The sequence below is a fragment of the Actinia tenebrosa genome, unplaced genomic scaffold, assembly GCF_029948245.1.
Source record: "Actinia tenebrosa isolate PJP-AT-01 unplaced genomic scaffold, QUT_ActTen_1.0 PGA_scaffold6__47_contigs__length_16458017, whole genome shotgun sequence".
In the NCBI taxonomy this organism is placed as follows: domain Eukaryota; kingdom Metazoa; phylum Cnidaria; class Anthozoa; order Actiniaria; family Actiniidae; genus Actinia; species Actinia tenebrosa.
The window spans coordinates 675,025-735,972 of NW_028292583.1; the positions used below are offsets into that span (position 1 = coordinate 675,025).

Consider the following 60,948-nt stretch of genomic DNA (forward strand, 5'->3'; position numbering starts at 1 on the left):
AAACTTAATATTTTAGCCTGTGTAGTATGATTATAAATGCTGTTATTCACAAGAAAACCTTTTCTGAAACACTGCTATTTAGATTCATTTCTATATTTTTTGGTTTAAAAGTTTGCTGCGTGGACGCTGATACCGTACATGATGTAGCTCTTTAATCATGCTCCAAGGCTCCAAGAGGCATTAATTTGCTTTCTATCGAGAAAAGAAATTTTAAAGTTCCCAAGAAAAGAGTTTGGAAGCTGAAAGAGTGGCATTTGCAGTCGAATATATTGAAATCTTTGATTTTATAACTGGACCTGTGGATGGACCAAGCAAGAAGATAAGCAATCTACCTTGCGTCTTTTCCAACCTCCACTGTTTCATTTGTTAAAATTCACTGTTTAAATTTGACATTTACTCCGACGAAGGACTAACGTCCGAAACGTCAGTTTCTAAACATCACAAACCATACGGTGTATTAAGTTAAATCAATTCTCCTATTGTTCGATTCCAAACACCGACGCGGTTAACTAGTTTATCTAGTCTCTACCATACTCCACTGTTTCAGTCTAGTTAAGTTTATAAACATAAATATATGTTCGGCAATGAATTTAAGTGTTTCATAAACTTTTTAATGGTATTTATTTCTATTTCAAAATAAAATGTGACTAGACTTATAGATGTAGGTATTGGCACTGTCGCTAAGAAAACTGACATAAAACACCACCATGCGTTGATGTTAGGCCTTTTGTAAACATCTAGATTTTGTGTACTGAAATAGACCAGATCCTTGTCTACTTTTACACACTATGTTGGAGGTTGCCATTTGCACCAATTATCGAAAACCAATAATTAGCTTTTTGATCCACATCCTAAAAACATAAGGGCGTGTTGTCTAATTTAAACTCTGCTGACCCTTGGACAAAAAAAAAAAAAAAAAAAAAAAAAAGGTTAAAAATTGATTTCATGGTTGCCTCTGACATAGACAAAATTTATGCCGATTACTATTAATGCACAAGTATGGGTTGACGATGGACCAGGACCCAATAATTAGCTTTCTGCTCCACATCCTCAAAACATAAGGGTGTGTTGTCTATCTTCAAACGTTTCTGACCCCTGGCACCAAATATAAAGCTGCAGCAATGATCTGTTATGCGGTGGAAATCACACAGGGCAAAATGTCTCACGTATAATACTGACGAGAGTGAAAGTATTCCTTGAAAGATAATTCATACAATAGATGGTTTTATGATTGTCCCTGTCATGAACAAACGTATGATTACTGTTGTACAAGTGTTGGTTGACGACGGACCAGGTTTGAAGACGTTTCATGGTAAAGAAATAGTCGCCTTGTTGGTAAAGGTAGGAAGAAGAAAACAAGAAAGAAAATCGGGTAAAGATGCTTTATTTAACGTCGGTAAACCCTTCAGCTATTTTTTCAAAGGCTAAAATTAAACAGTATTCCCAACCAAATGAGACTTTGTTAGCATCGAAGTAGAAAGGACGCCTGAAGAGAATTTTGTATTGTTACAAATGAGCCATTAATTATTTGACGGAAGCAGACCAAACTTCGAAAACTTTTGAACTTAGAGATTGAAGGGAATGTCAGAAACACAGGTCAAAAGATGGTACAAAACAGAAAAGACTGTCCGATGGAAAAGATATATTAGATTAAACTTGTGGGGAGACAGCTTTTGATTAGTTCTTCAAGCGTACAAACATTGCAAAAAAAATCAAAATGGCAGACTTAAACATACTCCTACAAGAGCTAAGTGTCCCAAACTTCAACCTACAAGAACATGTTCACTTAAAAGACAAAAACTATGAAAGAATATCTATAAAAGTAGACAAAGACTTTGCTTTTAAATTCATTTACACCTATAAAAGGTAGTTATGTTATATTTAGGAGTCTTAATTCTGAAGTAGCACGCGTTGAATATTTTGTTTTATTGAGGTCCATTTTACGAAGATGTAGACTGTGTAAGGCCATTAAAATAAAGAAAAACCTTTCTTCGCTGAAGCATGAAAACTGTTCCGTAAAATTATAAATATCCAGTTCATAGCTACAGAAAGTTGAACGGATATTCGATGTAAAAGTTATAATTTTAACTTCTAAAGATTCTCCTGGGCGTGGCAAACAAACAACAACATTTAAAACTAATTCTAATCTTGGTTGTAGTTTATTTTGACATCGTAGACCTAAAATTTAAGCTATATTCTGCTTTCTTTACATTTTAAAATAATGGTGGATATATAGAACTATTATGCAATGTCGAAAGATTCTTTCAAGAGGATCAAAACAACACGAACTAAGCTACTAACTTCACTACTTACTTACTTACTACTTACTGTGATACATCGAAGCTGTGAGAAACTAATAAATGATGTATATCATATAGAGCAAGTTTTCCTATACTACAAATACACGATAGCATTATCTGTCTAGTTTTTTTATATAAAAATGTCGAAATGTTGGATGTACTATGAAGAGTCATCTAGAACTGTGTGATGGCAAACCGTCGAATGCCCTTCAGTTGTTCTTTTGCTCCTGAAGCTGAAATAGTTTATTAGCGAAAGTTTTCTCAAGGAAAATGTAGAAGAAAGCAAAAAATGTCATGCTTGGAATCGGGGTAATGTTCTGTCTTAGTTTTCTTCCCGAAGCACTCAGTTTTGCCTCAATAAGTTAAAAAAGATTAGCGCCTGCTACAAAACGTGGAGTCGCTCGGTCCGCTGCAGTGTGTAGTGTCGAGGATTTATTTTTTCAGATTTTCTCCATCATAAAGACAAAAATGTAACCATAGTGCTAAACAAACGAAAGAGAACTTTTAATTCAACGTTTATGGAATATGATCTGTGAGTACCACATTGGGAATAAGTTAAAAATGCTTCTAATATTCATAATTTAGGCTTTTATTCCAGGACCTGAAACGTACTTCGTGTTCACGCGACACGGAGATGGCTAATTTGCTGGATGCTTTACCCCTAACATCGAAAAACCGTGTGTTTCCATTAGAAGAAAGGTTAGCCTTGCGTTTGTGTTTATTCTTTTTGTGTGCAGTGAGAGAGATTGTACAGTAACATTCATTAAGCAAAGACAGAGGTGAATACAATTTTGGATCATACCCGTGAAAAACGCATGAAGATGTTGTTGTTGCATGAACCGCGTAGCCGAGGAGATTTCTTATAGTTTATGATCGATTTTAACCAAAAACCCCGATGGCAAAAGCATTGGAGTTTTCCTAGATCTTTTCTTGGAGCGTTTCTTACGTTTTAATGCAAAGATTTTACGTTAACTACATTGCATATAAAATTTAAATTATAAATACAACATAGTATTATATATAAATCCTTTACTTAGCCTCCTGATTTTCTACGAATAGCATTTCTCTACTGCTTATTTTGCTGCAGATTCTATTTATCGCAAACATTTCGTGTCACAGTGTAGTATAGAATGGAATTGCTATTCTATAGCGTTCTGTAAGTAATTTTCTTCGTACGAATACACCTAACATTTGTTCTGCAAGGCGGCCATATTTGTTATATTTTTGTTATCTAATGGAGGTCATTCGCACTAATAATTCCACTAACACTTAATTGTAAAAAAGATAATTGGTGCTGTTGTTCATAAAGTATTGATATGGAATAACTGTTTCATGAGGTAATAGCATTACTCTTATAAATAACAAAGAAGTTTAATTGATTAATACGATTGTATTTTTCTAGTAACCGTGGATTTTTGCACGTTTTTTCAAGTTAGCAAGATAATGTCTTGATTTTTGATTCTGAATGCGCAAACATGCAAATAGGAATGGAAATGACCTTTTAATTGAAATTTCACTTGGAATTAAAAAATATTTATGAAAATTAATGAGCGAATTCTTCGTTTGGGATTTGCTCGAAGGACTGGTCGGCCACAAGGTTGACTTCAATCCATCATGTGATGTAACAAGACCACTTTACTACGATTCGTATACTTTACCAATTCTTTTAGCACAAAAAAATGGGCAAAACGCAATAAAACAATTCCAATATTTGCATATTAAAGAGTTTAGTCTTAAAATAAATGTATTTTAATAAAGATGAAGCACCAACAAACGAACAACAACTCCAGCGACAGCGTTGAACGTCGCCATATTGTAGTCACACCCTAGTGTCAGCTTTTTCTCTTCGAGGAAGTTCTGCGGTTCGAGCGTCTGCTCTTTTTCTTTCTCTGCTGCGAAGCATTGAAGTTCTTTAATTTTGAACTCAACTATCCCACCTTTCCTGGACGTTTAAGACCAGATTGCTGAATCTGTCTCCGTTCGTCAAAAGACAACGGCTTCACGCTCTCTTGAAGAATATTAAACTCTGGTTGAACAAGACAAGATGACCCAGTGCTTGTTCAGATTCTTTTGCCCCGCGAAGTAAAACTCGTTAAAATAAATCCTCTAGACACATGTTTGTATATACTAAATGGTTGTAAACGTTTCATTTAGGAATTGTATTTTAGCAAAGAAATATTAAAGTGAGTACATAACATACCGGTAGGATCGAATACGTAAATTAACCGCGAGAAGAGTGTAATTTATATTGAGCAAAATGGTTAAACATTTCGTAGTCCTTAAATAATTGTACCCTTCAAAGGCAGAGCAACGGCTCATTCCTAAGACTTAACGACTCAGTTTATATATAAAAAAAGAAAGCTGCGGCAAACGTAGAAAAAAACGAGAAAACGATGTGACATAAAACCTTTGTGGCGAATGAAGCGATAATTTCTCCCCGAAACAAGAAAAAATGAAGATGCACGGACAAAACTCCGATATCAGATAGAAATTTTGTAAGTGTTAAACAAACGAGCTTTTTTCATTCTACCAAAAGTTTTTAGCACTTTGCAGAAGCTGAAAGGAACTGAGAAAGGTATCACGACTTTACGTTCGTAGACCTGACTGACTTGAACGATTTCCTTGATATACAAAGAATTCGCTTAAACTTTACCACATTTTATGTTATTTTCCCGCAGTTTATTAAACTGTGACGCGAAAGAACTCGCTTAATACCATTAAAACACAGTCTATGAAAGCATAGCTTTATTGGGCACTTGTTGGGTTGTTTCTAACCTATCATTCGTAATACTGTGAGGTTTCATATTAGACATGTAAACTACGGGTAAACATTGTAAACAGCGAAGCATTGCTCTTCTCTACAAAAAGCCTCTTTGCTCAAGTAAGGAAGAGCTAAAAATTTGAATTGAAAGAAAATTTCGATGCTAATACAATTGCAAACGAATCTTAAAGGCTTTTTATAAAACAGCAGAAGCTAAACTCTTCGTGATGTCACTCTGTTGAATGTCTTCAGGTTGAAAACTTAACATCAGTAAACCTGAGTTCTTAGCTTCTTTGTGTTAGTTAGTGTATGTCTTGTATGTAGATTAGAAATTGCTTAACTTTGTTACCTCGTTGCAAGTAAAATTTGATCACTCGACTATACTTATCATAATCTGGGCAAAACGAGTTATCTGAATTTATTTTGACTTTCACAAAGTAATAAAACTAGTGGATGAATATTTTCCAACTTCGTATTTCATAAGTGATGGTATGTCTAATGACATTAGTCGACGTAGTATCAAAGCAAAAACGTTTGCTTGTATCCTGCAACGACCTGCTCGTACGAAGACTCATTCCATTTCATAGCTATTTTTCATTTATTAATAGTTTAAAATTGCTTATACATCATGCATATTCTTAAAGCTTCGTTTCTAAAATTCCATTATCCTCAACTGACAGGTTCTGTAAAGAAAACGGGGATTCAAGATGGTAATTGCTCTTTCTTTAATAGTCAACAACATGCTTGCCCTACAGTGGGTCTTTGCAACCATAGAATGTCAGGTCGAATTAACTTTTTGGCTCTTTTCTGTGTGTGTTCTGCAGCATATTGTCTATAACAGGAAATATCCAAAGTTTGAATCAAAACTTTGCTAAAATTCAAACGCACTTTTAATTAAATCAAATTAGATTCTTCGTCGAGTAATTGTGGGGTTTTAAGGGTGTGTTAAGAAAACCTTGGGATTTTGACCTTTACGACAAAATTAAGAATTGCTGTAATTATTTGGAAGAAACAACGACAAAAAAGAACAGAAATAGTCAAAGGCTAGCGGATAATTAATCATCGAAAGTTACTTTGACTTTGAGGTTGATTTCCCAGGATGCAGATGCTGTAGTTTTGCAACAGAAATATTCTTTTACCCTTTGCTTTCAGGTAGGTAGAAAACAATAAGAAAGAGACTGGAAAAAGTATAAGGAACGGAAGAACGAAGAATGAAGGAAATATAAATCGAAAAGCGTTAGAAATACAAAAGAAAGAGCAGAGCTAAAAGAAATGCAAAGTAATTCCAGACAATTTAATGATGTAAACTTGAGAAACAGGACGCCATGTTTGGTGTCAGCTTACCTGATTTACTACAAGGAACCTTTGTATTGTGAATTGTTTTTTTTTTTCTGCAGAAAATATCTGAACATTCATTAAGGTATGTTTAAAAGATATAAAAGCCTAATAACTTTTTTCAAAGAAAAATGTTTTTTGTTTACGAGGATTCGTAGGTTCCTAAACATAAACGAAGAAAGAAGACGTGGGGTGGGACGCGGTACTTCGGCAGACATCTTGTTATATTTTCACACGTTCTATCTACGGTCCTTTTCCACAAATGACACAAAACAATAACAAAGTGTAACTAAAACGTTATTTTGGTATAAAAAATGATTATTTTCTATATTTGAAAGTAGATTTTTATTTCAGGCAAAATTCGCGAAATTCCTGTAAACATATATAGCATTCGTTGATACTTGATTCTTTGACCAAAGGCCGATGTTTGTGTTACTTATGACACGTCACTTGTACCACCTTTTGCTTTTCCCATCGATAAAATCAGTTGTTATCTGCACCTTACACAATACTTTGTTGAGACATATTTCTGTAAGTATATAATTTCGTCTCGTTTAGGGCAATTAAAGTTAGGCGACAACAACACGAATGGTTATCGCACTCCAGCGACACAAATATTTTTCATCAATAATCACAGCACGCAATGCCTGTAATCGAGTCCAATTAAAATAAATGAAAAAAATATATTTTCCCGCATTTTTGGGCAATATTTCTCCTATGAAACTCATTGACTGATGTTTCTATTGACGTATGTATTTTCTTAATCATTGTAACTAAAGAAAGAATGATCAAAGGAATCACACGCCTATATGCGCAAGAATCTATCGACCAAAATAAATCTCATTTTTAGATCTCCCATTGTCAACCTTTTTGAAACTGGTGCACACACTGAATGATGTTTATATTTGACAAGCACCCTCTTGTTGTTTTTATTTTCTTTTCAGATGTGTTTAAGTCCGAGGTACTTAAGCTGTCTACAAATTTTGATGGACTGTAATTGACCTTGAAGTTGCAAAACATTATTAGAGAGTTTTAGATTTACGTTTACGGCAAACGTGAAACGTCAGTTGACCGTTAAAAAAATATTTTAAATATCTTAAAAAGAATCGCAAAAGAAGTCCAAGTACTAGAAAAACAAAAGAATATTTGTTTTTGGTGAGAAGGTTTGTAAAAGGTAAAGTAAAGTACAGGAAAACGATGAAAACGTGGTCACGTTTGCCGTTTGCGGGGAGAAAAAAAGTCAATCTAAAACTCTCTATTATATTCGCCTGTAGCGGACTTTCTTTTTCGACATATAAAAAAGATTCTTCCACGGCTTAGCTAGAGAAGAATATGTATCGTATTTTATAACCACCAAGACCCAAAACTAAAATTTCTGGACTCGGTGTTGAAATACGAGTTGAGTTTCTTCTTGGTTCTTGTTGATTCTCTCACGCCTTTCATCAACGGCTTTTGTCCGGGTTCTCCGGTTTTCCTCCCTTAATACCTACACACGAGTAAACTTGTTCATGTACAGCATAAATAATCGGAGGGCTCTTTCTTTATAATGTAACAGAACTTCTGCACGATAAAGTTTTAGATTTAAGTATTTTCTTCCCGCAAACGACAAACAAGAACACGTTTTGATCATCGTTTCCTCGTATTTAGTTTTACCTTTTTCTAACCTTTTCACCAAAGACAATTTTTTCAAATCATTTTGTTCATCAATAAGATTTTTTCGTTTGCTTACTAATTGAAGGATGTTTTACGTGTCAACTGACGCTTCACGCTTGCCGTAAACTAGAAGGCTGATCTAAAACTCTTCGACTCAACGAACCACGAAACCCTGACACACTAGACACTGGACAATTAAAGTTTACGATCATTATGTTCAAATTAAACTTTTAACAAGAAATTATATTAAGCGACAGTACGATAATTGAATGCAGAGAGCTTTAAGTGTTAGCATTTATAAAAAGGATTAACTTAGAGTGGCTTCATTAAAAGCCTGGCAATGAACTTAAGCAAAACTGAACAGTTATTCTTCCTCACGCACCATTTGTTGTACTCTCACATCTCTCTAGTAGACGAAATGTTTTTGTTGAAGTGAAGTGTTTCGTTTATCAGAGTTTTACACATTAAAGGTGTGTGGATATTGATAAAGGATGGGAAGCGATAGCGATTTTGAGCGGTTTGCTAGCTAAGAAAACACGCGATAAAATTGCTGCACGCAAACTTTCCTGTGGGTATCGTACAAGACACCTAACTTTTACCTCAGCCTTGGATGGTCCCTAATTCTAATAGCACGCATGGCCGAGTTTCTTAACAAACTTAACATTCCTTATAGAATGGATTCCTTTATACAGGTATTTTAAATAGGTTGCCGCAAGAACCGATGATCAGTAAATGGTCTCAAGTCCTTTCGGTAATTTATGTGGATAATTTAAAAAAGTAAACCAAATTCAAACATTTTTGAGCCAAAATCTATCTGTTGCATTATCTACTGAATTATTTTCCTGATCTGTTCTTTCTCTTCATGCTTGATTTACATGAAATTCTTTCATGAAACAGCTTTATACAGTTTTTGATAATCTTTGTTTTTATGCTTTCAGTTTATGAGACCAGCCAAGAAGCAATCTACCTTGCCTCTTTTCCAACCTCGATTCAGTCTAGTATATAAAAATCTACATTCATCAATGAAATACTGAGTGAATTTTCTTTCTCTAGTAAACATTTGATTACTAAGGTGTTCACAGTACAGACAAATGCGAGGTGAATCAGACTAGATTCTTTTCACTAGAATTGTGGAGGTTATTACTGGAATGCGCTGCAGCTTTCAAAACTAACAATAAACTCCCGTGATTTGACATTAAAACCAAGGTCTTGTGCTCTGAAGTAGACTAGATTCTTGTCTAATTTTACGCACTTGTGTAAGTGGTTGTTATTGGCACTGTCGCTTGGTCAAACTGAAACCATTGACATTTTAATAGGTCCCTTGTAAACATCAAGATTTTGTGCACTGATCAAACTAGATAAATTCTCAAAAGCTTTCCCTTCGTTTACTATTCATAATTTAGTGTGTTTTTTTTGCATTTAGCTAAGGATGTCCTCAGCATTTTACGATTTAGTTTTACGACGTTTCAATCGAATCCTTAGGCCGTTTAACTGGTTTGTTCTACTTCAAGTGTGGCGAGTACTCCTTTAGTCTTCACAGACATGAAGAAGACCAACTCTCAAGAAGACGACCTAAGGTCGTTGAAACTTTTTAAGACTAAATCTGCGAAAATTGCTGAGGACATCCTTGCGCTAAATACAAAACCACTAATAAACTACATCTTGATCGTTGCCTACTTTTACACACTTAACTAAAAGGTTACTGCACTGTCGCTTGGTCAATATTAAGCCCGTTTAAATAATCTGGATGTTTACAAGTGGGCCCCTTGTAAACATCCAGATTATTCAAACGGTCTACACTAATGTCTATTTTTGTTTCACTTTGTATCAAGATATTTCTAGAATAGCAAATTTCAGTGGAACTGAAAAACTATGCCATTCTAGATTCTTTTCAATACATTTCCACTCAGTTATTAAGGTATTATTAGCATGTATTATCAGCACTACCATTTCATCATTAACTGAAGTCAATGAAGTAGTAGTGCCCTCGGGCGGTAAACATCCAGATTTTCGTGCACTGATTCATTGACTCTGCCGATGCATTTTCCCCCGAGTTGGTTCCCTTACAACCTAATTTGTTAGTTTTATTGGATTAGAATTATCTTACACTAGGAAACCGGAAAATAGTTTTGTTTTCAAAGTTTGATTAAAAACAAAAATGCACGCATTATTATAATAAAATAAAAAAAGTACCCCTTTCTATCTTTTTTAATCTTTATTTCTAATTTTTCTAATTTTGCCTTTTTTTGTATATTTTTTTGTCAAATATGACAATAAAGTTGTTTTACTCCTGTTTCCCACCAGTTTCATTTGATCTAAGGCAATAGCTTCCATCTTGATTTCTTTCTTAATGTCTTTTCAGAGAAATTAGGTATTTTGCCATAATAAGCCTCTATTTTCCCCATAAAATTTGCGCCGTTTTATGATTTTTCTATTCTCTCTCTGTGCACTCGTGCGCGTCCTTTATACTATCTAATAAGCCTAGATATTGCCTGTCTTGTTTTCTAAGCCAAATTTAATCAAAATTTTAAGGACAGATATCGAGGATGATACGATAACAAAGGAGCAGGCTAAAAGGTAATGTGTGCATTCCATCAGCTTCCACACAAGGACAGGAAGACGAACGTTTCCCTAGGCTATATTCAATCTAAAAGGGAACATTCTGATAGACATTCATGATCTATGGCTACCTTTACAATGTCCACTTGACATCAACGTCTTGATATTTCGAAACATAAAGGCTACAACGTTCATGTTGCGACGTCCTTAAAATGGTCATCACCGATGATGAACAGATTGAAGCCCCGAAATAAACTCTTTCCTCTACATTTGTAATAAAAGAGAAACTTTTATTAGTGAAAGTACAGTAATTGTAAGCGTTTTTCGTCTAGTAATCATTTTTATTACCGTAATGCGTTTCCGCGTTTCCCAATGTCAATAAACTGTTCGACCTTTGGAAGGTTTTTTTTTTGAAAGGAGATATTAAAAACTCCCGAGGAATTGATAATCGTTTTAAAATCTTGTGAAAATAGAAAATCTAATTGGAACTCGATGAGGAATGGTTAAGCAACAAGCACATTCAGTATAATGTTATCAGATGCTAGTTATCATACTGTTCAGTTAATGTGAATCAAGACTGACGCCGCGCGAAACGACCATGTCTAGAAGATGCCTTTTAACCTTGGCTATGTCAAACGATCCTTGAAACTGCGCTTTAAAGAACCAATAATGTAAAAATTGTGGTTTATAATCTGGTGTTTTTGTAACCGAATACTGGCGTCCTGTGAAATTAATCGCCAGAAGGTATACAACTTTTATCTTCTAAGAAACGGAAGCGGAAAATAGCATGTTTTGTCCGCCCGTTCGCTTAAATCATTCGCAGATAAGGATCTCCCGTGTGATGATTATTTCAATTCGCTAAACTTTGCATATTCAAGACCTGTGATTGCATAACCTTTGAGAGATCTATTTGATCGTATTTGACACAAAGACTCATGATGAGTTGGCTTGACTAATTGTAGTGTTTGGTGACCCCTCGTTATAGATGGCAACTTGTTCAGAACAACACATGTCGAGTGTCATCAATGATAACCGACATACTAAACATTCCAAGGATATAATACACTTGTAACAGCGAAGATATCGTTGTTTCAATAGGTTTATGTGGTCATTCGGTCTTACATCGCTAATTGGTCGATTCTTGTCTAGCGAGTGAATGGACCACACAAATTCTGATAACCTGCAGACATATCAAGGGAAAATAGAGTGCTAAGGTCAGGAACGAGACATATTGTAGAGATTTACTTACCGCGTTACATAACGGACCATGAAAGGGCATTAATGACTCATGTTCTGTCATTGTAACGTTATATCTCAACGCTGCGAATGTTAGATGTTTTGTCAGTCAGTCGTCCGTCTATATTGGGTCTCGATGACAGAAGGGTGAACCGTACACGATAACTGGGTAAAATGATAAATTGGACAATCTTTCTTTGAGTATAAATTTTAATCTCCAACGATATAATCAATATTGAATTTGATTTTAATTTTCAAGTTGTTTTTCTTTCCGTGAGGAGAGGAAAACCCGGCCAAATGCCTGGAGCAAGATAAACTTGTAAAGAGCTTTACTCACGTTTGGCAAAACAGGAACCCGATCAACGCCACCCATGTTTTTTTCGCTTCCTACCCTAAGGCGATATTCATTCCCGCGCAACTGAATCACAGTATGATAAAGTTCGTAACCTAACGATCCTCACCCCAGACATCTGTCAGAATTAGGTTTTTTTTTTCTTTTTTGCCCATCGACCGAGTATGATCGATGTAAGTTTGATTAGACTGAGCCAAAGATTATCTGCCCATGCAGAAGTCAAACCGTCTTTCCAACCTTATTCTTGACCTCATATAGGTATTAGGTACCTGCGGCGACTTCTACTCTGTTTTCAATTAAATGGAACGTGAAAGAAACTTTATGGGAACATAAAACAGTACAAACTGAATAAAACATTGAAAGATTGGACGTCTGTGTACTTGTTGAAAATAGCATCATAAAAAGGTAAACACGTGTGAAGGCACTTTGCCAAGCACGGTGAACGTTTGTGGTCAAGGGTATGCGCTACTTAGATGAATTATCAGAAGACAATCTATCGATTACTGAAGTTTTGTGCATGATTTTTGTGCACCTGGATAAGGATACGCTTGCGCGCAAATCAATAAAGAGGGCTACGAGCCAAGAAAAACAAGTGTCTTGTACATTAATGGGTAATGATATATTATCAGATGAAACAGGTTCTTTGGGGGAATATCGCAAGGTTTCAATGCAAAACGAGGCGGGACAAATCAAATGAAAATATTTCTGGATATTGTCCAAAAATATCAGATATCTAATCGACACAAATGTTTGAATAGAGAAGACCAAACGACGCATGCGTGAAGAATTTCGACCAATCAAGTGAGAGCACGTAATAAAGCAAACAAGTGCCGTAAATATTATTGGTCAAATGTTATCGGTCTCTCGGGTTATCGAGGCAAATGTTTTGACCAACGTGTTTGCACGGAACGCGAATAATTGTTGAGGCTAGACTTTACATCAGGGTCTCACAGGGTTACAAGAAATTGGTATGAATAAAACCTATGAGGTTCAAAGCATTTATGGTGACGTTATAGCGTAGTCTTTGGCGTACAAAAACGTAGCATATTATCGAGTCACGTGGGGTTTAGTCATCTAGAGAAGTAGAAACGATGAATGACTCGTATTAAGATTACGCGCCAACTGCCTTGTCACGTACTGCCCTACTGTCCAGTGGCCAAGTTCAACACAATTTCGCAAGGACATTCTGAGACATTATTTGACACTGATCGCCTTTTATGAAACTAGTGATCCCAAACGATCTTAGCCTGAACGCTTTTAATGCCACGACTGATCCATTCCTCAGCTAATCATAACATTTATTTCCACAGGTTACTAATTAGTCTGGGTATCTCTCCGTACCTGACGGCTGCGTAATCGCCATCCTGACATACCCTTAGTGCCATATATATCCATCCATCTCAACTTTGGCACCCAAGGGCATCAAACACATCCCCTGCGCGTTCCACAAACCAACTTATGCAATCATCACTTTTCATTTTAGAAGTGGACTTATAGCGATTTCGGGGGAAATTAGAATTGAAAAGTAAACTATAAAATGTGGCCTCAAAAGGATGACCTTCATTAGAGGTAATTGGATACTATATCGGCAAAGTCAACTATCTTCAGCTCACCAGGCGGTATAGCGCGTTGCCGGCTTTGTTGAATACTGGATCACTGCCAACATCATTACAGACACATGTTGGTGTAATGCATTACTACAACACGTGTAAGGCTTCAGATCCTCCCCTCCACGACGACGACATAAAATGGTCTCGGAGTTACCGTGTATAATATAATATATACTAGAGACTAAACGCACGTGAAACGACTTGGAAACAACGATAAACCGTCTAAGATATTTTGCGTTAAAGCACGCAACCAAATAAACAGATTTTCCTTAAGTCGCATTTAGTGTGTCTAATGTCATTAAGCAATTATGAGAATACTTCAAAGTACAATCTGTGAATACCTTGAAGATATAATACAGTGCGGTGTGCGGGACACATTAGAGATAATAGGATCTAGATATATAAAACAAAAGCAATAGAAATGAACCATTTATGTACAGTATTGATTTGTTAGGTGTGTTTTAGCGTCAAGGTACAGTTAGGGCGGGATGGGAGTCCAGTTCATAAGCAACCATCGAAAAAAAGATACTGATTACTGATTTTTTGATTGATGCCGGTCCAGTGTTATCTTCTTCTAAAGGCACGTGATATTCTCCATGCATTTGGTTCTTCGTACCTGAATAAACGACACAAAGAATAACACAGATAAGAAAACAATGAGATAAACTCATTAGAGACACTATTAGTGGAACAATTATTGTCCTTCTGATTCTCCGGTATGATAGGCGTCGCTTCCTTCTCCTGTTAACACATACACCCTCTTTACCACTGGTTTAACACACGAGCCTCACCTAACTCGAACGTTTACGAGACTGACACGTGTCAATCATCTGTCAATCAAGATTAAGGGCTATCTTATTACACATGATTTTGCTGTTCACTGATTGGTTAAAACGTGGGAAATACTTCAGGTAAACAAGTTAGACTATAACAGGTCACAAAGTTGAGATATTTTCAAATCAGCTTCAAATCTCTCGCGTCTGTGTTCAAAAAGCGCGCATTTATAAAACAGAAAATCCTACAAATAATTTGATTCATTTCTTGGATCTGTAGTTGAGAAATAAAAGCTGTTAAAATGACGAGTTAGCTTAAGTTCGCGTCATTTAAAACCCTTCTTTAATAAATAGGTAAAGCCCATATCGCATATGCACTCGCATATGCACTCCATTTGGAGCCATAATCAATATAAACGTTTTACATTATTGACCTGCCAGGTTAGCACATGTTGCTAGTAACATAACGACATAAACATAAGGCAGTCTTCACGGCTCTTGTTCTTTTTGAATCATATAGACAACATATACAAGTATACAAGATATATATATAAAAGTATATATATATTGAACTAAGACGTAGAGAGCTGGTAGCGCAGTAATGATGGTTGAGCATCCTGATGTTGAAGTAGTAGGATATGTCAATGAGAATAGTACTTCAATTGTGAGGAACAGAGAAAGGGCCTTGTTATAAAGCAAAGTAGCTTTCCCCAACATATCAAATTGAAAAAATTGAGCAACATTTACTAAAAGGAAATGCGTACGAATCTGTTGCCAAAACACATGAAATGAGACAGCATTCACACTCAAGGAGGAAGGACCTCTTTTTTCGCCACGTTCTGTACACATGTTTTGCACCAACACCCGGTTTGTTCAATGCGCACCATAGCACATTCAAAGTACGACGCCGCGGCGCCAGCTAACAGATCAATTAAGGTCAGCGCAGTAAGCGGGGTAATTAACAGAGAATTCAAACAAAAATATTCTATTCCATTAAGATATTCCATTAACAGAAATAAAATATGTCAAATGCTATCAATTAATAAAACGTGTCTTAAAGTCTCTGTTTGAAACCCATTAATCTGGGCTATATATGTCCAGGGCAAGTGTATATCGGTGTCATGTTTGCATGAGCTTGGAGTTTGGTATAATCTGGAAAAGTTATTTCAGCTGGGCACCATTGGCCTCGTCTTATAAGTCAATATCGATGATAAAAATACGAGCACAATCTGCTCAAACAGCAACCTTGGAAATAATTGATCGCATTTGACCTGTTATCTTCCAAGCGGTTTGTTCATATGCTATTTTCTATGAATTTAAGATGTCCACACAAAAACCAACAAAAAAACAACAACAAAAAACAAAAAACAAAGCAAACAAAACAAAACAAAACCGAACAAAACAAAACAAAACAAACAAAACAAAAAACAAACAAAACAAAACAAAACAAAAAAAAACAAACAAAAAAACAAAACAAAAAACAAATAAAACAAAACAAACAAAACCGAACAAAACAAAACAAACAAAACAAAAAACAAACAAAACAAAAAGAAGCAAAAAAAAAAAAAACAAAAACAAAAACAAAAAAAAACAAAACAAAAAACAAAACAAAACCGAACAAAGCAAAACAAAACAAACAAAACAAAACCGAACAAAGCAAAACAAAACAAACAAAACAAAAAACAAACAAAACAAAAAACAAATAAAACAAAACAAACAAAACAAAACCGAACAAAGCAAAACAAAACAAACAAAACAAAAAACAAACAAAACAAAACGAAACAAAAAAACAAAAACAAAACAAAACAAAACAAAAAAAAAAAAAAAAAGAAAAAAAGAATACACACAATATCTATATTTATTCAGTATTCTTACACAAGTAAATATAATAAATCCGGCCGTTTACTGGTCACTATTTACGTCTTATGCTGTTATATTCACCTACGCGCACGCTCGTTTGTCGATGTGTGCCGCTGTCAGAGATAAATAAAATTTTGATAAAAACAAAACCAAACACTTTCTCCGTTATATAATTAAAATTATCTTGTGTTAAATATTTGTGGTACATATTTCCCGATATTCACTGAGCCTGAGACGAACAATTGTTGAATATTATTTATAACTGTTTTCATTGCTAAGTACAGATCCAGACAGAAGTCGGCGAATCCATCAGCAATAGACATAGAAATAATTTGTTCCCACGTATCTCTCTTCTCACGGTTCTCATGTACAAGTACATTTACGTACTCTAACGTAGTCTATTGCCGATCCATTCACCGGGTGCGAGTTTTGTCTCGATCAGCGCACAGCAATGAAAACAGTGGAAATATACTGACAATATACCGACTTTAGGTCAAAGAAAAACATTCGATATAAGGCAACGCCCTTTGAAATAAAACCTTTAATAAATGGTCTGTTTTCTTTTTGATTTTTTTTCTACACCAGAGAAGGATAAAACTCAGTAGGCAAAGCTCAACGTGAAAGCTCAAAACTCATCTTGTTTTATCGGTTTGGAATAAACCCTTTAAATGGTCCTTTTTTTAGAAATTTTATTCTAGATCAAAGAAGGACGACTGGCAGCGGTGAACGTGAAAGCTTTAGCTTCTTTTATCAATGCGCAGGTTGACTACATAAGGCAACGCCCTTTGAGCACAACATATTATAATTTATTAAATTATAATTTAATAATAATTCAATTATATATATTCATGAATGACTTACCTATTATACAGTGGTTCGAGCCTCTCGTGTCTCTTTCGTTTACTTAGTTTGGTAGGATCGCCTACTTTGAAGAAAGATGGAGCGAATTCAACTAGCCATTTTGGGTCGATAGTTGTGACCTAAAAGAACGGCGAAAACAAGTTTAATACATTAAATATATTCTGCAACACCAAGAAACCATACCTAGTATATAAAATCCATAATGCAATACCAAGAAACCTGACCAAGAATACAATACATCCTGCAACACCAAGAAACCTGACCAAGAATACAACACATCCTGCAACACCAAGAATACAATACATCCTGCAACACCAAGAAACCTGACCAAAAATACAATACATCCTACAACACCAAGAAACCTGACCAAGAATACAATACATTTTGCAGCACCCATACATCTTGCAGCACCATACATCCTGCAACACCAAGAAACCTGACCAAGAATACCAAACATATCATAGGAGGCGGCATGGTCAAGTGGTGCCGGGTTCGAGTCCCGCTGAGGCCACTAGCTGGAACTGAATTTAAACTAATCAGAGATCAGGACAAATACAGTCGACCATGGTTGTAAAATAGCCAACTGGTTTACCTTCTTGCCAGTTTGGATTCTTAAAAAACACTATATTACTTCATTTCTTTATGTTGTGTCACCGATTAGTGTATTATTACGCTAAAGTATGCTGACACTTTAATAAAATTTATTATTATTATTGCATCCTGCAACACCAAGAATGGTCTTGGATACAGTCGTACAAACCTCTCTCATATATTCCTTTGTGGTCAAGACCAACTCATGATAAATAACCCATTCTGGTTGTCTGTTAAATAAAGCACTGGATGGATGGATATACACTACTTGGTTATCCACCACAGTTCTGTAGCCTTCCTGAGGATCTTTCCTCGCTGCATTACGGAAAAACCCACTTGTTAGTGACTTCTGTACACGAGCTGTGTTCTTGCCGCACGATACAACATCTAACTTGTGCCTGAAACGATTATTTTATATAATTATAAAATAAAATATTATAAAATCTGGAGAAAGAAAGGAACGAAGGAACAAAGAAAGAAAGGAAGTAATAAAGGAAAGAATCAACGAATGGAGGAAGAAAGGAACGATGGAACGAAGGAACAAAGAAAGAAAGGAAGGAATAAAGGAAGGAATCAACGAATGGAGGAAGAAAGGAAGGAAGGAACAAAGAAAGAAAGGAAGGAATAAAGGAACGAATCAACGAATGGAGGAAGAAAGGAACGAAGAAAGAAAGGAAGGACGGACATATCATCATCATTTACCTGTCCATTAGACCCAACATCTGTTTCCTAATATCTTGAGCTCTTCTCAGTGATCTAGCTTGGACAAAGTTTTCAAAGCACCAGGCGTTCGAGAATTTGTTGTTCTTCCAGGAGTTGTACACAGCTAATAATGTAAGATGATCGCCTTCAGGCTGATGGAACTTGGCTTTCTTCTGGTCAGCCATGGCTTGTTTGTCCTGCATTGATAAAGAAAATAAGCTCACACACATTTCATATCGCAAGATGTCCTTTCCTCTTAAGGGTATCCTTACCTTGGGTCTGTAGAAGACATTCTGCACTGACAGCATAGAGACGATAGTCAAGACTTCATCACTGCAACCCAGATGGGCTGACTGGATCAAAGTCTTTGATAAGGGAGGATCGAGTGGAAACTCGGCCATTCGACGACCCAATCGAGTCAAGAGACCCTCGTCATCCAGGGCGCTGAGGGAATGTAGTTGTTCCATAGCAGAAACCATTGTCTACAGAATACAATATCTATATTAGTATATAAGACTATCAATAGAGGCTTTGCTCCATCACGTGATGGCAGCCATGACAGGAGGCAGGAACGATTGAATCTATTCTAATGTGATTTATACAAGAAGGAATTCATTTTCGCAGGGGAGAACAACTCTGTTATTGTACCTCCTGTCATGGCTGCCATGTGATGGTGCAAAGCCTTTTTATAGCCATTGTCTCTAACAATGTTAACAGAAATAGCAACAGCAGCAAATACGATTAATAAACAGACAGCTAGCAGCTAAAATAACAACATGCAGAAAGAACGAAAACAACAGCAACGACAACAATGGCATTGACTTCAGAAATAACAACCAAACAATAAGAAAAACTTTTTATCTGCTTTTCAAGAAACAGGGTTTCTACAGGGTTTACCGTCTGTAGCTTTCTCGGCTATTCGTTAGATTCAGGCGGCTTCCCCAGCATTGGAAAGGCAATCAAAGCAATATGTCTGTCTACAGAATTAGAAGAGCTGCCAAATTTTTTCTCTGCTTTTGAAAGCAATACCCCATTGGGGAACGTTCATTTTTCACGGAGAGGGATTTTGTGAGTTGTAAGTAAAATAATGTATCACCCTTTCCCATCCTGAATTTTTTTACGTGTCCTCCAATTAAAACAGGATAATTAAAAAAAATTCTATTTAGTTAATTATTTTTGGGGTAGCCTCTCCTTAAATGTCATATTTCTTTGGCCCCCTAAATCCCGCCAGCCCCTCATGCCCGTAAAAAAACAAACAAACAACGGTCCCTTATATAGCGGAAAAATAAGCAACAACAATATCCTCGCTGATCTAACATACTGATCTAACATACAAGTTTACTATACCTCTAATGGCGGTGGATCCATGAAGTCAAAAGCAATCAAATCATTGACTCCCATAGCCTTAAGAGACAAGATCGTACTAGCCAGGTTAGTGCGCTGGATCTCAGGTACAGCTGTAGGTAACATCTCGTCTCGGTAAGCTCTCTCTGTGTACAAACGATAGCATTTACCAGGGCCTGTGCGACCGGCTCGCCCTGATCTCTGTTTACCTTGTGCCTGTGGCAAATAAACAATAAATTAATAGTTAATATCATTCTAATAATTAAATTCGATTAATGTTTATGACAAGGCATCAAGGTGATTACGAAATCTTACGACCGTCTGTCCGTTTAACGAAGGGTGTCCGTTGAATAGAGGTTTGTCTTACAGTAAATATGGGAAGGAAATCTCGCGACGGTGCAACGATCTGTCCGTTTAATGAAGGGTGTCCGTTGAATAGAGGTTTGTCTTACAATAGATATGGGAAGGAAATCTCGCGACCGTGCAACTAGCTGTTCGTTTAATGAAGGGTGTCCGATGAATAGAGGTTTGTCTTACAATAGATATGGGAAGGAAATCTCGCGACCATGCAAAGAGCTGTCCGTATAATGAAGGGCGTCCTCTAGTAGAAGTGTCACTGTATATGTGGCACGCAGGTATGCGCAGCTGACCAATATAGATTGCGCATTATTGATTATTATTAATGATTATTATTACAGTAATAACAAACCTGTGAGATGGGTGTGACCACCAGAGCATCGATACCAGACTTGGAGTTATAAACTTTCTGCTTTACAAACCCCGGGTCCACCACATAGTATATACCATCGATGGTTAACGATGTCTCAGCGATATTAGTAGCGATGACACACTATACATAATCAAAGCACATATTAATCCAATGTTTTGAAGTCCAGATTTTGCGAAAATTCCCGATAACTTAGGAAAACACTCCTTTAAATTCCCATTTTTTTTGTTATTTTGGTAGTAAAGTTGAAATGTTAAAGATAACAGAAAATCCCTTCGCCACTATATAGTTCACTCTATGGCATAATTCTCCCGTGGATTTGTCGACGAAATGTTGTGCCAATAAATAACAACACGTAAGCTCCCAAACTCCAAGACTCTCGCTACGTAACTGAACTGAGTGGTATTGATGGGATGGTCGTTATAGACACCTTGCATGTGACGCCAAAACAGCTCGATCTTGAGGGCAAAACAAAAGGAATTCCAATCCCCTGAGAATTGGAACCTATTGTTTTGTCCCCCAAATTGAGCTGTATTCCGACGTGCTGCAAGGGGTCTATTGTCCAACTATAGGACTCTCTTAACGCAACTGAGTGGTATTGATGGTGAAGGTTGTTATTGTCTAACATACCTTTCTACTTCCAGGCGGTGCTGGATCAAATATCCTGGTCTGCATTTCACTTGGTAATGCACTATATACCGGTAAAATAATCAGCTCGGGGACATCAGGGCCTAATGATTTACATCGCTCGTACAAAATCTCGCAAGCAGTATCGATCTCTTCTTGACCTGCAATAAAAACACATACATGAAACTTTTTCAGGACTAAGTTCGTTAAATAAATTGAAATTGAAATAATTGACCTGATAAATAAAAGTGGTCCAATAACTAACCCTTGAGGAACACCAAGGCACACACACAAACATATATAGAAGAGTATGGTTGACCTGATGAAAAAGTGGTCCAAGTACTAATCTCTGAGGAACACCAGGGCACAAAACGTATATATAACAAACTATATCGTAATTGTACAACGTACAACTATGTTAACGCGACATGCTGTTATCAGATCATGTGATAAAACACGGAAAACACAAAGGGAAACTTTCCTCAAAATTGACTTGACATATCACAGGCAGCCCAAACAAGGTTCCTGTGTATGGTTTATAAGGGAATGTATGGGAGTTATGATAAAGTTACGAAAATAAAATGTTTCACTCAACAATTTGCCTCAAAACTTGCTGCAGTCGTTGCTTTTACTTTGTTCAGTCTTCTGGCGAAGTTTCAGCGCGATTTGAGGCCGTTTAGTGGGTTTTTTCAAAATCCGCTCTTCTCTACCTAAATAATTATTTAAAGTGCACATGAACCCTTCGACAATACTTTCAGTACTGATTCTACACGAAGTAAATAGTTGAATGGTAAAATATTTCTTGATTTGAGTGATGCGTTTCTAAGTTATGAAGGTTTATACTTCCAATATGCTAATGAGTGTGACGTCTATTAAGGCTTAATCAAATATACAAAATCGAACTGGTTCATAGAAACAGTATTTAAAAAGCATCATTATTTTACTCATGGTTTACATGAAAGCTATTTACAATTTTTATTTTCAAAATGGCCAGCATTTAGTATTACTAGTTACAACAAAAACACTCAAATACCTTACCTGACGTCATCATCATTAACATATTGGAAGTATAAACCTTCATAACTTAAAGACGCATCACTCAAATCAAGAAATATTTTACCAATCAACTATTTACTTTATGCAGAATCAGTACTGAAAGTATTGTCGAAGGGTTCATGTGCACTTTAAAAAAAGCAACGACTGCAACAAGTTTTGAAGCAAATTGTTTAGTAAAACCAGGTAAAACCAACGGATAGTGATAGTTTGAAAGGTATTTCAAACCCAAAACCTTTAGTAATTTCGGATGCCATTTTCGAAATCAGCGACCGTTGCAACATAAGATAAGCCGGACTTCATTTAAGTTGAGTGTCCCTTCAATTTAAAAAGTGGTCCCAATACTAACCTGTGAGGAATACCAGAATATCTCCTGGTGGTTCAGTAAGATGAATCTGCATGACGGTAATGAGAGCAGCATCAAGGTAATCAGATTCCGCTTCTTTAGTATACAGAACCTCCACCGGGAATGTTCGACCCGGGATGGTAAAGATTGGCGCCTCAAAGAAATATGTTGAGAATTTAACAGCATCGAGAGTAGCAGAAGTGACAATCAGCTTCAGATCTGGTCTCTTATTGACAGCTTTTTTCATTAAGCCGAAGAGGACATCAGTATAAATGGTCCGTTCGTGGGCTTCGTCTAACATTATAACTGAATACTGGTTGAGCTCGGAATCAATCAAACACTCTCTCAGTAGCATACCATCTGTCATGTACTTAATCTTTGTCTCAGGGCTTGTGCAGTCCTCAAAACGGATGGTGTAACCAACCTCTTGTCCTAAACGACATCCAAACTCCTCAGACACACGCTTGGCGACAGACATGGCAGCCACACGTCTTGGTTGGGTGCAGGCTAGTTTCCCTGAGGACAGGAATCCATGTTCTGCTATGTACTGTGTAATCTGGGTTGTCTTGCCACTGCCTGTCTCACCGATAACCACTAGAACTTGGTTGGAATGAATAGCCTACGGGAAAAGAAGCGGAGATTTATTAAGAATAAAGGTAAAAAATCACTTGTTTATCCATGCCTATTGTATGAAAATGGCAAATGAAAGGTGATGGTGATGATGATAATGATGATGGTGATAATGATACATAATCTGTGATGTTGGAGTTGATGATACATGGTGATGATGATGATGATGATGATACATAGTCCATGATGTTGGTCGAGTTGATGATACATGGTGATGATGATGATGATATACAGTCTATGATGTTGGTCGAGTTGATGATACATGGTGATGATGATGATAATACATAGTCTATGATGTCGGTCGAGTTGATGATACATGGTGATGATGATGATGATGATGATACATAGTCCATGATGTTGGTCGAGTTGATGATACATGGTGATGATGATGATGATGATACAGTCTATGATGTTGGTCGAGTTGATGATACATGGTGATGATGATGATGATGATACAGTCTATGATGTTGGTCGAGTTGATGATACATGGTGATGATGATGATGATGATACAGTCTATGATGTCGGTCGAGTTGATGATACATGGTGATGATGATGATGATGATGATACATAGTCTATGATGTTGGAGTCGATGAAACATGGTGGTGATAGTGTTGGTGATAATGTGGTAGTTATGATGATGGTGATATAATGATGATATAATGCGTGAAGGTACTGCGGATGAATATGAATACGATCATTAGTCAAGATTATTATGATGCTGCTGCTGCTAATGACGATGATGCTAATGATAGTGACCATGTTAATGATGATGTTCATAACTATGATAATAGTCATGATATGTTAATAACCGTACCTTGACCAGTTCATCTTTCAATTTATAAATAGGAAGCCCTTGTCTCTGCTCCAATATGGTTAGTGAGGTTCTTTTACCAAACGACGCTTTATTGCCTCCAAAGCTTGCCTTTTTCCATTCAGGCAGGTCTTGATTTGCAGCTAGACTGATACCTCTCACGTCCTGTGCGAAATATGGTCGATCTTCACTGCCTGTGGATGTAAGAACAAGATATGAATTGATAAATTCTGTTTGTCTTCGAGCATACATTCCTCGAAAAATAAAAAACCCCAAGAAACAAAAACAAAAAAAAAAAAAAAAAAAAAAAAAAAAAAAAAGAAAAAAAAGAAAAGAAAAAGCAGAACATAAAAAAAGCAAAAACAAAACAAAAACAAGAAACAAAACGAGCAAAACAAAAACAAAGAAAGAAATAAAAGAAAAAAATAATTCATTTTATCATCCCGTATCTGCCCGGGCGCGCGCTCTTAAAAAACGTTCGGGAAAATGGCGTGAGCAGCGCCGTATGAATCCGTACGGCCCTGCTCGGATCCGCGCGCTTTCTCTTTTGTAGCTTTTATTTAACTATTTCTTTCTTTTTTTTATTTTATGATTTTTCTTTTTGCGAGGGTCATATGATAAAATGCTTATTGACTGAGTTAGGTCGGGCCGTACGGGAAAATATTTGGTTTTCGGTCATTTGTAAGGACCTCGCTGCGCGCGGTCCGTACGGCATCACCTCGAGCCAAATACTTTCCCGTACGGCCCTCCCACTCAGTCAATAAGTACATAGTATTCCGAGAAGCACATCACACCTTGGAAAATAATTATTTGGTGGGCCACTAAAAAGAATATGATAAATGGTCTATCCAAACCATGCTACAAACTATCGGATCTGGTAAACAATAAAGCGTACCAGGGGCGTAGCGTCAAGGGGCTTAACGAGGTCTTAGTAACGGGAGAGCAATGTACTATTTCCCCGCCATATCTACAGGTTAAGTTCTTTTTTTTGGGGGGGGGGGGGGGGGGGGGGGGGCGCCTCCTTGCTACGCCAATGAACTGTAGTATATGTTTCACCCATACCATACATGATTACTACTTACTATCAGGAAGTGGATCAACCCAAAGCTTCCCAAGATCCTTTGGTACACTGTCAGCCTGGGCTTCTCGTTGTGCTTGTTTTAGTTCTCGTCTTTCTTTTGCTAAAGCACTTTGTGTCATTGCTGCACGCTGGAGGGATCCGTCTGGATTCTACAACCAAACAAATCATTTAACAGGCCTATTTCAATATCAACTTGTAATACAAGCTCTATTCGTCGCCTGTGTTCACGTCTTGAAAAAGACATTGACCTTGAAGACTACAGAGCATGTGAGAGAAACAATGTTCTTATCGCCTAATGCTGCATCAGATGTGCAAAACGTTTCCATTCAAAAAAATCTTATGCACCGTTTGCATAACAAGTCGGAAATACGAAACAAAACGTTCAATTCGCCTCGCTAGGTTTAGCCCCGTTCTGTGCAGCCGAATTCCTTATCAGTCTACTTGAATCCCTCAATTCATGTTGACTAAGTCAAGGGAGGGCTGGGGTTACATTGTTAATGTGCCACCTCGCACCAATGTGACACAAGTTTGATTTTCGGTCTCAGTGTCATATGTGAGTAGAGTTTCCTGTTGTTTCTCTACTGTGCTTAGAGGGTTTTTCTTCAGGTTTTCCGATTTTGTTCTCTCAGCAAAAATCAACTTTTAAATTCAAATATCATGGAGCGTGGGCCACAGGTTTGCTAGTCACAGGGTATATAAGTGCTACCTTCGTAAAACAATACTAACAAGGGAGGGGAAGAGCGAGAGGGCAAGGGGGAGGGGAGACAAATCATTCGTCTAACTCAAGACAAAACATCTGTTTACCTTGACGATCTTTACAGGACTCATGCTAACGCTAAGCTTGGTCTGACCACGTAAGAATGCTGGTTCTTCGTCAACCATTTCGATCTCAACATCTTCATCTAAAGCACAAGACAAAAAGTAAGAGTGGGTATATAGAACCATTAACAACAAGAGATACAAGACGCCCACATTCTGCACTTAGAGCAGGTAAAATTAGAGCATTCTGATAAGCTAAACAGTACTTTTGTATGTCATAATTGGTTCAGATTGGTCCAGTGTAGATTTCGTTAAACAAAAACAGCAGTGTGAAATTGTTCAATCAAAGCGTATGAGATTCCTGTTCATCCATTCAGAATGATCAATAAATGCGTGTCGCTGTCACAGTCATGTCAAAAAAACCTACCCTAACATATCATAGAGCGGTTTTCATGTGAATGTGAAAAGCTTATGGCACAAACACAAGGCATACGCAAGGCCAATACATTTTTACTATTCATTCAATCAAATGCCTAAAACACGGCACGAACACGGCATGGACACACAAACATTGCGCCAATTCTAAAAACATGACGGCAACAAGACGCTTACAGCACTGTGCTTTTCACAGCCATGCGAAAACTGATCTATCACGTGGGGGAATAAATATGAATGAAAGCGCTGTGATTGGTTAACAAACAATGTCATTTCATGATCACAAAGTCACGTGACTTGTCACTATACCCCCCCCCCCCCCAAACGGTATGAATCATTATTAGACACGATGGATGTATCTAACTTCATACCTGATCCTTCCTCTTCTTTAGGGAGAACCCCAGTTTCTTCATCGAAGTCTGGATAATCAGATTTATCAAGCACTCCTGCAGCAATAAGCTAAGAAACAGCCAAAATGAATATTATGAGCCATTGGAACTACCTACACACAAGGGCAGATCCAGCCAAAATTTTAGGGGGGGGGGGGGGGGCTAATTGAGTTTCTTCCATCAACACAACGGAAAACAATAAAAAAAAGGCATTTAATTCTTCAGTTTTGTTTTGTTTTTTTTTCTGCTGAAGGGGGGCTTCAGTCCCACTTTGCCCCCCTGGATCTGCCCTTGACACATACAACTCTTCTAATATAGGGAGAGAACACAAGGCACGTGTCAAGGTAATCAAGATTTGAAATAATATGTACCTGTTTGATTTCCCATTTCTCAGGTGATGTTATTCTCTGAACTTTTCGCTTCATTTTTGAGTCTTCATTCTCGTATGCTGGCATCACAGGGATCCCAGCAGGCCTGTTATCAAAGATGCATCGTTTGAGTAAAACGGATGGATGGATGGATGGGTGGGTGGATGGGTGGGTGTGTGGATGAATGGATGGACGAATGGGCAGGCGGGTGGATGGATGGGTGGATGGATGGATGGGTGGAGGGATGGATAGATGGGACAATGGATGGATGAATGAATGGATGGGCGGGTGGGTGGATGGATGGGTGGGCGGGCGGGCAGATGGGTGGATGGATGGATGGATGGATGGATGGAGGGATGGATGGATGGGTGGAGGGATGGAGGGATGGATAGATGGGACGATGGATGGATGAATGAATGGATGGGTGGGTGGGTGGATGGATGGGTGGGCGGGTGGGCAGATGGGTGGAGGGATGGGTGGAGGGATGGATGGATGGATGGATGGATGGATGGATGGGTGGAGGGATGGAGGGATGGATAGATGGGACGATGGATGGATGAATGAATGGATGGGCGGGTGGGTGGATGGATGGGTGGGCGGGCGGGCAGATGGGTGGAGGGATGGATGGATGGATGGATGGATGGATGGATGGATGGATGGATGGATGGATGGATGGACGGTGAGTAGCATTCACCTGTCAGGGTTACGAGACATCTCTGTGACTTCTCCACCTATGTTGTGCCTGACCCTAGTTGGGTTCAAGTCTTCTCCAGTATCCTGGTCTACATCCTGTAAGTCAAGAACAAAAGAGTTACATTACATCTCAAGACTGACACATGCTTCTTAACCAGAGATTTTGCTCAATTTTCATAGACTCTGAAAAAGATATTGCCTTTCAAAAGGTTCATGAAATTTATTGTTGCCTATTGGAACAACCTCTGGGTTGATCTCTGTCAGGGCACTGCTAACTCAAAGATTGAAAAACTGAAACAACCTCTGGGCTCTGCAAACCTTTTGCAGATAGATTTGGGCCAATTCACACTTGTGTAAGTACATGATGGAACACTACAGTAACAGTGACATTAGCCCCTTACCTTCATACTAAGACTAATCTTGTTACCAGCCATTGACAGGACTTTGACTTTAACATGCATTCCTCTGTGAACCACATCGGATACATTGGCAACTCTGCCCTCACGACGAAGCTGAAAACAAGAACCATTGAATATTTTTATTAGGAATAGGAAAATTGATCCTCATCCACACCAACACTCAGGGTATTAAAATGACTGAAGAGAAGGTAATGCCTTTGGATTACATCTGCAGATAGTTAGACTTTCAAGTCTTCTCAGACAATGACTTAAAACCATAAGCCCCATCTGCCTTCACTATACAGGGGAGGATACAGGATTTTGTTCAGGGGGGGTGAGCACTCAGACAATGTTAACCCAAGGAGGGGTGCACCCCTTAGAATCAAAGGCAAAAAAAAAAAAAGGTTATCTTCGAAGTAGGAGCACAAAGTGTAACCAGCCAGGGAGGGGTGTGCACCCCCTGCACCCCTCCCCTGGATCCGCCCCTGCTATATAACCCTGCATAAGGCAGAAGTAAACGACCATCTGAAGACACTTGTGATTACCATATCCAGTGTCAGTGTTACAGTGTAACAATACAGGACCCACAGTAATTGGCCATGCTGTTTTGGTTTCCCTGTCATCACAGGAAAAAAACAAAATAAATAAGTTACGCACCTGAGAAACATGAACCAGACCTTCATGTCTGCCTCGCAAGCCTTCCAACTGAACAAAACATCCAAATGCCATAAGACTTGTCACCTTTCCACCATATATCTGTAGAGAAAAGTTAATAAAAGTTAAATGTGATACTACAGGTCAGTATGCAAATGATCCTATAGTGTTCCAAGGGGTCAGGGAAAGGGGGGGCGGGGTGTACTGAACAAATGCACTTAATACATGTATGCAATATGTCTCAATCCAGGTACAGGATAATTTGTAAAAGGATATTGCCCCAGGATTTTTCTAACAGGGGGTTGCATGGTCCTTTGCCTAGAAGTATCTTTGCAGATTCTGTGAGTTTGACATTTTATATCTAAATTTTGAGAATAAACGAAATTATCACCACGAAGATTAAAAGCCCCCCAACACTACTTTATTCTTAAAACTTATTAAGATTTTCAGCCACTGATGTACATACAGATTTATTTTGATGGTTAGTTGAGAAAAAAAATATTCTGCATTGGCTGTAGTAAGTTGTGATTCTCCTATCGTTTGGTAATTCTGAGATGACAGGTTCATAATAGCAGGCAGCTCTCTAGCTCTCTCTCAGCGCAATAGAAAATTGGAGCAGATTTACCTGACTGACGACAGGAGTTGCTGGAGGGGCCTGGTCTGTGTGTGATGTACCATGTCGACTGCTTTTACCATCCCTTCCTCTGTCCCTGTTTCTGTTCTTATCTTTGTCCCTTGATCGATCTCTGTCTGATCGTCTGCCATATCTGTCATCCCTGTCTCTGCTTCTTTCGCTGCTTCTAGATCTTCTTCTCCTACCATGATAAAACATGAGTATTTAAGCAAATATATAAAACTTGTGCGTATGTCTCTGTATGTACTGTGATATAGGATGCAAAGCTGCAGAGCAAGAAAGAAGCAAGTTTGGGAAGATGAGGTACTGTAAGCCAATATAATATTATTACTTTTATAAAATGTTTTTCAACCATTTTGCACAAGGGTGTGTATGTCCTCTGACCAGTGCACATTATATCTCAAATATTTGAGGTATAAATTGTCAAATCAATGTGTCATGATAGGAAGTAACTGACTGATAGAGAGGCAGCTTGGTAGAAAGAAGTTCCCTATGCAGACTTCTCAGGGTCATAGCAATGTGTGGTGACCCTAAAAATGTCTGCATGAGAGACTAGAAATCAACACAATACAAACAAGGTGCATTCTTGGTACCATGTAAACTGATGGAAGTCCAGCTATTCTAACTCGTAATTATTGATAAAGAGCATCTTACCTCTCATCTCTTCCTCTATCCCTTCTCCTATCTCTTCCAGGACTTCTTGACCTTGACCTTGACCTACGTCTATCCCTAAAACATGCAGATAATGGGTCAAGTTCTAGTTTCCCTGCTAGCAGAGCCTATTTTCCTTTTGTTTTGGTTGAGAGAGAAAAATAGGCTCTGCCAATGTAGGACGTAATTTCTGTCGCACATGCATGGCGTAACCTAGCAACGCTGTCATGATTTTGACAGCCGCTCTCGTCAAACAATGTTTGGTGCCATGGTGTGTTACATTTGCTCATGTGCACTACATGTAATGGGTTTTAAAACTGGTTTTGTTCGTTCATGATCATGGACGGTGGTGTATCAAAGGAAACGCTCTACATCAGCAGAGTCTCCTTCCTCCCTGCCTGAAAGAAGGGAGAGAAAGAGAAGAGAGACTCTGCTAGCAGGGAAAGTTCTAGTTAAATATAATTGTGGATCGGCCTAAGGTTTTTTGCAACAATGTGGTGTATAAGTAAGAATCATCTAAGTGAAATTCAACTGGAATCCAAGGTAAGAATATGTGATTGATCAATGAATAAATAACCTCCTTTACGTTGGGAATGCTCCCATCAGAATGGTCTAAGTATTTGAACTTACTTTCTGTCTTGTCTTGATTCTCTTTCTCTACTCCTACTCCTACTTCTGTTCCTGTAGCTTTTAGAGTCTCTGTCTGGTTCACTGTGACAAAAACAATATTCTTTTTATTGGATCTTAAGAACATCTTGTTTATCCCCTGACCAAGATGAATTATCTTCCCCAATACCCGTACAATATTCCATGAAGAAAGAATCTTATAAGAAGATTAAATCCATTAAAATAATGATCACTCTTCCCTTTTCTTGGAAATTCCGTACCTTTCCTTTGTGGGAGATATGAAGGTCTTATGTATTCCCCCCCTCCACTCCCCCAGACATACACACACTCCATGGGGGAGCAATACTTTGTGGGCGCCATCTGATTACAGCACATCACATGAGTAGAAAACTCCTACCCCTCCCTTATCCCTTGGAAGTTGTAACTACCTAAATAGGAACATTATACAGTCTTTATAATCTTTCTTGATAATAGACCCCTTTCGAATTCCAAATTACCGCTGTGTTTCTTGATTACAGACTCATTTGCACAGGGTTAGCCTCGAGTTTGTGCAGAATATTCACGTGTTCCAGTCAAGGTCCATCGAGTTTCAAAATGTTTGTATTGTTGAAGTTGTGCATTCTTTACTTTTCTGTTGGTATTTGTGAATATTTAAACACTGATACGAGACTAACCCTGTGCAAATGAGTCTGTAATCAAGGAACACAGCGGTAATTTGGAACTCGAAACTGGTCTATTCCAGGGAATCATGGAGTGGGGTATTACTTTTTTTCTTGTAGCATATTTTTTATAATAAACACTGTAAGTACCTTGATTTTAAACTTGATGCTTTTGCCTTTGGTATAAGTGCTTCAAGCTACAATAGCGAATCACAGAATAATCAAATCAGATGCAACATCTAACCTTTCACTACATTTAAGCCATAAAGCTGCTAAAATGACATTTCCATCAGCTAAGAATAAGAATCTACATAAGCAAAGTTTTAGAGCTGTATCTAGGCAGACATCAGCAGTGATCGATCAATCTCCTTACCTCATCTAGAGCAGCACTTGCAACCTTCTCATCTTCTTCTGTCGTCTGAAAAAAGATCGATTAAAATCAGCATTTCTATTAAAGGAGGGAGATCTACAGTGTATGAGGGAAATAAGCCCACTTGATTTGAATTTTTCTATCAAGGCCTTAATAAGGGAGATATTCATGTGTTCATAATGTGTGCATTTACCTCTGGTTTAATATCCTTATCAGGAATAGACAAACCAGGAAATAACTTTTTTCTTTCTTTCTGGGCTGGGTTAAGATTAGAGTCATCATTCTCACTTGATGGGCCTGAAAAATCAATCATTATACATATATTCAATAAAACAAATAATCAACCAATTGAATCAATTATTAGTCAGTGAGTGAGTGAGTGAGTGAGTGGGTGGGTGAGTGAGTCAGTTTGTCAGTAAGTCAGTCAAATTACTGTCAAGAATCATCCTCTATTGATGGTTTTCATGTCGGCCATGTTGGAGGACTTTAACAAAAGAATTGTCAATGAATTCTTTTGTTATATCCTCCAACATGGCCGCCGTGTCTTTTGTTATTTAATTCTCTTGGGAATGGTTGAAAACCATCAATAAACAAAGTTTATTTATCTATTACCTGGTTTTGATTGTGGTGCTTTTGGTTTCATCTTTTCTATCAGTCTTAGAAGATTAGCAGCAAATGAATCCTATGGGAATCAGTTTACCAAAATATATCAGTTATAGCTAGAATATACAAATTAAGGAAAAACAAAAAACCAATCTATATTCTTGTCTCCAATTGGCTGATATTGCCTAATTGTCAACAATGTGTGTCTCATGCAAAATGAATTTAAGCAACCATGATGAGAAAGCATCATAATGAATGATCGTCAAGGTTACCTTGGTTGGCAACCATTCACAAGAAAAGAATAATATCACTTACAGGGAACTCTGCTCCATTTTCAGCCAAATTCTTCTTGAATTCATCAATATCAGAGCTCTTCTCTCCAAGCATGATGATGAATTCAGCTACAGGCAAAATGACAAAGGAAATTATAGTTTAGATAAAAAAATACTCAGTGAATTATGATGCTGCATTCTTGATAACTGTTACATGTACCTTCATCTTCATCCCTATATTCAAACCCATGAGGCATGCTGATAAAGTTAAATAAAGTACTGTAGACAGTCAACGTTGGACGAGCTTACTTGAGTTCAACACACTATTCAGTGCAACTTGGTAGTTTAAGTTTCTATGATTCAAGATTTTTCAACCAAAAAAAACTTACGATCCACGGCACCAGATATTCAATGGCAAATAAATCACTCACCTAATACTTTATCGTTAATACCAAGATGGTTATCCAGCTCAGTACATATTTTTGACACGAGAGAAAGCTGTTCCAGTTGTTCCAAGTCCTCCATTTTGTTTGTCTCTAAAACAATTCTTGGCTCAAAAAGAACAAAAAATCCCCAGGCGTTCTAAATATCTTTATAACGTGTTCTTAGAATAATGATTAAGAAATGATAAATATTAAAGTGTTAAAATGTGTTAAAAAAGAGAGATTAGTGAGAAACGTGCTTCTATCAAAACGTAGTTTGTATGTTGTGAATACCACAGGAAGCCCAAGCCGTTTTCAAAGAGAAAACCACAGGGAGCCTAAACTTTTTGTCCTATCGAATCATTAGAAAAATAAGAAAACATACTAGTATAAAGAAAAAGAGTCTAAATCTTTTTTATGTTGTTACATAGCATTATGACATTAAAGGGTTTGCAATATGTCTTTTTTTGCTTTTTTAAAAGCCATTAAAATGGCTCGCTTCGACAAGAGGAACTTACCACAGGGAGCCCACTTAGATAAACGGGAAAAACGGAAATAAAATTAAAAAATAGCCCTTTATTGAAGTCTTGCGTTTTGAGACCAAAGTACTAGCCAAGATCTTTGACATCTTAGTAAAAATATTTTAATATTTGTAGAAATAATAGGTTGGCGAATTATATGACGGGACTTCAGAATGCGGAAGCAGAGGAGTCTGGGCACGATTTGATCATTATTGCACCAGCAAGCACCAACACTCAGTACAAGGTGAAGCACTAACTAATAAGGTACATTCATTGATTTGTCTGACTGGATATTTCTTGTTTTCTAGCTGATAACGCCTTCAAAAATACTGGGTTAGTGCTTATAACCTCGTTCCCAAGCACTACAACTTATCTATATTATCTGCTTATTACGATAATATGACTTACGAACCTTTTTTGAAATTCGTATCAATATATAGAAAAGTGTCATACGTACATATATATAACGTAAATTAATATGTTTATCTGAAATGAATAAAAGTCAATGAGATGTCTGTTAATTCGTTATAGAGATAAAGGAATGGAAGCAGAGGGTCCTGCTGGAGAACCACCTTCTGAACAAGACGAGACAGAAAGGAATGGTGCTAGAAATTCTGAGAAAAGCGATGAAACTTCTGAGAAAGAGAAGAATCTCATAAAAACCAAAAGCAATCAAAGAAGGCCTTATACCTCAAGACAGAGAAAAGAATTCCAAGGAAAGACTAAAGACTCAAAAAGGGAGCAACAATGTGCCTCTAAAGGTGATTCTATTGACAGTCAGAAGACTTTAGACGACAATGAAACTGAAGGAAACAAGGATGTAATCAGTTGGTTAAACAAAAGAATGTCAAAAAAAGAAGATAGTTCTTCAGGTGAAAGAAATGTTGCTGTAGATGTTAAGGACAAGCCAAGGGATGAAGGAAGGAACAAAAGTCAAAAATTTATAAAACGAAAAGATAAGAAATTTGTGGGCAAAGAGAGTATTAAGAGTGAAGAGCAAGAACAACCTAGCCAGGGTGTTCAAGTACTAAGCTACAAGTCAAGTGAAAATGAAAAATCAAAGCAAAGATCAAGAATGCCAAGGAACAAAAATCCAAATTTTAGATCAGAGACCAAGAATTCTGATTCTTGGAGGGGTAGGCAGAGGAGTGGAAAATTGTCATCAAGGGAGGAGAGGGATAAACATCAAGAACTTGACAAGAAAGATTCCATTGTCAGTGCAGACGAAAACGTGATAGAAATAGGAACAAATGTTAATGTTGTGAATGGAAAATATGTTGGAAGAAGAGAAAAACAGGAAAATCGTCATGATTATTCATATGATAATCAGTTTTCTGGAACTCATTATTATCCTCAGGATTATTACTATCAACAAGGTTTTCCATATGGTGGAGTCTATGGTGTACATTTACCTGTACCTTATGATGCTTATTTTCAACCTTATGGAATGGAGTTTAATAATGCAGTTTATTGTTCCCAATATCAGGATTATGGAAATGTCAATCAGAATTTTTATCAAGGGTATCAACCCCAAAACCAAGAGCAATTTGAAAACCATTCGGTCACTGTAACAGACGAGGATGAAAAATCAAAACCTAGGAATAATAAAAGACAAAGATATCCCTTCAAAGGGTACAGAAATCGACAGATTATTGGAAATTCTAATGTTATTGATGCAAGCCATTCAGAACAAGCTGGAATGTTAACTGAACAGTTACAAAATGAAAGTTATGAGTGTATGGTATGTTGTGATAAGATATACTGTAGTGCTGCAGTATGGAGCTGTGATAATTGTTACCACGTCTTCCACTTGAAATGTGCCAGGAAATGGGCAAGGTCTCCTATGGCAGTTATAGAAGGTATTGTGCATACCATAATCTAGCACAATATCCTAATTAGGGGATTGTCTCCCGGTTCAATAGCCTATTCCAATTTGGAGGCATAACTCTAATGTACTAACAAATCACTCATGATTGTAAGCTGCACGGCTGCTACTAGCGCCTTACTATGCAGCCCGAAAAGTCTTCCATTGGTCATAATTGTAAAGCACATGGAGACCATGTGAAATGCGCCATATAAAAACCCCATTATTATTGTTATTATTATTATTATTATTATTATTATTTGTTTAGGGGAGGATGGTGGCTGGAGATGTCCTGCATGTCAAAACATTAGCCAGTCAGTCCCCAATGTTTACAGATGTTTTTGTGGTAAGTCATTTAATTGCCAGTCAATGTGACTAGTAAAATTGAGCCAGCAACGAGGTATACGCTGAATCAAAATATGGCAACCAATTTGAATAACTATATTGTTCTACACTGACTAGTGACTGACTAGCCTCTCATATAATATGAAAATGCTTTTCTGTTTCCATGTGAACATGAGGCTAGTCAGTCCAGAACAATAGTTATTCAAGTTGGTTGCCATATTTCAATTAAGTGTATGACCAAGCTATTGAAACTAGTTATTGAATAATTGATTTCCTTTCAGGCAAATCATTAGATCCTCCATGGAATGTCAGGGATGGAATAACACCACATAGTAAGTATATACATACTTAATTGGAGGGATGAGATTGGAGGGGTGGGATGGGAGGGGTGGAATTGAGGTGGGATTGGTGGGGTGAGATTGGAGGGGTGGGATTGGAGGGGTGGGATTGGAGGGGTGGGATTGGAGGAGTGGGATTGGAGGGGTGGGATTGGAGGGATGGGATTGAAGGGGTGGGATTGGTGGGGTGAGATTGGAGGGTTGGGATTGGAGGGTTGGGATTTGAGGGTTGGGATTGGAGGGGTGGGATTGGAGGGGTGGGATTGGAGGGTTGGGATTGGAGGGGTGGGATTGGAGGGGTTGGATTGGAAGGTTGGGATTGGAGGTGTGGGATTGGTGGGGTGAGATTGGAGGGATGGGATTGAAGGGGTGGGATTGGAGGGGTTTGATTCTTGCGTTGGTATTAATGGGGTGGGATTGGCAACCCTAAGATTAACAACTGTAGATTGAAGTAGATTATTTTAATTAACTGTTATGATTGCAGGTGTAAATTGTTCCAGTAATTTCATTTCATTTCTTTAACTAGGCTGTGGAGAGTTATGTAAAAAGAAGCGTGATGCAGCTGACTGTCCACACCTTTGCAATCAGTAAGACTGACTTTGTTACTTGTATTATGGAATTCATATGCTGTTTAATCTGTTGACAAGTGTGGGAATTCAAGTATTGAAATAAAAACAATTATGAAGATTATAATGAAATGCTAGCTATCGTCAACTACCTAAAGAATGCATACATGAATATGAATAATATTTTCTATTTTTATCATATTATAGATTGTGTCACCCAGGCCCTTGCCCAAGCTGTCCTGTGATGGTATCCAAGTCATGTGAATGTGGAAAAGAAAGGTACATGTAATGCAGTACGACTTTAAGTGTTTTTGTCACATATCAATGCTTTGTTGCTTGATCCTGGTTGGTTAAAGTTTGATTCCTTTGTTTTGATGTCATAATTGGTTAACTTTCTTCAAGTGGTTCTGGATAGTGTGGCTGTACAGTAATGTTATTTAATAGTAGTTTAGTATTATGAATAGTGGTTCTAAATACTTGATAAATTTTTTTTTCAGTCAACAATCAAGGTGTGGTCAAAAAATTGTTATCAAGTGCAAATCAGTTTGTAGGAAGCCTTTAAATTGTGGCGTACATACATGTGAGAAAATTTGCCATTCAGGTAGGTGTCATTATTCAGTTAAATAGGTTACAATGCACTATATTACGACCATACCACCTGTCATAACATCCGAATGCTGTACTGTGCTGTACATGCTTGTGATGTAAAAAGTATGGTCACTCTAACCAATGGTTCATATATTATTCATGAGTTTCTCAAGTCTTTAAATTTAATACCATGGTGAAAACCCTTGCCAGGATCCTATACTAGTATCTTAGTCCAAGCTCTAGAACATGACAGGCTAGGATATATCCAATATAGTCTGGGTAATGCTATCTAATATGATGCTCTTCATGAAATAATTTTCATATTCATGAAAGTCTTTATTAAATTAACAGGTCCTTGTGATTTATGTGATGTTTCTGAGGAGCAAGGTTAGTTTCTAATCAATACTTTAATTTTGACCATTAATAACTTTAATATTTTTTTAACTATTCATTTTATTAACTTTTCCAACTATTTAGTTTGCTACTGTGGAGCTACCAAAAGGCAGGCCTTATGTGGCTCAGGTAAGAAAGACAGCAATGTAGAATGAAAACAAAGCAATCCATGTTGAGTCAAACTTGATTAAACCAATCGAGAGGAAGCAAGGAAGGCCTCTAGAGATCTGATACTACGCAATAAACAGCTTAGATATATCATCAACAATCACAGAAAAAGTTGAAGAGCTCCCATTTTGTGTAGAGCCTGCACTGTAAAATGTTGATAGTTCATAAATTATGTACACTATGTTATAGAAAATTGTTTTTGATCTTAATTTTAGGTGACATAGATATTGTTGATGGCAAAAATGGTTGCTTCTCATGTGAAAATACCTGCAATAGGTAAACCTAAGTAAAGAAGCTAAGTTTATTTTATAAGTATGCCATAAGGATAAGCAAGTCTTATCGGTATTCATATTGTATGATGTTTCTTAGTCATCCTTCCCTTCCCCACCCCTTCAATCCCACCCCTCCAATCCCACCCCTCCAATCCCACCCCTCCAATCCCACCCCTTTAATCCCTTTCCTCCAATCCCACCCCTTCAATCCCACTCCTCCGATCCCACCCCTCCAATCCCACCCCTCCAATCCCACTCCTTCAGTCCCACCCCTCCAATCCCATCCCTCCAATCCCATCCCTCCAATCTCACCCCTTCAATCCCATCCCTGCAATCCCACCCCTCCAATCCCACCCCTCCAATCCCATCCCTCCAATCCCATCCCTTCAATCCCACCCCTCCAATCCCACCCCTCAATTGCCATCCCTCCAATCCCACCCCTTCACCCCTCCAATCTCACCCCAATCTCATTCCCTCCAATCCCACATTTCTTTTTCTTAATAATTGTATTTCTTATAATTTGTATAAGGGAATTTGTATCTAAAGGATCTTTTTAAATCATGTATCCTAGGACACTAGACTGTGGTAACCATACCTGTGATGCAGTCTGCCACAAGGGTGACTGTGCTCCATGTAAACTCAAACCTGAGCTGATCGTTACATGTCCATGTGGCAAGACAACTCTTTCACAGCTACTGGGAACAGATGGGCAGAGAGAGTCATGCTTAGATCCAGTACCAACTTGTGAAAAAACATGTGGAAAAATCCTGCCTTGTAGTCCCAAGGAAGGTGAGGAAAATGCATGTTTGCAAAGTGGGGATTCAGAGGGAAGTGGGTAGTATAGGGTATGAGTAACAGGGCTTAAAATAATGGCCGTCAGTCACCTGTGGCTCAATGTTGCTGCTCAAAATGAGTGGAAAGGTAAAGATTTGACTGGACAATTTCCAATTTTGGCCCAACATTGTCCAATGATCTGCTGTTATTTTAAGCTCTGGGAGATATTCCCCCCATAATTATATTTTGAAAAATGAAATCATTTTATATCCACAGGCGATAAATCTAATTCATCATCAGAGCATCGCTGTAAAGAACCATGTCACCATGGTAATTGTGGTCCTTGCGATGGTGTATCTGTAGTAGTTTGTAGGTGTGGGGCTGCTACAAAGGTAAGTTGATTTGAAAAATTAGGTGTAAATCTTTTGTAAATCTTTCCAACTTCATGATATGGAGTTAAATTAAGTGAGTGTTGGTGAAGTGTTGGTGTTGCTTGGACTGATGATTGGCCAACAGGCTGATCATAATGTACATAATCACCTATTTTACTGGTTTCATTATAGCTAACATGATTGAGTAAAGACGCTGGAGTTTTTATGGGGGGGCAGCAGCACACTGTGCACATTCAAGACAGGGGCGATATCTGGACTAAGGGGTTATATATATGGGTTATGTGTGCTGCACATTCTCTTACAGCTTTGGTTGTGGTTTCAACACTTGTCCATCATTAGCCAGCTAAAATGTTCTTGATTTTTAATGTTAGATAAATGTTTTTAACTTTATTATTATAGATAATCAAGTGCTGTGAAAGAACTACTGAAGGTATTTTATTGCTGTCACATTGTCACAAGACTGAACTGAAGTCTGCATGTAAACAGTCCTTGAAAATTTGTTGCAAATATGAAAATTAACCCACAATTTTAAAATCAAAGACATCACTCTTGAAAAATATTTCTAAAATGTCTGCACAATCATTGTACAGATTATTTGTGTGATCAACGTTGCAACAAGAAGAGGCAATGTGGACGCCACAGGTGTAACCAGAAATGTTGTGTGGTAAGACTAGTTTTTATTTAATAAGAGTAATGATTTACATAATGTTATATAGGTAATGTGATCTTGCAAATATTTTGTCAATAATTTTTTCTAAAAATTGGCAAATATGTAGTCTTTGAGCTAGTAATAATGAAATGTAGTGGTCATGGTGCTCATTGGGATGCTATGGTAGCTCAAAAACCTGTCAAGTTTTGAATCCTCAAATTAGATTATTTAAGGGCCACCTTTACAGGAAGATTTGAGACTCAGAGGCTCAGATTTATCCCTACTGTACATTATTAGTATATTTAACATTTTGGTTGCAGAATAAGGACCACAAATGTGAGCTAATCTGTGGCAAGAAGCTTCGCTGTGGCATCCATACCTGTGATGAACCTTGTCACAGGGGTTACTGTCCTCCATGCTTCATGACAAGTAAGTACACATAATATATTGTAGAAATAGAAAATGGTCGCCCATGATGTGTGCAGTTATAAAGCACACAGGGGGTTGGTAGAACACAGACCTGTAGCGGATAAAGAGTGCTTCTAGACACTCCTAAAGTGTTCTACCAATCCCAAAGTGCTTTATATTATAACTCCACACAGCACACTAGTGCTCAAGCAAGTTTTTTATTTCTTTTGCAAAATACAAATTACAATAACCTTTATAATTTTGAGTAGGAATGACGCAACTAAAAACTTTCTTGCATGCTGAGTGCTCTCCTAAAGCATGGGCCCCCAACCAATTAGTTTACAAAGCAAGATTCATAAGAGTTATTATATAATGAATGGTATCATTCTCCATTGCCAAGCTTTGATATTTTTCTGATCTCTTTGAGGTTTTGAGGAACTTTCTTGTCACTGTGGTGCTACAGTACTCTTCCCACCCATACCATGTGGGACCCCACCACCTGACTGTACCAAGCCTTGCTCTAGACAGCATCCATGCTCACACCAAGGTATGTGTATATTTGTTTAATATTTACATGATGAATTTTGATTGGTCGATATTTGTAATTACTAAACTGACCCCAGTTTGCTTGATTGGGTACATGTACCTGAATCTGTCGTGAAGAATGACAGGCTGGAACAATACGCCGGGCATTTTCTTAAAATATTGGAGTAGAAGGTAGTGCTATCTTTGCTATAATATAAAAGATAACTCCCTCTCAATTTAATGTTTAGACCTTTGCCATGACCTATAAGCACATACATTGGTTGGAGGCATGTCTCACAGACTGATTATTATGATATTACTATTTAGAGATGTTAAACATACCTAGTATTTGCTGTAAAAATGCATCAGGAACATCACTCCTAAAATATAATTCTTCCAATAGTTGGATAATCTAGAATTACAAATAATTTGTAATTATTATCCCTTTCCATTTTGCAGTCAATCATTTATGTCATAATGAAGAGGTCTGCCCTCCTTGTACTGTATTAACCAAGAAAATGTGTAGTGGCAACCATGAAGTAAGTAGCAAGGGTAAGGGCTGGAGGCAGGGAACAGCATCTATTAATAATAATAATAATAATAATGATGATGATGATGATGATGATGATTTTATATAGCACCTTTTCCTAAAGTTCTAAAGCACTTTGCAAGTATATTAAAGTTATCTTGTTTCACTCCCTCGTGTTGGGGCGCTACTTGATTTACAAACTACACTGTTACTCCGTTGTCAAAAACCTTTAATTTTCTGGACGATGTGAACTTGGCTTAAGGTCAAGTTAGGTAGGTGAGTGTCAACTGAAAATTATAACGATTACAAAATATGTGAAAATTTGTCTTAAACATTTCTATAAAATCAAAGTATTAACGATTGAATACTTACAAAATCTGTAGGGGATTCAGATGGAGTAAATTATGTATATATTTCTCATAAATCAAACTTAGAATCACAGCTTAGACAACTGATCGCTTATCTTTTCTATCTCCTCGTGGTTTTTTCCCGTAACTCTCCCTTCTTACATTTCCCCTAGGGGGTTACGGTAGGGAGTTTTGTCATAGTGCAATACATATTTATAAAATATTTTTGTATATTTACAATAAAATTGATCTAAATTATTATTTATTGAGCTTTTTAAAGCTTTCACCATGCCGTACTCAGAAACATTAATGTCATATTGCTATTTTTAGCTGCGATTGAACGTACAATGTCATGTGACAGACGTGTCGTGTGGTAAACGATGTGGCTCTATTCTTCCATGTGGACACAAATGCATCAATCTGTGCCACAAGGTAAAATTATATAACCTCATCCAAAAATTCTATCAATGATTATGTTAATAAACTCTTTTAGGTAATCTATATACTCTTTTTAATTATATCTTCTGTTTCTTTCCATTTTCGGTTTTCTGTTTCACAAAACATTTTTCTTGTTTTTGCAAGAAAGGTTTCCTTTTTTTTTCTGTATTTTTACTTTCCTTTCTCTTTGATATTTTTCAGCCCCCATGTGTTAATGATCAAGAGCCATGTACCCAACCATGCAACGAACCACGTAAAGAATGTGGTCACATATGTGGGGCACCTTGCCATAAGGGAACACCTTGTCCAGTACTGCCCTGTAAAGTAAAGGTACAAGTTAATCACTTGTTTGAAGCTGTATCAGAAAACTATAGTGGTTGGAGGGTTGGGTGTATGGAGGGTTACATGAAAAAACATGGATTAATGGATGGACCAAATATAAGTGGATGAATGGATGAATATAAACAATTGGATAAATTCTGAAGGAAGCAACTGAGGCACCATATGCTTTAACTCACTTGTAAACACTTTCTATGCTTTATATGTTTTCTTTCCTCTCTCATTTCTCTGGATGTCATTGTTTCAGGTAAAAGTCTCCTGTAAATGCGGCAGAAGATCAGAAATGGTTCCTTGTCTTCAAGGTGGAGACAAATCTGCCTTGGCTCAGTTCTACCAACGGTAAATAACAAATATGTATGCAGGAGAATGGAGATGAAGTTGGAGGGAGGCAGGGAGGAGTAAGAAGAGGGAGAGAAGGAGAGGGGAGGAGGAGGGGGAGATAGAGGAAAAAGTGGTTGAGGAGGGAAAAGGAAGAGGTAGAGGAAGGAGAGAGAAAGAAGGAGTATGGCGAGGAAGGTAGAGGGAAGAAGGGAGGAGTAAGAAGAGGGAGAGGAGGAGAGGGAAGGAGGAGGAAAGGGAAGGAAGAGGAGGAGATAGAGGAAGAAGTGGTTGAGAAGGGAAAAGGAAAAGTTAGGAAGGAGCGAGAAAGAAGGAGAATGTAGAGGAAGGTGGAGAGAGGGAGGGAGGAGTAAGAGGAGAGTGGAGGAGGAGACAGAGGAAGAAGTGCTTGAGAAGGGAAAAGGAAAACAAGTAGAGAAGGGGGAAGGAAAAGAAGGTGGGACACAATATGTGGGAGGAGAGGGCAGACTTGCTTAACATTGATTGGACCCTGCTGATATTGTAGCAGTAACATATATTTAGTTTTCTTGATCCCCCATTCTAACTGAATGACACTTTTTCTATTAGCTTGACAACAGAAACCTTGGCCAACAAGATGAAAGAAGTGCAGCAAGGACAAACCGTGGATATTGCTAGACTCATGATGCTCGATGACAAAGCTACAAAACAGTGAGTTGATGCATTTTTCATAATCCAAATTTGTTTAAAGTATCAAACAATGCATCACAAAATGATTTGCACGCTAGTATTTATGTTTAAAAAAAAATGTGCAACCCCACTCTAGTTCTTCTATATACTTTCGTTATCTTCAAAATTTGTATATCATCTATATATGATACATATTTTCTAGCATTGATTGTAACGAAGAATGTGCGGTGCAAGAAAGAAACAGGTTGGTATATTTAGGCAAAGTAATATAGGTATTATGTGTTCTACTAATGTTGACAAATGACATCTAAAATCTTCTGTCCTCTGAATATCTGGTGCTGGCGCGCAACTCTGTCGCTTGAATAAGAATCTCCTGTGCGAGGAAAGAGAGGTCGACTTGCGACGAGCTTATAAATGGCATTGATGATGATGATTCTGTTATAAATAGCATATAAGCAGAAGCATGCAAATGAGACAACAAGCACTGTATCGACCCAATAGCCTCACTTGTATGATTCTTAAACAAAAAAAAATCATTGCGAGCTCAACTGTAATAACAGCTACAGTATTGTTAAGTTGATATCCAAAATATTCACAAATATGGTAGATGTGATGATAATTGTGATGAATGATGTTAGACGTTGATGATGGCAATGATTTTTGTTTGCAGACGTTTTGCTGAAGCCCTTCATATTGATGAAAGTACCGAAGCAGCTCTAAACGTACCCCGCATGCTGTACTCGTCTTTCCTAGTAAACGAAGCTAAGTATGTATTATTTTCTATCAATTATTTTTCTCGTTGAATACCAAATTACGAAGAATTTTTGGCAATCTTCTGAAAACCAGTGATTGCAGCTTGAATGAAAGGGGTTTCATATGGCAGCCAAGTTGCAGTTAGAGGAGCAATGCAGCATTTTTTGTAGAACAAGAGATCTTAATTCTTGAATTTTACTGATTTTAGAAGCAACATAGCCTTCATACAGTCAGTGGAAGAAGCTTTTGAGAATATAATTGATATCGCTAAAAAGGTATTATTTATATGTACTTTTATAAGCTGTCGATCCATCCATCCAACCATCAATCCATCCATTCGTCCATCCATCCATCCATCCATCCATCCATCCATCCATCCATCCATCCATCCATCCATCCATCCATCCATCCATCCATCCATCCATCCATCCATCCATCCATCCATCCATCCATCCCATCCATCCCATCCATCCCATCCATCCCATCCATCCATCCCATCCATCCATTCATCCATTCGTCCATCCATCCATCGCACTTTCTTATTTACACATTCATTCAATCTTTTGACTCGATCGACATTTTATCTCTTCATTGTGACCACTTGTTTATCTTTATTTTATCCCTAGTCACAGTCTGGTCAGAAGTCACATTCTTTTCCTCCAATGAAATCAAACCAGCGTCGCATCATCCACGAGCTGGCTGTCCATTACAACTGTTCAAGTATAAGTTACTACTCCGAGCCAAAGCGTAACACCGTCATCACTGCCACAAAGTATGTAACGGGTCTAAATACAAAATAAGTTTTACTAAAGAGTGAAAAACGTACGATATGAAAGAAATAAATGACGTCAATTCCGTACTTTGGTCGTGTCGTTTGCCTTGACACCTTACAGTAATGTCCCCTCGCGATCCAACAAGAAATGTCTTAACTCGGCTTACAAACACTTATTGGAAGAAATGTCTTGTTTATTGTTTAATTTTGTTATCTTTTTGCAGAGAATCGAAGGTGCCTCCGTCAACCTTATCTGCGCAAGTCAATCGACTGGTAAATCCACCTGCTCCAACCCCTGTCCCGTATCTACCGTCTGATCTAGCCAGTAAAACCAGGTGAGAAGCAAAGCATACATCAATACATCATTCGAATATTGAAGCGTTGATGCGTGCGCGACCATTTGCTTTACTACGTATTTTATAATTTCAAGTTCTGGGTGCCTTCAATGATTTGATTCTGCTTACATCGCATTCAGATAGAGTTTTATCTTGCGCAATCAAAAAGCACTTAGCAAAAGGCTAACTTTAAGAACAAATGCGCAAGGAATGGCGCTTCCATACAACCACAGTTAATAACTCTGTTAATATTAGTTTGGTTAGAGTTAATAGTTAATGATGTTTTGATCAGAGTTAATAACTCTGATCAAACTACGTACCCAGGTTCATGATTTTCGATTCATGATGGTTTGTTGAACTAAAATTTGCAGTGAAGTAAGAATATTTTTCTTACATCATTTCTTCTTCTTCCAGGTTAACGAAGAAAACAAATGAAGAAGAAAAACCTAAGGCTTGGTCCCAGGTCCCTGACTACTTCGCTGACGACTTTGATGATTAAGTGCGATGCTATTGCTCAACTAGAGTGTCTTATGCAATCTTCCCCATGTTTAGTTTTACGACGCTATTCAAGTTTGCGCTGATCAAATAAATAAATAAAATTAGCTATTTAAAGTATATTTTGATGTTGAAGAAATCAAATAAATAGAAGCGATGGTACTTAATCCGTGAAATAAAAACAAAATAGTTATTAACTAATAGTCGCAATTTAGTGCCTATTTTGTTTTTATTTCACGGATTAAGTACCATCGCTCTAAAAAAATTGTATAGTTATCTAAAGTATATTTTGATGTTGAAGAAATACTTTACTATAGAACATTAAAAAATAAAATTACCGCTCCTGAAGGACTTTTGTAGTGTTAAGTAATCTTTTCTAGATTGTGTTAAGACAATGATATGCTTAAAATATGCGGGGGGGAAATAAGTTTTGAAGCCAATACGGTCTTTGATAACTGGAAAGAAGGTTTAGAAAACAAGTGTGCTCTGGGTACGAAACTGGACGCATCAACTTTTTAATATTTGTATCAAGTGAAGCAAGAACAATGTTTTCATTGGACTTATTTTGTGATATGGTTACACAAACGGGAATTAAACAAACCCGTACAATCCCCGTACAATCATCAAGTAAAAATCTGAAGCAATCACACAGGGATCCCAACACAGAATGTTTTTGCTGAGTCAGTGGTCAGCGGTCATACATTTCAAGTGGAGAAGATATCAAGATGGCGGCTCAGCAGAAGAAAAACGAGGTTGGATTGTTTGAAGAAGACGACGAATTTGAAGAATTCCCTGCTGAAGGTACTGCTAAAAACGTTCCTAAAACATACAATTTTATTACTTATACAATAGCTTTTCATCTTTGAATGTTTATTTCTGTTTGTAAAGCCTTTTGTTAATCGACAGCATTTTGAGTTGAAATCATTCGTCTTTTGGGAAAGAAGAAAATGCTCCTTGTTCTTAGGAATATAGTAGATACCAGAATAAACTTAGTAGATTTTTTCCCTTCTTTTTTATAATCTCTCTGATCATGTGGTACACTACCTTTCAATCCAGTTTTATTTGATTCTTTGTTCACTGGTTTTGTCTGGAAAGTGCAAGCTTGTCTTTAACTTTGGTATAAATGTTAGATATGCTTATTAGTTAAGAAAATATGTTATTAACATTGGGATTCTCTTCATCGTTTTTGACGGAGCTTTTTAACAATCCTGTTTTGGCTAGCAGTGTTCTATCATGATCCATTGCCAACTTGATCACCTTTTGTATTTTATAGAATGGACTGAACAAGATGAAGATCAGGAAGATATCCATGTATGGGAAGATAACTGGGATGATGACACAGTTGAAGATGATTTCTCTAACCAACTAAGGTAACACTGACTATAGTGAATTTAGTCAAAATAGTTGACATCAAGTCATTTATTGTTCAACCACAGGCAGCCCAAACGAGGTTCCTGTGTATGGTTTATAAGGGAATGTATGGGAGTTATGATTAAGGTCATGAAAATAAAATGTTTCACTCAACAATTTGCTTCAAAACTTGTTGCAGTCGTTGCTTTTACTTTGTTCAGTCTTCTGCGAAGTTTCAGCGCGATTTGAGGCCGTTAAGTGGGTTTATTCAAAATCCACTCTTCTCTACCTAAATAATGGGAAGGCTGGAGACTTAGCACCCAATATCGACTACATCACGCTAGGAAATCCAAAAAAAATCTCTCTCTCTCCCCTTGAACCACAATAAAAATGCAACATGTCAAAGGAACGATAATTTCTCTATCATAACATGTATTCTGAATGCCACCACGCCAAATATTTCCAGAAAAATCCTGGCTTAAAGTCGAATATTTGATTTCTTCTGTGTTCAAATGGCCGTTGTAAAGCGTGAGCGGGTCACGTTACATACTGCGTTCTGATTGGCAACAAACCCAAGTCTGTTGGGGAAGGGGAATTTGTTTCGAGCTTGGTATCATGTTCGGCCAGTAAACACTGTTTACTGTAAACCATGCTTACGGCTGAAGAATCTCCTTGCATACTTCTTGAATACTCATTAACTCTTAAGTGGATGCCTAGCATGGACCCTGAAAGCTAGAAATCACTGACTCAATCTTGCTCCTCTTACAACAAGAGTTTAAATATTTTTTCTTTTATTTGATATTTGTTTTACTTTTTGCTTATTTCTACCTACATTTAACTCATATTATTTGCATTTTTCTTAACTCTATCAGGGCTGAATTAGAGAAGCAAGGACATAAAGTGGAACAGCAGCAGGAACCAATGAAATCATGATGACACACATCTTACATTATCATAACCTTTTCATACAATGTCATTCCTGACATTTTTTTCTTTTTGTACATGTAAAATGGTGTTCTACAAGATCTTTGTTGTGTTAGGAGAATCTACTTGCTGCTTTGAAAGATACAGCTTGAATTACACTTAAAACACACACAAACCTATTTTTGCTGTTAAAATAATTTTCAAAAATTCATGAAAAGTAATTAATGAGCATTTAGACCTATCAGGTCCTTCAAATCCATCACGTGCATGGATCTTGATACCTGATAACAGATTAACATGGATATCTTTATATAAAGATTTTGAAATATTTATAAAGGACCAAAAGAGTACAAGAGCATGTCAAGAATAAGGACCCTAAATGCTCATTAATTATTCATGAGTTTTTGAAGTCGTTCAATAAACTTGCAGATCGTGTTTTATCAGATCTTAAACCATCGACTACACCTCATGGTTTTAAACCTGATAAAACACTCCTGCTCGTTTATTAAACTTTACGTAATAATAGACTAGAGAGAGATCCAAAAAACTCATTTTCCAGCAGACATATAAGCACAAACACTACGACTCCATATTACTGGCATAAGAAAAAATAATATTCATTAGGTTATATGTACTGGTAATTCATTACAGTGAGTTTCACATGACTATAATAAACTACTAAGGATGTGATGTAATGTGCAGTGACTGTATTTGTGCTGTATCCTGGTGTGGGATCTATCAGTTACTTATCATATATGACTTGTGTATTACAGTTATTAGAATTTTCAATAAACGTTTTATTGTTGAATCCCATTGTAAACTACTACTTCTTTACTTCTCATTTCTTTTTTTTGTTGTTTTCCCATTCTCCCAATTCTCAAAGAGGATACTGCTAATGAGTAATTTTAAAAATATAATTCAAATCAGTTTCAAAAACGAAAGAATCGATATCGGCAAAAAAAGTTGCGCACATTCGCGAAAATGGTTTATTTTCTTGATAGATTAATTCATTATTAATCCTATACAAGTCTTTTAACTGGGTAGTTTTAGTTTCCTAGAGGGGCAGTGAATTTCGCATAAGCATTTGGATTCATCGGAAGCCGCTCGGCTGGTCTTCGTTTTTTTTTACGTCTCCGTGAACGTTCACCTTGGTTCGGATCGACTCGGAGACAGACGAGCGTCGTGCGCGCGCGATCGAATCCATTGCGTGGTTAACAATCATGACGTAACAATATGCAGTTAGTGAAGACTTCAAATGAGAAGATCAAGAGACGAAGAAAAGATCACTGTTCAACTGCGCTTCGTTTCGAGAAATAAAGTGCAACAAGAACGCGGAAAAATAGCAACAGAGTTTACCAAAGGTAACGTGAGGTCTATCTTTAGTTTGTTAAAAACGCCGGACGAAATTTTATCGTTTCTTTCTATAGTTTTCGCATTTTACACTGAAATCTTAAAAGTCGAAAAAGTTACGATTACAAGTCAGTAAATCTGAGAAGAAGTAATTGAAAAAAGGAAAGAAAGTAAGAAAAAAAGAAAGAAAGAAAGAACGAAAGAAAGAAAGAAGGAAAAGAAATGGAAAAAAAAGTAAGTAAGCAAGGAGAAAAAGATAGGAAAAACAAAGGAAGGAAAAACAACAAAACAAAAAAAACAAACAAAAAATGAAATGATCGAAGGGAAAAATGGTGAAACCAAAAATATGGTAAATACATCATTACGGGTTGATGTATGTGTGTCTACAGTATGGTAATACATCATAGTATGGTAAATACATCATTACGGGTTGATGTATATGTGTCTACAGTATGGTAATACGTCATTCATGGTAAATACATCATTACAGGTTGATGTAAGTGTGTCTACAGTATGGTAATACGTCATTCATGGTAAATACATCATTACAGGTTGATGTATGTGTGTCTACAGTATGATAATACGTCATAGTATGGTAAATACATCATTACGGGTTGATGTATATGTGTCTACAGTATGGTAATACGTCATAGTATGGTAAATACATCATTACGTGTTGATGTATGTGTGTCTACAGTATGGTAATACGTCATGGTAAATACATCATTACGGGTTGATGTATATGTGTCTACAGTATGGTAATACGTCATAGTAGGGTAAATACATCATTGCAGGTTGATGTATGCGTGTCTACAGTATGGTAATACGTCATTCATGGTAAATACATCATTACGGGTAGATGTATGTGTGCCTACAGTATGGTATTACTTCATTCATGGTAAATACATCATTACGGGTTGATGTATGGGTGTCTACAGTATGGTAATACGTCATTCATGGTAAATACATCATTACGGGTTGATGTATGGGTGTGTACAGTATGTTAATACGTCATGGTAAATACATCATTACGGGTAGATGTATGTGTGCCTACAGTATGGTATTACTTCATTCATGGTAAATACATCATTACGGGTTGATGTATGGGTGTCTACAGTATGGTAATACGTCATTCATGGTAAATACATCATTATGGGTTGATATATGGGTGTCTACAGTATGGTAATACGTCATGGTAAATACATCATTACGGGTTGATATATGGGTGTCTACAGTATGGTAATACGTCATGGTAAATACATCATTACGGGTTGATATATGGGTGTCTACAGTATGGTAATACGTCATGGTAAATACATCATTAGGGGTTGATGTATGGGTGTCTACAGTATGGTAATACGTCATTCATGGTAAATACATCATTACGGGTTAATGTATGTGTGTCTACAGTATGGTAGTACGTCATGGTAAATACATCATTACAAGTTGATGTATGTGTGTCTACAGTATGGTAATACGTCATGGTAAATACATCATTACGGGTTGATGTATATGTGTCTACAGTATGGTAATACGTCATAGTATGGTAAATACATCATTACGGGTTGATGTATGGGTGTCTACAGTATGGTAATACGTCATTCATGGTAAATACATCATTATGGGTTGATGTTAGGGTGTCTACAGTATGGTAATACGTCATTCATGGTAAATACATCATTACGGGTTGATCTATGGGTGTCTACAGTATGGCAATGCCATCATTTGGTAAATACATCATTACGGGTTGTTCTATGGCTGTCTACAGTATGGTAATAAGTCATAGTATGGTAAATACATCATTACGGGTCGTTCTATGGGTGTCTACAGTATGGTAATACGTCATGGTAAATGCATCATTACGGGTTGATGTATGTGTGTTTACAGTATGGTAATACTTCATAGTAAATACATCATTACGGGTCGATGTATATGTGTCTACAGTATGGCAATGCCAACATTTGGTAAATACATCATTACGGGTTGTTGTATGTGTGTCTACAGTATGGTAATACGTCATTCATAGTAAATACATGATTACGGGTTGATGTATGTGTGGTTCTACAGTATGGTAATACGTCATACGGTTTGATGTATGTGTGTCTACAGTATGGTAATACGTCATGGTAAATACATCATTACGGGTTGATGTATATGTGTCTACAGTATGGTAATACGTCATAGTATGGTAAATACATCATTGCAGGTTGATGTATGGTGTCTACAGTATGGTAATACGTCATTCATGGTAAATACATCATTACGGGTTGATGTATGGTTGTCTACAGTAAATGGTTCAATACGTCAGAGTATGGTATCATCATACGGGTCGTTCTATGGTGTCTACAGGCTGGTATACGTCATGTATGGTAATACATATTACGAGGTTGTTCTATGGTGCTACAGTATGGGTAATACTTCATAGTATGATAAATACATCATTAACGGGTCGTTCTATGGGTGTCTACAGTATGGTAATACTCTTGTATGGTAAAATAAACCATACGGGTTGATCTATGGGGGTCTATATGACATTGGGTGTTTGTCATCGCGTCGTTCATGGTAAATCCATTCATTACGGTTGATGTTGGGTGTAACAGTATGGGAATCACTTCTGGTAAATACATCATTACGGTTTGATGATATGTGCTGTCTACAGTATGTAATACGTTATGGAAAATATCATACGGTTTGCTATGGGTATCTACTATTGTAATACGTCATTCCATGGTAACACAATATTAATAATCATCTTACGGGTTGACGTATGGTTTCTACAGTATGGGTATATCGTCATAGTCATGGAAATACATCATTCCGGGTCATACAGTTCTATGTGTTTCTAATAGTTGGTAATGACGTCATGTAAATACACAGTACGGGTTGTGTATGGTGTCCTACAGTGTATGGTAATACGTCGATGTCAATACATATTACTGTTTGATGCATTATGTGTCTACAGTGTGGGTATATACGGCCTAGTAATTGTAAATACATCATTGGGGTTGATGTATGGGTGTCTACATGTATGGTAATACGTCATGGTAAACATCATTACGGGTTGAATGGGTTTCTACGCAGTATGTATCCATCATACGGTGTTGTACATATGGGTTATACGGTTGTTCTACTATTGTTAAGGGTCAATTCATTTGGTAATACTCATACGTTTGTATGTGTGTCTAATGATATCCTCATCATTGTAAATACGTCTTTATGTCTTTATTTTGTATGGTGGTAAATAACATCATTACGGGGTATTGTCTATTGTCTAGTATGGTAATAGCGTGATCCTAGGTAATACCTCATTGCACGGGTTGATATATGGTGTCTACAGGATGTTAATCGTCATGGTAAATACCTTATTACGTTGATCGTATCTACAGTATGGTAATACTCCATGTAAATAACATCATTTACGGGTTGATGTACTAAAGTATGGGTAATCGTCATAATCATATTGGTAATACAATCATTACGGGTTGATGTATGGGTGTCTACAGTATGGTAACTACTCATAGTATGGTAAATACTCATTACGGGTTGATGTATAGTTGTCCTACAGTATGGTACATACGTCATCATGGTAAATACATATTACGTGTCGTTCTATGTGTCTACGTATGAACTACGTCATGGGTCATAGTAAATACATCATTTCCGGTGATTGATGGATTGTTTCCACAGTATGGTAATACGTCATTCATGGTAAAGACATCATACGGGTTGGGTTCTATGGGTGTCTACAGTATGGTAATAATGATACGTCATTTGATGTATGTATGTCATTGGCCATTGAAATACATTACCTCGTTGTGTATTACTGGTTGATGTATGAGTGTCTACAGTATTGGTAATACGTCATTCATAGTAAAAAATACATCATACGGGTATGGTATGTGTTGTCTACAGTATAGTAATACGTCATTTTGTCTAGTATGGTCAAGATAAATCAGTACGTGTTGTTCTTATGTGGTGTCTACCAGTATAGTTGTGTAATACGTCATGTATGGTAAATACATCATTACGGGTTGAATGTATGTGTGGGTCTACAGTATGTAATACGTCATGGTAAATACATCATTACGGGTTTGTTCTATGGTGTCATACAGTATGTTATACGTCATAGTATGTAAATAACATCATTACGGGTCGTTCTATGGGTGTCTACAGTATGGTAATACGTCATAGTATGGTAAATAAATCATTACGGGTTGATTCTTGGGTGTCTACAGTATGTAATACGTCATATATGGTAAATACATCATTACGGTTGTTCTATGGGTGTCCTACAGTATGGTAATTACGTTATTCATGGTAAATACATCATTACGGTTGATGTAATGTGTGTCTACAGTATGGTAATACTCATATAGTAAATACATCATTAACGGGTTGTTCTATGGGTGTCTACAGTATGGTAATACGTCGTAAAATACATCATTACGGTTGATGTATGGGTGTCTACAGTATTGTAATACGTTATGGTAATACATCATTACGGGTTGATGTATGGGTGTTGTACAGTATGGTAATACGTCATGGTAAATACATCTATACGGGTTGATGTATGGGTGTCTACAGTATGGTAATACGTCATGGTAAATACATCATTACGGTTGATGTATGGGTGTCTACAGTATGGTAATACGTCATTCATGTAAATACATCATTACGGGTTGATGGTATGGTTGTCTACAGTATGGTAATACGTTCATAGTATGGTAATACCAATCATTACGGGTTGTTCTATGGGTGTCTACAGTATGGTAATACGTCATGGTAAATACATCATTACGGGTTGATGTATGGGTGTCTACAGTATTGTAATACGTTATGGTAAATACATCATTACGGGTTGATGTATGGGTGTGTACAGTATGGTAATACGTCATGGTAAATACATCTATACGGGTTGATGTATGGGTGTCTACAGTATGGTAATACGTCATGGTAAATACATCATTACGGGTTGATGTATGGGTGTCTACAGTATGGTAATACGTCATTCATGGTAAATACATCATTACGGGTTGATGTATGGTTGTCTACAGTATGGTAATACGTCATTCATGGTAATACATCATTACGTGTCGTTCTATGGGTGTCTATAGTATGGTAATACGTCATTCATGGTAAATACATCATTACGGGTTGTTCTATGGGTGTCCACAGTATGGTAATACGTCATTCATGGTAAATACATCATTACGGGTTGTTCTATGGGTGTCTACAGTATGGTAATACGTCATAGTATGGTAAATACATCATTACGGGTTGATGTATGTGTTTCTACAGTATGGTAATACGTCATTCATGGTAAATACATCATTACGGGTTGTTCTATGTGTGTCTACAGTATGGTAATACGTCATAGTATGGTAAATACATCATTACGGGTTGTTCTATGGGTGTCTACAGTATGGTAATACGTCATAGTATGGTAAATACATCATTACGGGTTGATGTATGGGTGTCTACAGTATGGTAATACGTCATAGTATGGTAAATACATTATTACGGGTTGTTCTATGGGTGTCTATAGTATGGTAATACATCATTTATGGTAAATATATCCTTACGGGTTGTTCTATGGGTGTCTACAGTATGGTAATACGTCATTCATGGTAAATACATCATTACTGGTTGTTCTATGGGTGTCTATAGTATGGTAATACGTCATTCTTGGTAAATACATCATTACGGGTTGTTCTGTGGGTGTCTACAGTATGGTAATTCGTCGTTCATGGTAAATACATCATTACGGGTTGATGTATGGGTGTCTACAGTATGGTAATACGTCATTCATGGTAAATACATCATTACGGGTTGATCTATGGGTGTCTACAGTATGGTAATACGTCATTCATGGTAAATACATCATTACGGGTTGATCTATGGGTGTCTACAGTATGGCAATGCCATCATTTGGTAAATACATCATTACGGGTTGTTCTATTGGTGTCTACAGTATGGCAATGCCATACTGTGGTAAATACATCATTACGGGTTGTTCTATGGGTGTCTACAGTATGGTAATACGTCATGGTAAATACATCATTACGGGTTGATGTATGGGTGTCTACAGTATGGTAATACGTCATGGTAAATACATCATTACGGGTTGATATATGGGTGTCTACAGTATGGTAATACGTCATGGTAAATACATCATTACGGGTTGATATATGGGTGTCTACAGTATGGTAATACGTCATGGTAAATACATCATTACGGGTTGATGTATGGGTGTCTACAGTATGGTAATACGTCATGGTAAATACATCATTACGGGTTGATGTATGGTTGTCTACAGTATGAGAATACGTCATAGTATGGTAAATACATCATTACGGGTTGTTCTATGGGTGTCTACAGTATGGTAATACGTCATAGTATGATAAATACATCATTACGGGTTGATGTATGGTGTGTACAGTATGGTAATACGTCATAGTATGGTAAATACATCATTACGGGTTTTTCTATGTGTGTCTACAGTATGGTAATACGTCATAGTAAATACATCATTACGGATTGATGTATGTGTGTCTACAGTATGGTAATACTTCATGGTAAATACATCATTACGGGTTGATGTATGTGTGTCTACAGTATGGCAATGCCATCATTTGGTAAATACATCATTACGGGTTGTTGTATGGGTGTCTACAGTATGGCAATGCCGTCATTTGGTATATACATCATTACGGGTTGATCTATGTGTGTCTACAGTAGGGTAATACGTCATTCATGGTAAATACATCATTACGGGTTGATGTATGTGTGCCTAAAGTAATGGTAATACGTCATTCATAGTAAATACATCATTACGGGTTGATGTATGTGTGTCTACAGTATGGTAATACGTCATAGTATGGTAGATACATCATTACGGGTAGATGTATGTGTGCCTACAGTATGGTATTACTTCATTCATGGTAAATACATCATTACGGGTTGATGTATGGGGGTCTACAGTAATGTAATACGTCATAGTATGGTAAATACATCATTACGGGTTGTTCTATGGGTGTCTACAGTATGGTAATACGTCATAGTATGGTAAATACATCATTACGGGTTGATGTATGTGTTTCTACAGTATGGTAATACGTTATAGTATGGTAAATACATCATTACGGGTTGATGTATGTGTGTCTACAGTATGGTAATACGTCATAGTATGGTAAATACATCATTACGGGTTTATGTATGTGTGTCTACAGTATGGTAATACGTCATAGTATGGTAAATACATAATTACGGGTTGATGTATGTGTGTGTACAGTATGGTAACACGTCATAGTATGGTAAATACATCATTACGGGTTGATGTATGAGTGTTTACAGTATGGTAATACGTCATTCATGGTAAATACATCATTACGGGTTGATGTATGGGTTTCTAAAGTATGGTAATACGTCATAGTATGGTAAATACATCATTACGGGTTGATGTATGTGTGTCTACAGTATGGTAATACGTTATAGTATGGTAAATACATCATTACGGGTTGATGTATGTGTGTCTACAGTATGGTAATACGTCATAGTATGGTAAATACATCATTACGGGTTGATGTATGTGTGTCTACAGTATGGTAGTACGTCATGGTAAATACATCATTACGGGTTGATATATGTGTGTCTACAGTATGGTAATACGTCATAGTAAATACATCATTACGGGTTGATGTATGTGTGCCTACAGTATGGTAATACGTCATAGTATGGTAAATACATAATTACGGGTTGATGTATGTGTGTCTACAGTATGGTAACACGTCATAGTATGGTAAATACATCATTAACGGTTGATGTATGTGTGTTTACAGTATGGTAACACGTCATAGTATGGTAAATACATCATTACGGGTTGATGTATGTGTGTTTACAGTATGGTAATACGTCATAGTATGGTAAATACATCATTACGGGTTGATGTATGGGTTTCTACAGTATGGTAATACGTGATTCATGGTAAATACATCATTACGGGTTGATGTATGTAAGTCTACAGTATGGTAATACGTTATAGTATGGTAAATACATCATTACGGGTTGATTTCTGTGTGTCTACAGTATGGTAATACGTCATAGTATGGTAAATACATCATTACGGGTTGATGTATGGGTGTCTACAGTATGGTAATACGTCATAGTATGGTAAATACATCATTACGGGTTGATGTATGTGTGTCTAAAGTATGGTAATACGTCATAGTATGGTAAATACATCATTACGGGTTGTTCTATGTGTGTCTACAGTATGGTAATACGTCATAGTAAATACATCATTACGGGTTGATATATGTGTGTCTACAGTATGGTAATACGTCATAGTAAATACATCATTACGGGTTGATGTATGTGTGTCTACAGTATGGTAATACGTCATAGTATGGTAAATACATCATTACGGGTTGATGTATGTGTGTCTACAGTATGGTAACACGTCATAGTATGGTAAATACATCATTACGGGTTGATGTATGTGTGTTTACAGTATGGTAATACGTCATTCATGGTAAATACATCATTACGGGTTGATGTATGGGTGTCTACAGTATGGTAATACGTCATAGTATGGTAAATACATCATTACGGGTTGATGTATGTGTGTCTACAGTATGGTAATACGTCATAGTATGGTAAATACATCATTACGGGTTGTTCTATGGGTGTCTACAGTATGGTAATACGTCATGGTAAATACATCATTACGGGTTGATGTATGGGTGTCAACAGTATTGTAATACGTTATTGTAAATACATCATTACGGGTTGATGTATGGGTGTGTACAGTATGGTAATACGTCATGGTAAATACATCTATACGGGTTGATGTATGGGTGTCTACAGTATGGTAATACGTCATGGTAAATACATCATTACGGGTTGATTTATGGGTGTCTACAGTATGGTAATACGTCATTCATGGTAAATACATCATTACGGGTTGATGTATGGTTGTCTACAGTATGGTAATACGTCATTCATGGTAAATACATCATTACGTGTCGTTCTATGGGTGTCTATAGTATGGTAATACGTTATTCATGGTAAATACATCATTGCGGGTTGTTCTATGGGTGTCCACAGTATGGTAATACGTCATTCATGGTAAATACATCATTACGGGTTGTTCTATGGGTGTCTACAGTATGGTAATACGTCATTCATGGTAAATACATCATTACGGGTTGATGTATGTGTGTCTACAGTATGGTAATACGTCATTCATGGTAAATACATCATTACGGGTTGTTCTATGGGTGTCTATAGTATGGTAATACGTCATTCATGGTAAATACATCATTACGGGTTGTTCTATGGGTGTCTACAGTATGGTAATTCGTCGTTCATGCTAAATACATCATTACGGGTTGATGTATGGGTGTCTACAGTATGGTGATACGTCATTCATGGTAAATACATCATTACGGGTTGATCTATGGGTGTCTATAGTATGGTAATACGTCATTCATGGTAAATACATCATTACGGGTTGATCTATGGGTGTCTACAGTATGGCAATGCCATCATTTGGTAAATACATCATTACGGGTTGTTCTATTGGGGTCTACAGTATGGCAATGCCATACTGTGGTAAATACATCATTACGGGTTGTTCTATGGGTGTCTACAATATGGTAATACGTCATGGTAAATACATCATTACGGGTTGATGTATGGGTGTCTACAGTATGGTAATACGTCATGGTAAATGCATCATTACGGGTTGATGTATGGTTGTCTACAGTATGATAATACGTCATAGTATGGTAAATACATCATTACGGGTTGTTCTATGGGTGTCTACAGTATGGTAATACGTCATAGTATGATAAATACATCATTACGGGTTGATGTATGTGTGTGTACAGTATGGTAATACGTCATAGTATGGTAAATACATCATTTCGGGTTTTTCTATGTGTGTCTACAGTATGGTAATACGTCATAGTAAATACATCATTACGGATTGATGTATGTGTGTCTACAGTATGGTAATACTTCATAGTAAATACATCATTACGGGTTGATGTATGTGTGTCTACAGTATGGCAATGCCATCATTTGGTAAATACATCATTACGGGTTGTTGTATGGGTGTCTACAGTATGGCAATGCCGTCATTTGGTATATACATCATTACGGGTTGATCTATGTGTGTCTACAGTAGGGTAATACGTCATTCATGGTAAATACATCATTACGGGTTGATGTATGTTTGCCTAAAGTAATGGTAATACGTCATTCATAGTAAATACATCATTACGGGTTGATGTATGTGTGTCTACAGTATGGTAATACGTCATAGTATGGTAAATACATCATTACGGGTAGATGTATGTGTGCCTACAGTATGGTATTACTTCATTCATGGTAAATACATCATTACGGGTTGATGTATGGGGGTCTACAGTAATGTAATACGTCATAGTATGGTAAATACATCATTACGGGTTGTTCTATGGGTGTCTACAGTATGGTAATACGTCATAGTATGGTAAATACATCATTACGGGTTGATGTAAGTGTTTCTACAGTATGGTAATACGTTATAGTATGGTAAATACATCATTACGGGTTGATGTATGTGTGTCTACAGTATGGTAATACGTCATAGTATGGTAAATACATCATTACGGGTTTATGTATGTGTGTCTACAGTATGGTAATACGTCATAGTATGGTAAATACATAATTACGGGTTGATGTATGTGTGTGTACAGTATGGTAACACGTCATAGTATGGTAAATACATCATTACGGGTTGATGTATGAGTGTTTACAGTATGGTAATACGTCATTCATGGTAAATACATCATTACGGGTTGATGTATGGGTTTCTAAAGTATGGTAATACGTCATAGTATGGTAAATACTTCATTACGGGTTGATGTATGTGTGTCTACAGTATGGTAATACGTTATAGTATGGTAAATACATCATTACGGGTTGATGTATGTGTGTCTACAGTATGGTAATACGTCATAGTATGGTAAATACATCATTACGGGTTGATGTATGTGTGTCTACAGTATGGTAATACGTCATGGTAAATACATCATTACGGGTTGATATATGTGTGTCTACAGTATGGTAATACGTCATAGTAAATACATCATTACGGGTTGATGTATGTGTGCCTACAGTATGGTAATACGTCATAGTATGGTAAATACATCAATACGGGTTGATGTATGTGTGTCTACAGTATGGTAACACGTCATAGTATGGTAAATACATCATTACCGGTTGATGTATGTGTGTTTACAGTATGGTAACACGTCATAGTATGGTAAATACATCATTACGGGTTGATGTATGTGTGTTTACAGTATGGTAATACGTCATAGTATGGTAAA

General features: G+C 37.2%; 3 protein-coding genes across 3 annotated transcripts; 2 read left to right on the top strand and 1 right to left on the bottom strand.

The window, feature by feature from the left end:
* Positions 1 to 13,438: 13,438 nt before the first annotated feature.
* Positions 13,439 to 33,429, bottom strand: LOC116286429 (ATP-dependent RNA helicase DHX8-like). Its single transcript, XM_089039531.1, has 26 exons — positions 33,158 to 33,429; positions 32,770 to 32,855; positions 32,464 to 32,533; positions 32,045 to 32,148; positions 31,855 to 31,899; positions 31,632 to 31,678; positions 30,826 to 30,906; positions 30,199 to 30,273; positions 29,536 to 29,725; positions 28,914 to 29,012; positions 28,260 to 28,370; positions 27,860 to 27,954; positions 27,169 to 27,271; positions 26,780 to 26,867; positions 26,019 to 26,116; positions 25,216 to 25,363; positions 24,137 to 24,327; positions 22,694 to 23,309; positions 21,295 to 21,452; positions 20,647 to 20,787; positions 19,941 to 20,153; positions 18,866 to 19,075; positions 18,594 to 18,790; positions 18,061 to 18,289; positions 17,301 to 17,419; positions 13,439 to 14,422 (listed from the first exon to the last, which is right to left on the bottom strand). Exons 1-26 carry the CDS (start codon positions 33,249 to 33,251, stop codon positions 14,371 to 14,373), a joined length of 3,660 nt encoding a protein of 1,219 aa, XP_088895657.1. The 5' UTR covers positions 33,252 to 33,429; the 3' UTR covers positions 13,439 to 14,370.
* Positions 33,430 to 33,981: 552 nt separating this feature from the next.
* On the top strand, positions 33,982 to 46,063 carry LOC116286431 (transcriptional repressor NF-X1). Its single transcript, XM_031692945.2, has 27 exons — positions 33,982 to 34,002; positions 34,201 to 35,528; positions 35,802 to 35,879; positions 36,160 to 36,210; positions 36,743 to 36,803; positions 36,990 to 37,061; positions 37,280 to 37,383; positions 37,722 to 37,757; positions 37,848 to 37,892; positions 38,147 to 38,207; positions 38,775 to 38,992; positions 39,254 to 39,369; positions 39,769 to 39,799; positions 39,960 to 40,033; positions 40,339 to 40,447; positions 40,854 to 40,973; positions 41,411 to 41,490; positions 42,158 to 42,259; positions 42,467 to 42,595; positions 42,852 to 42,943; positions 43,511 to 43,612; positions 43,794 to 43,835; positions 44,262 to 44,357; positions 44,553 to 44,619; positions 44,971 to 45,116; positions 45,341 to 45,451; positions 45,866 to 46,063. The coding sequence occupies exons 2-27, from the start codon at positions 34,211 to 34,213 to the stop codon at positions 45,948 to 45,950; spliced, it is 3,546 nt and encodes a 1,181-aa protein (XP_031548805.1). The 5' UTR covers positions 33,982 to 34,002; positions 34,201 to 34,210; the 3' UTR covers positions 45,951 to 46,063.
* Positions 46,064 to 46,653: 590 nt separating this feature from the next.
* Positions 46,654 to 49,028, top strand: LOC116286432 (26S proteasome complex subunit SEM1). The gene is made up of 3 exons (XM_031692946.1): positions 46,654 to 46,747; positions 47,220 to 47,316; positions 48,169 to 49,028. Exons 1-3 carry the CDS (start codon positions 46,672 to 46,674, stop codon positions 48,227 to 48,229), a joined length of 234 nt encoding a protein of 77 aa, XP_031548806.1. The 5' UTR covers positions 46,654 to 46,671; the 3' UTR covers positions 48,230 to 49,028.
* Positions 49,029 to 60,948: the final 11,920 nt, after the last annotated feature.

Excerpts from the sequence above, each read along its gene's own strand:
- LOC116286432 (XM_031692946.1), top strand. The coding sequence starts at position 46,672 with ATGGCGGCTCAGCAGAAGAAAAACGAGGTTGGATTGTTTGAAGAAGAC. Across the intron at positions 46,748-47,219 it reads TGAAGAATTCCCTGCTGAAG|AATGGACTGAACAAGATGAA; the intron begins GTACTGCTAAAA and ends TGTATTTTATAG. Across the intron at positions 47,317-48,168 it reads GATTTCTCTAACCAACTAAG|GGCTGAATTAGAGAAGCAAG; the intron begins GTAACACTGACT and ends TAACTCTATCAG.
- LOC116286429 (XM_089039531.1), bottom strand. The coding sequence starts at position 33,251 with ATGGAGGACTTGGAACAACTGGAACAGCTTTCTCTCGTGTCAAAAATA. Across the intron at positions 32,149-32,463 it reads AGCACCACAATCAAAACCAG|GCCCATCAAGTGAGAATGAT; the intron begins GTAATAGATAAA and ends TTGATTTTTCAG. Across the intron at positions 20,154-20,646 it reads TGGTCACACCCATCTCACAG|GCACAAGGTAAACAGAGATC; the intron begins GTTTGTTATTAC and ends TATTTGCCACAG.
- LOC116286431 (XM_031692945.2), top strand. The coding sequence starts at position 34,211 with ATGGAAGCAGAGGGTCCTGCTGGAGAACCACCTTCTGAACAAGACGAG. Across the intron at positions 35,880-36,159 it reads TGTTTACAGATGTTTTTGTG|GCAAATCATTAGATCCTCCA; the intron begins GTAAGTCATTTA and ends ATTTCCTTTCAG. Across the intron at positions 41,491-42,157 it reads TGTGTAGTGGCAACCATGAA|CTGCGATTGAACGTACAATG; the intron begins GTAAGTAGCAAG and ends TGCTATTTTTAG.